The 72,089-nt window shown below is 36.6% G+C and overlaps 1 pseudogene; it reads left to right on the top strand.

Annotated features, from left to right (window-relative positions):
- The first annotated feature begins 12,150 nt into the window (after positions 1-12,150).
- Positions 12,151-55,256, top strand: LOC105856862 (arginase-2, mitochondrial pseudogene; annotated as a pseudogene).
- Positions 55,257-72,089: the final 16,833 nt, after the last annotated feature.

Here is a 72,089-nt window from a genome sequence, read left to right as displayed (position 1 = left end):
GTGTTATTTTCCCAGTTCCTTCAACAGCATGATGATTCTCTCATTACTATATATTTTTTAATTGTGCTCTGTCATTTCTTCCTTCACAATATCTCCATCATTCATTTAAGAGACTTTTATTTACCCTATACCATGTCTTAGCCATGTTGTGGGGATTCAAAAACAGGGTCTCTTGTGTGACACTTTCTCTTTATTCCTATGACTGCCACTAGCAAATCTGGATCACTGCGGTCAGATCAGCTTCTCTAAAATCAATCTCCAATGAAGCCCACCTACACAAGCCTCTATACTGTGTCCTGATGGTCCCCAGATTGAGCTTGAATTCTGGTGAGGCATCTCTCCTTACAATTCCACCTCTCTTCCTCTACTCCATTGACGATTCTGCTCCAGTCTAGCCTCCTGGCCATCAAGGGACACACCATGCATCTTTTTTTTCATGTGCCTTTCTTTTCGATTTGATTCTAAAATTCCTTAAGGATAAACAATGCTGTTATGGAAAGAACACAGGCTTTGCATTTGGACCTGGCTCTGATGCTACAAAGCATGGCAATTAGCTAACCTGAGTCCTATTTACCTCATCTGTAAAAGGAGAAATGTCTGGCACAGTGGTGTGCATGTAATAAATGTTGGTCCCCTTCCTTCCTTTTGTATCCTCTCCAGCACTCGCTGGAATGCTGAGTGATCAGCAGGTGTGTTGGCCAAGCACACAAGGAGTGTGCAATTGTGTAATCAAAGTAATTCATGTAAAAGTTGGTTTCTTTACTATAGCTTCTCATTGAGGCCATAGGGAATGAAGAAGAAAATATCTTTCTTTCATAAGAATCACAGCCCCTGCTTAACACTTCCTCTACACTATTACAGAATTAGAGTCTGATTTTTCCAGCCATTCATCCTGTGATTTTTATTTCTGATGTCTCAGACTCAGCTTCCATGCAGCTGGAACTTCACGTCAAAGGCAGAGGTTGCCCACAAGGCTTTTTAAAATTTTTTTGTAACCAGCCTCCATGCTGTTGTGTAAATTGTGTGGCAGGAGGGATATAGTACTTGAGGGTCTGAATCTTCCAGCTAGAGAGCAAGGAGCTGCCCAGCTTCCCCCAGGCCTGCAGAGTGGACCTCTGCGGCCAGATTGGATTTGACACTGCCGCTCAGTTGTGAGTTGGGCAACTCCTGAGTGAAAGGATCAGCTTAGATTATTAATGGCCAAGTCTCAGACGATTTAAAGACTTGGTTCCTGTGAGTAGCCCCAAAAGAGTTTAGGGAATTTAATCAGTTATAATGTTGAGCCTAGGAAACATATGTAGAAAATTTTGAATACTTGTTTGTGCGAGAAATGCTAGGAGAAATATCTTTCTTATATGTATTTGCATGCGTTGAAAAACCAGATATGAAACTAAAGGGAACAATTATTTGAATCAAATTATTTAAACATTATATCAAAAAATGCCCAATACATTTTAGCGTAAATTGAGGTAAAAAATTTTTGCATCCTGCCTTATGTGACAAACTTGATAGAAGGTCTTACCAAACAACACAATATGTAGATGAACATTAATGGGTTAGTTATTTTTGTGTTAGCCTCATTTGACATTACTAAGAATAAACGAGACAACTTCTGATGTTTTACTCTAGATGTATTATTCTGCATAAGAGGTCACCTGGTTTAACATAACCTAAACTCAAGGTGATACCATTCACAGCAGGAAGATATACAAGTATTTCTTTCTCTTTCTCTTTCTCTTTCTCTTTCTCTTTCTCTTTCTCTTTCTCTTTCTCTTTCTCTTTCTCTTTCTCTTTCTCTTTCTCTTTCTCTCTCTCTCTCTCTCTCTCTCTCTCCCCCTTTCCCTCTCTTTCTTTCATTCTTTTTAGTTTAAAGATAAATCTTCTACTTTGTTGTAGAGGAGATTCATGGATAATGGTAGGAAGGTAGTACTGAGTGGAAAAGTCAAGAGTTAGAGGACCTTGGAAGACAGGATATCCTTTCTAAAAAGTTGAAAAAGCAACTAAACAATATATCATTTAGGCATAAATGTGATAAAGACCACATTTTAAAAAGCCTGAGTATGATAGATAAAGACAAAATTCGGGATAGTGGCTCCTGTGCATTGGAGGCAGGGGAACTAAAGCATCTAGGCTGGTCCAAGCTATTGGCAATGATCTATTGTTTGTCAGGTAGTGTGTTCACAAGGATTCATTATGTTAACAAATAATTTTTTTTTTTTAGACAGAGTCTAGCTCTGTTGCCCAGGATAAAGTGCCATGGCATCAGCCTAGCTCACAGCAACCTCAAACTCCTGTGCTCAGGTGATCCTCTTGCCTCAGCCTCCCAAGTAGCTGGGACTACAGGCATGTGCCACCATGCCCAGCTAATTTTTTCTATATATTTTAAGTTGTTCAGCTAAGTTCTTTCTATTTTTTAGTAGAGATGGGGTTTCACACTTCTCTGGTCTCAAACTCCTGACCTTGAGCAATCCTCCCGCATGGGCCTCCCGGAGTGCTAGGTTTACAAGCGTGAACCACTGTGCCCAGCCTAAAAATGTTTTAAAATGAGACTATGCAGGGACCAATAGTGACAACATATCTTGAACTAAGAATTTGGATAATCCAATTTGGTATGCCTGAGGTTAATTAAAAAAAAAAAAAAAAAGGTTTGAAAAAAAATTCAGAGGAAAGACCAGGGATTCCACTTTTCAGAAGGTTTTAAAAAGAGATTTCAAATTTAGCTATGTACATTTTTATCACTAGCTCTAGATTCATATAGATGATAATTTCCCCCAAAGCAACCAGACCTGGAACCATAGTGTGGTGGGAGCTGAGGGGAAGAAGGGCACAAGGAATGAGAAGAGGAGAATAAATTAAGAAAGAAATATACAGATACAGGCTGCTGTAAAAATAAGAAAAAAAAAAAAAAAAGAAAGAAATGAAGGCCATATGTATAGATGAAAAATGTCCAGAACATAAAGGAATGACTCAAAAATCCTATTGGCTAACAACGATCTAATTGGCAAGGTCATTGCATAAGATATACATCTAACATGAATATACACTTATCTATTGAACACGTGTTATACTAGGTGTGAGATACAGTTACATTCCCTCAAAAAATCTTACAGCCTGATGATAAAGGGCCTAGTAAATTCTGAGCATCAAAGAGACCATTACCTTCCCCAATCTGAGAAAAGAAATTAGGAAATAAATGGAGAAAAAGTAAGACTCCAAAGTGAGGGATACCTGTTTTGCATAAAGACACCCGACAGCAGTGTAGGAAACTTAATTCAATTTCCCGTAGTGAAAATACCACATTTCTCCCTGCGGGCCACAGATCTTACATCCCTATACTTTGAAAGCAGAGAACTCTCAGCAATAAGGCTGATAGAAAGATCTTTGAAATGGGCACTTTCCTCTTCATATCTGCAGGATTCATTTAGCTCATATTATCAAGTGCCTGCTCTATACAAGGCAAACAGGCATTGAATTAAAAATGAACCCAGTTTTTCTTTTTTCCCCCTAGAGAAGACAGATGCCTAATGCAGTTTTAAAAATTGAGCCTGCCCAATTTTATTCCACCCAAGTATGGCCTACCCCTTGTGAACATTTAGGTTTGCTTTTTATTTGTGATGTCTTGCTAGGAACATCTGTCCTTGCTACTTGTGAGCACCCTCACCCTACATTTTGTAATATATATATTAACTTAGGATCAGGGCTGAAGGACATCTGTAACCAGCACATTTCTGCTCATGAACAGCATCTTTACTGGAACTGCAATCTGTTTTGCAATAAAACTTACTTTCTGATATTTACTGATGTCTTTACCCTGAACACCAATTCCAGTAATTAAGATGAAACCATGGCATCATTGATTTAGAGAGGCCAGTGTTAGATGCTTAGATCAGCATGTTTTAGGGACCTTCCATGAAATGATTTTCCTACAAACTGCCATCACCTATGGTAGGTGAAAAGCAATGTCCATAGAAGCCCCCTGACATACCTCCAACTTTCAATTATTCATGGTAATGAGGACCAAGCAGACAGCTCTACAATTCCCAGTAGAGTATCAAGTTAAATATTGATGGCCTAGGAATAATGGTCATTGTACCCCAGGGCCAGTTTGGGATTCATCAGTGGTACTTTCTGTACTTTTCGTGGGATTGGGAGCTTAGAGTGCCACGTGCTGAATAACCCATCTGTCTTTATTGGCCACAAATGATGCTGGGGCTTCAAAGAGCACCCCAAGTGCTTTTGAGTTCCAGCACTGAGGCAGTCTAGCTGGTCTGTTCTGTGGAGGCATACCATTAGCATTCAACATACAGGTAGCCTGCCTCCATCTCCCTCCCATAGCCTTCCTCTGGGTGCAAAGTGGAGCCACTGATAAAGGAGGCTCTGCTGGAGTGGAAGGAACAGCTGGCAGGTGGAGAACCTGTTGTGTGAGGTGGGAGCTCAGAGGGCAGCGATAGACACAGCAGGCAGCCAGGGAAGGCCAGCCATTCCAAAGGGGCAAAGCTGCTGGCTGGGTGTCTGTGGGGAGGTGTGGAGAAAGCACTTTCTCTTCATTTGCTCTTGTTTCTTATTTCATAGTATTATCAAAACACTGTCATGGCCCAGGACGTGGAGCTAGCACATTTATTTATAGATCCCTATTTTTGTTTTCTTTTGAAAAGCTATTAAGAAGGAATTGTGTCCCAGAGTGGATTGAATGTTGGTAAACGCCACTCAGGGTATTCAGCAAAGATACTGAATCTGGGACTAAGTAACAAGCCAAGAGAGAGTCTTAGACTTCAAATAAAATTTGAAGAAAGTAGTTCTTTAAGTAAAAACTGACAGAAAGCATTCTATCAATTAGTGAAAATGAACAATGTGGTTCGGGTCATTTGTAATGAATTAGCAATGCCATATAAATTTGCACAGGCACGTTATGTTTATTATCTGAAACTAAAGTAGCCGTATCATGTACCATTGCCAAGGCAAGATAAAACCTGAACACCAGAGAGGTTATAAGGCTTGCCCAGGTCACACAGCTAAGGAGAGTGGTGAGGAGAGGCAACTCTATGTGGTCGACAGTGCTCAGATTAAGAACCAGAAGATCTGTTTTCTAATTCAAGTGAACTAATTAATTTTGTGACAGTGAACAAGCAAATCATTCAACTGCTCAAGAGATTCCTCACTCATAAAGTGAAGGAGTTTGAGCAGATTAATTGTTCTCAACCCTAACCGCCTTTTAGATTTTCCCTCCTCCCATCACTGGAGATTTTTGAAAAATATTAAGTCTCAGCCTCCAGATTCCACCATAGATCAACGAATATGAATCCTTGTGTCCTGAGCCCTCAAGCATCACTGTTTATTTGCTTGCTTCCTTGCAGGTTTGGTTGTTTCAGAGATGCCTAGGTGATTCTGTGCTGCAACTAGCATTAAGAGCTCCTGAATTGGATTATTTCTGAGGTGACATCTAGCTTTTACATTCCACAGTAATGTATTTCCCAAGCCCCAAGTTTAGGGCCAGCTGTTTTGAAGTTCATTCACCTTTGTTTTGCTTTACCTGCTATAGTGTGAAGACTTGGTGAGAAGCTAAATGAATTTGTTTACTCACAAGAACAGAGATGGGACAGGAATGTGTGGATAATGATGATTATCTCTTGCTATTTCCTTTAACATCCCAAAAGCCCATGAAAATATTAGTCTCAAGTAAAGTAAGAACTCAATTTTATAAAAGGAAAACAAATTTTTATTAAAATATAGTATCAGTTTAAGGAAAAGTGAAAAACAGATGAAGAACAACTATCATTTTTCTAGTTCAAAGTATTGAACACTTGCTGGCATGAATGACTATCTTTAAAAAGAAATAATAGAAATAATTCATCTCATCAAGGAAAGAAATGATATGAATTCTCATTCCTATTAGTACAGTTGTCCCTCAGTAACTATGGGATATTGGTTCCAGAATCCCTCATGGGTACCAAAATCCATAAATGCTCAAGTCCGTCCCATAAAACGATATAGTGTTTCCAAATTATCTACACACATCCTCCTGTATACTCTAAATAATTTCTGGGTTACTTACAATACCTAATACAATGTAAATGCTGGTTGTCATACTGTACTGCTTAAATTTGTGTAATGTTTTATTGTTTACTGTTATTTATGTTGTGGTTTTTTAAAAAAATATTTTCAATTCACAATTGGTTGAAACTAATCATAATTTTAAGGGTATATAAATTTGATTTATAATTTATTGAAATTTCTAAAGATCTAGGAAATATTATTATTGTGCTTTTCCTCAGCACATTAATATTAACTATCTAGCATTTGTTAGATATCATCTAACTTGTGTTGTGAATGGAAGACCATATCACTTAATGGAGAATCTACGTTGTATTTTGACTTAAAATCTCTTTTGTCTGATATAAGAATAGACATCCTTGCTTTCTTTTATTTACCCTTTGCATAGATTATCTTTTTCCATCCCTTTACTTTAAGCATACGTATGTCTTTAAATCTAAAATAAGTCTCTTATAGACATCGCATAATTGAGTCATGTTTTTTTCAACCCATTCAGCAAATTATGTCTTTTGATTGGTGAGTTTAATCTATTACCATTTAACATAATTATTGATAGGGAGGATGTAATACTGCCCTTTTGTTAATTATTTTCTGCTTATCTTGTAGTTCTTTTGTTTCTCTTTTCTTCTCTTGCTGTCTTTGTGTTTTACTGATTTTTTTTTTGTAGTAGTACTATATAGATTCCTTTCTCTTTTTTGTTCTGTATCTTCTATAGGTATTTTCTTTGTGGTTAGCAGGAAGCTAAGTAAAATGTTTTATAGTTATAACAGTCTATTTTAAGCTGATAACAATTTAACTTCAATTATATACAAAATTCTACTTTTACTTCTCCATATATCTGCACTTTATGTTGTTGATGTCACAATTTACATCTTTTATATTGTGTATCCATTAACAAATTTTTGTAGTTATAATTATTCTTAATACATCTGTATTTTAACTTTTATACTACAATTAAAAGAGACTTACACACTATGATTACAGTATTATAATATTCTGTATTTGTCTATGTATTTACCTTTACCAGTGAGTTTAATACTTTCATATGCTTTTGTATCACTGTTTAGTATTCTTTTGTTTCAATTCAAAGAATTCCCTTTAATACTTATTGAAAGGCAGGTCTAGTGGTGGTGGTATCCTTTGTTTTTCCGGGAAAGTATCTCTCCATTTTATTTTATTTCAAAATATTATAGTGGTACAAAATTTGGTTATATGGATTGATCTTGTTATGCTTGAGTCAGGATTATAAGTGTTCCCATCACCCAAATAGTGTTCATTGTATCCATTAGGTAGGTTTTTGCCTATCCCCCCATTTTCTCTCCTCTCCCCACTGGATTTCCACTGAGTTTTATTTCCCTTTGTGTACATGTGTGCTCATCATTTAGTTCCAATTTAATAGTAAGTACATGTGGTGTTTATTTTTTCATTCATTAGATACTTCACTTATGATAATGGCCTCAAGTTCCAACCAAATTGTTGTAAAAGGCCTTAATTCTTCCTTCTTCATGGCTGTTTAGTATTCCATAGTATACGTATACCACATTTGTTAATCCACTCATGTATCTCCTTCATTTTTGAAGGACAGTTTTTCAGGGTATAATATTATTGCTTGACAGGCTTTTTTTTTTCTTCTTTCAGCACTTTTTTTCTATTATCCTATTCTCTTCTGGCATTCAAAATTTCTGCTGAGAAATCCACTAATAGTCTTAGAGAGGCTCTCTTGTATGTGAAAAGTCACTTTCTCCTTCTACTTTCAAAATTCTTTCTTTGTTTTTCACCTTTGGCAATGTGATTATGATGTGTTTTGGTGTAGATTTCTTTTAGCTTATTCTACTTGGGTCTTTTAGATTTCATGAATCTGTGTGTCCAAATATTTCCCAAAATTTGAGCAGTTTTCACCTGTTATTTCTTTAAATATGATTTCTGCCACTTTCTTTCTTGTCATTCTGGAATTCCCATAGTGCATACACTAGTTTGCTGGATAGTGTCTCACAAGTTCCTTAGGTTTTCTTCATTCTTTTCAATTTTTTCCCTTTTGTTCCTTTAACTAGATAACTTCAAATGACCTGTCTTCAAGTTTGTTAATTTTTTTTTATGCTTAATCAAGTCTGTAGTTGAAGCTCTCTGTTGACTTTCTCAGTTTAGATACTATATTTTTCAGCTCTGGGTTTTCTGTTTGGTACTTTTGTGTGTGTGGGGGTTTTTGTTGATATTCTCATTTTGTTGATATATAACTTTCCTGATTTCATTTATTTTTCTATCTGTGCTCTCTTGTAACTTACTGAGCTTTTTAAAAGATGATTATTTGAATTTGTTGTCAGGCAATTCACAGATCTCTATTTCTTTAGGGTTGGTTATCAGAGATTTATTTTGTTATTTGTTTGTGTCATGTTTACCTAATTTTTTTTTCTTGTAGCTTTTTGTTGGTGCCTGCACATTTGAAGAAATAACCATATCTACTGGTCTTTAAAGACTGAGTTCAATAGAGAAGGATTTTCACTAACAAGCCTAGTTAGAGATTCTGGGATTCTCTCAAACCTTTCCCATGGATTTGCATGCTCTACTCCTCTCTTCCTCCTGAGGGAGAAGTTTAGGATTGTACACTTCTAAACCTTGAAGAACCATGCTGACCACATGGGGCTGCCACCCCCTTTCCACAGGGCAATTCAATAAAAGGCCAGGACATTGTATGCATGCTCCATTCCTCTCCCTCACTTCCTGGGAGAGAAGTCTTAGGGTTGTGTGCTTTCTCTCACTTTGGCAGAACCATGCTGACTGCAGTAAGCTTCCTATCTTCCCTTCTTCTTTTTTGTTTTTAGCTGTCCCCAGGTGTTAAAACTGTGTTCATTCTCACAGTGATTTGAGTGAGGTGAAATAGAAATAGGTCTCTCAGTCAGAGCCACAAGAGTCTAGAAATTTGGGGTGCACACCCCTCTCTTTCCCTCTGAGAGAGAAGTCATGGGCTGAAGCAATCTTTCTTAGCACTGACCTGTGCCTGCTTGGGGGAGGAAGTGACATGAGTAAAGTAAAATTGCTCTTCTTATTCATTTCAATGTGCTATTCTTGATTTTGTGCTCATTTGGGTTACTGCAACTGCTCAACTGAATTCTGAACTTCTCATAAAGATAGTTTGGTTCATATATCATTGTTAAATTGGTGTTTCTGTGGCAGGATGAGGGCTGGGACTTCCTATTCTGCCATCTTGTTGATGTTACTTCAGGTCCATGTAGTATTTTAAAGATAGCACATAACTTTCTGGTCAGAAGACAGCTCTTCTTGTGCTGTATGCTTAACACATAGCAATGACACAAATGCCAGTAAATGTGTTTTAGGCATGAAAAACTAAATCAGTGTTTCTTGAAACTTGTTTCTTGGAACACTATTTCCATGAGGGAGAAAAAGATTTTCTATCTGAATAACTGTGGAAAACACTTAAATAAAGTTATACAGGTTATTTTACAGCTAGTTTACTTAGTCTGTAATAAACTAATGGACCTTGGACATCCCCAAAAGTGAGAGTGCAGTACAACATTCTCCAAACTCATCTTATCCCAGAATCATTTTTCTGGGGAGCATCCTATGGACTGAGGATGCTTAGAACAACTTTGGAAAACAATAGACTAGAAAGAAAAAGGTGTACCAGTCATATTACTTATGTTAATTTTTGTCATTGTAAGGAATTTATGTTGAATTTTCATGTTACATTTTTGTATAAGGTAACAAAGATGATGGCAGAATAAATCATTCTCTCTCTTCTTCCAATACATTGAATGTGTTCCACAGAAACTCTCAGTGGTAATAACCCTAAATATTTATTTAATGACAAAGATATCATGAAGATAAAATAAAACAAGAAGAAAAAGAGCACCATTTCAAAAAGAATAATGGATGCATTGAAGCAAGTCACTTACTGAGGGGCAGATAAGTCAGCAGCATGTTACAGTTAGAAATAATGTAGCATCAGAAAATTGAAGGTGCACTCAAACACTTGCCTAATTTGGGTAATGGTGATTATCTATTCAAAGAATGCTCTGTGTCTGTATTAGCTATAAAACTGTATTTAGTAGTGAAAAATATATTTACAAAACTAAATCGAAGTTCAATTTTTGTTTTGATGACATTACCAGTTTAATTAACAAATACATAAATGATGAAGTTATGGGCAGCATATTTTAAATTAAGATTGTATCCTAAATGTTCAAGAAATAAACACAATTTATGCTTGTTCAGAATTGGCAGAAAACATTTGAAACTAGACTCTTTTCTTGCATGAAACTTTATCTCCACTCAAGGTGAACACAGAGTTCTTCCCTGGGGTTAGGAATAACAAGGATGAATGAAATCTTCAGATAATTCAAAAGTTTAATTTAGTTCACAGTTCCAATTTCCTTCCCTAGTAAATCATATCGCTGCTGTTAAAAAGTAGGAAACATGACTAATTTACTTTAGTTATTTTTCCAACTCTTGCTCACACATTAATTTAATGTGCAATGAAAGTCGGTAAAGCAGAGCACCAGAGAGAGGAGAGAAAAAAAAAGAACATCAGGAAAAAAGAGTCTACTAGGTGGACTCTGAATTAATGAAGAGGGCACTGGCAAAATTGTAATGCAAAACAATGCTGACAGACTGAAAAAACTCTTTTAATGGTACTATTAAAATACCTACTTAAAGAGTGCCCACTTTTTATTCACAGACCCCTGCTGTTTGGAACATGTGCACATGCACACCACTTGAAGTAAGGGAAGCAGCCAGTTTATTTTGTAGGTAATGATAGTCTATGGTGGAACCTTTGGACTATTTCTTATCTTAAGCAAAAGTGATTCCAGAAGAGTATTCTGTCCTCATATTGCTAAGCACAAAGTAGGTCCACAGCAATTGTCACTGCACAGATGAAAGAATAACAAAATGAAGAAATGAATCTTCACCCCAGATAGCTAGAGCTAGAACCTCTGGGAACCTGTAATTATGCAGAGCTCCTCCAGGGGTTACATTGCCTGGCTATCTAGTTTAGATAGATTCACATTTATGGCCATACCTTGAGGCAACCCCTAGATATTTTTAAATAAATACTAACTGCACAAATATCATCAGCATCTAAACAAGTTTGTGAACATACTCTTAGTCCACCAGAGGACTCCCCACATAAAGCCAAGCAACTTTATTTATAATAGCCAAAAATGGAAGCAACTCAAGTGTCTATCTATGAATAAATGGATAAACAAAATGTGGTATATATATACACACACATATTAATACATATATATAATGGCATATATCATCCTTTAAAAAGAAGGGAATTCTGACACATGCAACAATATAAATGAACCTTAAGAACATTATGCTAAGTGAAAGAAGCCATCACAAAAAGACAAATACTGTAGGATTCCATTAATATGTGGTGGTACTTATAAGAGTCAAATTCATAGAACTTTAATTAAGAATTGTGGTTTCCAGGGACTGGGAGGAATGGGGAATTGTTTAATGTTGTTTAAAGTTTCAGTTTTGCAAGATGAAAAGAGTTCTGAAGATGGATGATGGCAATGGTTATATAGCAGTATGAACACATTTAATACCACTGAACTGTACACTTAAATGGTTAAATGGTAAATTTTCTGCACATGTGTTTTACCACAATTGAAAGAATTTTTAAAAAGTATACTCCTTGTATATAAATGAGAGAGAGAGAGATAGAGAGAGGATGAATCTCACTCTCTTGGTCTGTTGTTCCTAATTCCAAGACGCTGTGTTGGAATACATACAAATTGCAAAGTCAAAATGAATTTTCTTAAGCTAGAACAATATTGTAGTCAGATCTTGCTCAAGTAGTATGACATTCAATTAATATTATTGAAAAATCACCATATTCAAGGCACTATATTAGGTACTGTTGGCAGGGTATTGAGGGGGATGTGAAGGTAGAAGGCTGTATAGGACAGAATCTCAGGCATAGGAAAATTTAAAATATACCTGAAGGGTTAAAATGCATACACGAGTAACTTCACTGTGGGCTTGGTTGCTATATGAGAGAGAAAATTACATGTCATGGGAGAACATAGAATGGAAGAGGTCATAGTCAATTGAGGGCTAAGAGATGGCTTAATGGAAGAGGTGACAGCTGATCTGAATCTTAACCACTTCAGTACCAGCGTGCGGACTATGAGTGCCGGCTGGGGGCAAGGTTTTGCAGTCGGTGAGTGCCATACCGAAGTGGTTAAAGGCTCGGGAAGACATTGGCTGGCACAGATGTTTGGTGGCTGTTCCAAATACAAAGAGCAGCAAGTAGAAAGGCATAGGCAGTATTCAAAAAGCAGGGAACTTTGGGTTATGGTGTAAGAGACAATAGCCTTTTGGAGACAGGCAGGTAAGGTGGGTTGGATCCACTTTGACTTCATTTGAGGCAATAAGGAACCATTGAAAGTTTTGTTTTAAAATCAGAATAATCACAAAAATAGAGCTTTTCTAAAGAATTTTAAGATGTAATCTGCAATGATATCTTAGAATGGATTTGAGAATGTAGGTAGGGTACCAGCTAGGAAACAATTACAAAGATGTGTGGAAATTAACAAGCACTTGGAATACAGAATTGACTGTAGAAATAAAAATAAGGAGAGGGGATGAGATGTTATGAGAGGCATTAGAGAGGGTATGGAGTGGTGAAAGAGCAGCAGCCCGAAAGTCAGGAGGCAGATTCTAAACTGGGCTTACCAGCCCCTTCTTTGTATAATCATGGAAGGTGGTTTGATATTTCATAGTTCTGGTTTTCTCATCTTCAAACTTCAGAGGTTAGACAGGATAATTCAGTGGCAATGTTTAGCACCAACATTCCAGCGTTCTAAATTGAACTTATGGTTTTGGAGAGTCATCCCAAGAGAAGTGATGTTCAAACCCTGAATCATCCAGGAGGTGAAAGTCAAGTAGGAGATATGAACCATCCTAAAAGACTCTTATTTCCTTTCCCTGGGTATGGTAAACATACTCTCTAGTCACAATTGTGCTGACAAAGGGAAATGACAGATAAAAACATACAAAGAAAACAAAGAGAAAAGGCATTTGCATTAGGGAATCCCAGATGTGACCCTCTCTAACACCCAGGCTAAGCTTTTTCTCTCACAGAAAGTTAATGAAGCTGAGTTTGACCTGACCAGATTTATCTGTGCCTTTCCAGAGAACCTGTCTGTCTCCCGCAATGCTCTCCATGTCCACGCTGTGCTTGTGAGGCAAACTGGACTGGCCATTGGTCTGGCAGGAGAGCAGCACTGGAGAGGGGAGCAGCTGAGCTTGCAGGGTGTACGTCTGTTTGTATGGTTCCCAGCCTGTTGGCCTGCATGATGGCAGCACCATCACTCTGGCAGTCCGAGCAGCAGGTGCGGGACCATTGTTGTGTTGCCCAGCTCTGCAACAATAAAAGCAGGGCCAGGAAAATGGCAGCTGCTCAGCTGAGCATGGCAGTGGTGAGGGATTCTTTCTAGATGGCTTTGCAGCTGACATCAGATACAAATCATTATTGTTTATGAAGATGCTTTCCACTGTTGAACAAAAAGATTAAAGAGCCAAATGAACACAGTATTTGATTTGGTGTTGTTCTTACCCATAGTCTAGAACTTCAAGAAAGCGTAATCCAAAACCAGCTAATTTGTGGCATGCCCTGGGGCTTGTAAGCTCCCCTGTTAATGATCTAGAGTAAACCAGCCACTAAAGAAGGCCCACCTGGCCCTCAGATCCACTTCACCCCAATGACAGTAGCACGCTACCTTTTCCCACTGTCATAAAAGTATTGATATGGGTCCTACTATTTTTCTCAATTAAGTAAGAACTCATGTCTATTCCAGTTTATCAAAAAATGTCATTCTTACCAGATCTCAATAAAAAGTGAGTTTATTTCAGCTATTCTTAAGATACCTTTCAGAATATTAGTTTTAGGAGGTTGTGCAATTTACATTTTGGGTTTAAAGAGAATCTACTGTATAGTAAATTCCCTAAGAACAGGGAATTATTTTGTATTTTGTTTGCTGATGGATAGAACTAGATCTGGCACCAGTAGATGCCCAATAATTATTTGTCAGATGAATTAAAATGATGGCTCATGATAGTAAGCACACCTTTATACCAACAAGATTGCAGGTCAGAAATCTTCAGAAATTTGTTAATGTCTCTACACTAAATAATCTGTTTAGGAATTACTGTCTGTCATAGAAGCAAAATTCTCTATTGGCATTTATCGTTGCGATCCAGTAAAAGTTTGCTTTGAAGGAAAACACCAATAAACCCCAATAACTATTTGTCAATTATGACAGTATAGGAAAACCAAGAGAAACCTAGGGAGTTTATGATAAGATTTATATCTAGGGACAACTTTTCTGGTGGCCAGGTAGACACAGGGTTGAGCATATATATACTTTGTGTCTAAAAACAGCAATGTTTATATATATATTCATATGTGAAATAATGCCCAGAGAGTTCTAATGTCCATGTGTCCTGATGTTACTTAACCACTTACATTCTAAACTGAGCTACATAATACATAAAATCTTATAGCTATAGTGATTCATTCTGTCAAAAATGGTTTTTATTGTATTGTTTTAATATTTACTTAATTTAAATTTATTCTATTGATTTAAGTTCTATTTCTTCCCAGCACCCAGAAGTCCAGATCCAGAAGAAATATTTTCATGTTTAGCAACTTTGGGGTAGATTAATATAAGATGTATAACATCAATTTGAAGAACAGCTTAAACTCTATGTTAAGTAGCATTTATATAATACAGAAAATATTGCAGCAGATGAAATGCCTTCAATAGTTTTTAGTGGGCTACGAAACCACCTAAAATCTTCAGTAGTACACAAATCTGCAGAAAAGAGATAACTGGTACGTGATAAATTAGCATACCAGTCTATGCAAAGACATTTTGGAAAGGATAAAGAGGATCGCAGTCTTAGAGGCTGAACTGTAAATGCTCTTTGTCATTGTGAGAATCAAAGCACAGGGCATAGCAGACTATAACATAACACGATCAACAAGGTAACCCAAGGAGGAAACGTGTTGAAAGCTAGTGTAATTGAAGATCACTAAAGATTCAAATGTGACTACTGGAAAGTACTACAGGGAAAGTGAGTGGTAAATAAGCAGGATCCAGTCCGTACAACCTCTCTAGGATAGAGAGGGACAGTGTGGAAATGAATAAGGTCAGAGCACTAGGTGGAGTGTCCATGCATCTGAAAGCGAGGTCTGGGAAAAGATGTGACATGAAAGCAAACAGATGGGCTAATTGAGGACCAAAACAAGACAAAACAACACTGAAAGGCTTCTTGCACTACAAATATCTTTTGTGCAGCTGCGCTACACCTGATAAATCAGTGCATGATTTCATCTGAATAAAACTTTGTAAATCTTTGTTGGGGGCAGGGAATGAGGATTATTCAGTAAATACTAAGATTTTCAAGAGTGAGAAGTACTTATTTTGCAATGGAAATAAAGCCTGGTATTTCTTAGGTAAGCTCTAGGTCATCATATTACTCCTTTAAAATTTTTTCTTATTTCTTTCTGTGTATGAGACTACTAAGTTTTGACTAAAATAGTACATTTGGCATTTTACTTTTACCTTACTACTTAAAAAAATGGGAGGACTTTTAAATTTCAAGGTAATATAACTCAGTCTAAATAATTAATTACTAATTATATCAGAAAACATTGGCTATCCAGATTGATTAAATAATTAAATGTTAAAAATAAATAAATAAATGAACATATAGGTGAATATTTTTGTGATCCTAGAATGTGAAATCACTTTCTGTACTGGCTTGAATAGTATCCTACAAAAATTCACATCCACCCCATTACTTGTGATTGTGACCTTATTTTGGTCTTTGCAGATGTGATCAAGTTTAGCTCAGGTCATATTGGACTAAGATGAGTCCTAAATCCAATCCACATATGACTGATGTCCTTATAAGAAGAGGGATATTTGGACACAGAGACAGACATACAGGAGAGAAGGCCATCTAAAGATAGAGGCAGAGGTTGGAGGGATGCGTTTACAATGAAAGGAATGTCAAGGATTGCTGTCAACCACCAAAAGCCAGGAGAGAAACATGGAACAGTTTCTCCCGCAGAGCCTCCAGAAGGAACCTATCGTACCAATACCTTAATTTTGAACTTCTATCTTCCAGAGCTGTGAGAAAATAAATTTCTATTTTAAGCCACCCAGTTTATGGTGATTTGTTACACCAGCCACAGGAAAATAATACACTTCCTAAATATGAAAGGAAAAGAAAAATGCACAGATTGGTTATTTGATTTAATAAAATTTAAATATCTATATATAAAAAAATAAACATAGCCAAAATTAAAAGACAAAGAACTGAGAGGAATATTTGAAACATTTATGTCAGCCATAGGATTAATATCTTTATTATATAAAGAGTTCATAGACAATAATTAAACATCCATTAGGAAGTTGTGCTAAAGACATGAATAGTCCATTTATGAAAGAAGAAACAAAAATGTCCAATAAATATATTAAATGCATTCCATATCCTTAATAACCAAATAAAAATAAAATAAACATTTTTACTTATCAAAATTGCAAATACTAACAGCAAAAGTGTGCGTGGCATTGCTTTAAGTACTTTATTCCTAACTCATTTAATATTATGCTTATAACAACTGTATATTGTTGGTAATGTTATCTTCATTGTATGAATAAGGAAACTGAGTCACATATTGCTATCATAAATATAAGGCAACATTATCTTCATGCTATGAATGAGGAAACTAAACCACAAAATTAGCAAGTGTGTACTGTCATGGCCATTCATGTAATTTAGCAAAATGTCTCAAGAGTTTTAAAAATAATCATATCTTTTGACACAAGAATTTCACTTTTAGGTAAATGTCCTAAAAGAAAATAAATTGGAAAGAAACAAAGTGTTAACAGGTGTTATCTCTGTGTAATTAAGATGCATTTTTTACTTTTTGTATATTCTTTATACTTTTCTGCATTTTCCAGTTTTTTTTTTTTTATTTCTGGCATGCAGTCTATTCATAGCACCCCTAGACTTTGGCAGAGTACAATTTGATGTCCCTGGTAATCTTTTAAAAACAGATGAGAATTTCTGTATATAATTGACAATTTTTCTTGTGTTACTAAGAAATCAAACCTGGCAAGTAGGAAGGTTGGGAGTGGTGGTGGTCAGGATGGCAGAGGTCATCCTTACAATATAACCCTTTGTCTTTCCTTTAAAGGAGTCAAAGTCATGTGAAAATTATTTCATATTGCTTCTATTTATCCTAGGTAAGTATCTGGTAAATATTTTTTCCATCAGTTTTTAGGTGGAAAAACAAGGCATATACTGTTTACCTTACCTAGAATTCAAAAACAACTTGAATTTCTGGCCTGCAATCTTATTGCTATGAAGGCCTGGCATGGCTTGCTTCCAGCAAGAGCGTGCGTGCTCATGGCATACATTATCATACATATCTTTTTCTAACGTATTTCCTTATCTTCATTTTCTCTTTGATTTTCCCCTTAATTTATTTTAAATTTATTTTATGTTACCATACTGTATGCATCTTCATAGGCCTCCTTAAATCTTTCCCGTGAAATACAGCAAAGTATAAATAAATTATTTTAATTCTTTTTAAAACTGCAAGCCAATGCTCATTAGTAAAACAGTGAGGCGAAAAAGAGAAACCACTTATTTTTACATGCCTAGATTTTTTGTAAAAAAGTAGGAATAAAATAAAATACAAACTAATAAACAAAACAAAATGAAAGCCAGTATTAATGCCTTTTAGATAAATATAAAGTGAACGTTTTAAGTTAAGTGATCACCAAGTACCAATGAAAGAACTCTGTTATATTTTGAGTGCCACTCTGCTGTAAACCCTCTTAACTCTGGGTTCCTGGGGTTGTTCCTTTCTTTTAATGGCTACACTTTGGAGACAGGTGATGGTGTATTCAATCTCCATGGCTAAATGTTTGATTTATTATTGATTTGGGAATATTCTGTGTATGAACTCAAAAAGGAACAAATGAAACAATGACATTTAGAAAGTAGTAAAATCTGGGGGTAAGAGTTCAGAAGAAATTAAATATTCCCTGACAGTTATTAAAAACAAATAAAAATTAGAAAGCACAAATGCACTTAGAAAAGTTCAAAAAGTAAAGTTTCACATGTCTGAAGAGGAAATAAATCATTTTATTCAATATGGCCTCCATCAAGTGGCCCAAGGTATCATATATAATTTTATGCTTGCCAAAAAGAAACATCAATACCTTGGCTAGAATCCAAAAGCATCCAAAGAGGGAAAACAAGATGATAAAAGGATAAGAGGATTGACTCTGTGCAGAAAGACTAGAGAAAATTAATATGTACTGCAAGGAGAAAAAGAAGAATTTTTCTTAAATACTTCAGAAAAAGTACCACCAATAAAAGGGAGCCTCAAACGGGAGTAAGAAACTGACCAGGCTGACTTATTCATTAGGTACAGTAGGCACCCTGCCTAGGGCCCAAGATAGTTTTAGTGGCTCACAAAAAAAAAAAAGGCTGTTCTTTAAAAAATAGCAGGAAAAATGAATATCATAATAATGAAAATATAAAAATGGATCAGGCCTGGATTATATTTGTCCTTATACTGAAACATTCATAAAATATAATTTTTAAGATGTTTTTATGGAAGTAGGGGCCTACAAGGGCAAAAATGCTTAACATTCATGAAAGAATATAGCCCTGGAACTAACCCTGGAAATATTAGACCTAAGTAATCTCCATAAAAGGTTGTTCAGTGCTAAGCGAAGCTATCCTGGGTTGAGACTAGAAGAGGGGGACTGTGAGCAGCCAAAGTCCTTCCTCTCGCTCAGTTAATACACATCACAACATCCAACTAGGAAATCAAACAGGCATCATTTCCACTCACCCACACCACTCTTAACCACCACTCCTCATCACCCCACCAAGGCCCTTAGATTTATAAACCAACACTCGTTTAGTTTTGTCAGTTACTTCTTAAAAATTCAACTACACTTTTGATACCTACATTTGCAAGTCCAAATTTTCTTCGATATGGCCTATTATAAGAAAATACTATTTGTCTTTGAATATAAACATTTTCATTGGCTGAGTCTGCTCCTTTAAATGATTGGGACCCCATTGATATGAACTTATGAGATATACAACTTTCTAAAGCTTTTTGTTTAAAAAAAATATATATATATGTATATTTTAGGGTTGTTTGATTTTTCCTTGCTGATTTTCCTTGTGTTCTAAATAGATTCTAGTTATCAGCCCTTTATCAGAGGTGTAGCTTGCAAAAATTTTCTCCCATTCTGTAGGTTGTCTGTTTACTCTTGTGACAGTTTAGTTGGCTGTGCAGAAGCTTTTTAATTTGATCAGGTCCCATTTATTTATTTTTGTTGATGCTATGATTGCCTTTGGGGTCTTGATCAACACCTAAGTGGACATATAGGAATAACATTTATCGGGTGTTGGGCAGATGGGGGGGAGGAGGGGATGAGTATATACATATATAATGAGTGCGATGCACACCATCTGTGGGATGGACAGGCTTGAAGCTCTGACTCCAGAGGAGAAAAGGGGGGAAGGCAACACACATAACCTAAACATTTGTACCCTCATGATATGCTGAAATATATATATATATATATATATATATATATATATATATATATATACATACACACTCTTAGGGAATGGAATGGACGGGTGATGATGAGTAATTAAAGGTTATTCTCAAACAAGGCTACCTATTTAAAATCAGACCTTCTAGATAGGCCAAAACATATGTGACAATGTATACTTTCATATTAGAATTTCTTGGAGTTTGTTCTAGGAGACAAATCTCTAGGGAGTTGATAGATATGTTTGTAGACTGTCACATTCCTTGGCATGTCTTACTATATAATTATAGGCTATTATAATTGCTCATTCTAGAAAGTGTTTTATTAAAAGAAATGGAAATATTGTTATTTCACAGAATTTCTCTTAGGGAGAACATCATGTATGAATATCATATATGTTTTGAGAAAAATATTTAGACAAACTTTATAGTATAGAAGATGAGATCCCTGAGGGCCAATTGATTGCCCTACAAAGCATGTGGATCTTGTTACTTGGAGAGCCCTTTGGCTGAACATCATGCTGGGTTTAAGTGTGCCATGTTTGGCATGAAAGCTGGACAGCATTGGATGGTTCTGCACAAAAGATGGGGAAATAATTTTAAGTCTCCAAGGAAAGATCCCAAAAGAGACCAAAATAACCAGCCAGAATGATCAGAAAGAGACAAGAGTGGGGAAGGGTGCCTGAGAAGGGAGAAGATTTTTATATATGCCAAATATAATTTTTAAGTTGTTTTATTATGAATTTTGCAAAGCAAACCTTCTTTCTTCTTTCTCGAAGTCTTCAATAAAGTCTACATGTCTCAAAAATGCTTTAAGGAGGGAAAATTCTTTTCAAGGCACTCCAGAAGGTGCTGAGTTATGAATCAGGGTTGGCCCAAGAAAAACCCAGAGACTGCAGACCTGGAGGCAGGAGCTGGAGGACCAGGGACAGAAACATCTGGGTCCTATTTAAATTTTATTCCAAAGGCAATACCACATGCTGGGAAAAGCAAAAGCATCCACATCCCTGCCCAGCATTGAATATAGAAGCAAATTAGTGTTTCTGACAGGGAAATTGTTTAAAAGTTCATGGAATCTTTTCTCTAAAATTCTAAGAATCAAAAATCAAAATACACTACATAGATTCATTTTTCCATTAGTTATATTTAATCATCAGTATTATAATCATACAAATCTCCTTTTGGTATGCTTTCATTTTGACATATGTAAGGATTTTAACTGTAATAGGTTTAATTCAATGATTCAAATCAATATCATCCATGAATACTGATTTTTCCCCACTGATCCATATTGTTCTTGGTGTTAATAATAAAGATGAGAAGTATTATTTTTTATCAGTCTTCTGGGAAACAACAACTCTCAACTAAATGGTGATATGATTGGGACAGGTGATACAATAATTCTCTTCTAAGTGACTGAGTTACATTTCCTTGGTGTGGTGCACACACATTTTCCATACTCATTTGTATTATTTAGCAGTGTAAGTTCTATATCCAGTGTTTCACCACTCTAAGTAGATCTATGCTGGCAAAGTAAACAATTAATAGAACCACATAATCTTGGTGATCCATGTGTCCAAAGTCCCCTCTTTTTCCACTATAGCTAATCTTTATGAAAATTACTGTAGGTCTACTTTCTTTATTTTACAAAGTAGCCAAGAAAATAGTTGAGTTTTAGCATGTAATCTCTGGAGCTTTGTTTGCTTTCCTGCAGTAACCTGGAACCACTGAGTCACATCTAATTAATATACTGTTGGCAGAACACAGTAAACAGAAGTTGTCAAAACCAAGTAATTAGAGATTTAGACTCAGGATTTAATTACATGTGCTACTTCTCAACAGTTACTGTAAATAGAATATAACTGCTTCAAGTCTATTAGGTCTAAGGCTATTTAAAAAACTAATTAGTAAATTTTTTTAAATCACAGAGTATGTTTCTAGCAAGTATTTTCAAATTGAATTTCTTCTAATCTTGTCAAGTAGTAAATATTTGTTCATACATTTGACACCTCTTCCTTTAAAATGTAGGAGAGGTGAGAAATGAAATATTTTCTCAATAATTTTGACCTAAAAGTTTTGATAAGAAAAAGCAAACTTTTGGGCCTATATTATTCAAATTGTCAATATTAATGAAGCTCACTGAGTAAGCTGGGCTTTTTCACTTATCCAGTGTAAACACACTCATAGCCCAATATCTTTGCAAATTTCACAGTATATTTGCCAACCATAAAATCTCTGCAAACATTGGACAGGATCACCTCTTGCTACCTGGTAACAGTGTTTATAAATGTATTTATTCAGGTGAGATGGCCAAGAGCATTTTATAAAATATTTCTCAGAAGGGATTTCAGAAATGTTTTTTAGCAATCTAAAATCTTCATCCCTTGTTCTGCATAGATGTTGCCAATAGCCAGATTTACACAAGAATGGTGAAGAGAGGGTCTGAGGCAGTTAGTCATATAATTTTTTTCATAGTTCATTTTTTTCAGAATGCTTTTATAAAATACATTATTACAACTAAGGCAAAAGTGTTTTTTTTAAAGAACATCATCAGCTTCTTGAGAATGCATGTGACTTTCATAGTGTCAATGTGATCATTTTGTTTTAATGTCTCAGATTCTTCTCTACCTGAGGACTTTAAATTTCTTCCATTTACTTAGGGCTCATTTGAAGCAATTTTGTTCTCCATTTCGTGGTGCTAGCTCCATATAACTCTTTGGCCTCCTTAGAAGGAGGGCTTATTTAGACTTTGTTCTAAGATAATTCCATGAGATTTCACCAGTGACTGGGTGCCAGTTTTCCACTTGCTTTATCCTTGGCCTTTACCTATTTGAGGGTCTGGAGCAAGGGGCCAATCCTACGTGATTTCTAAGAATTGCTCCTTGACCATGTTCTCATGAGAGGTGCTCCAATCCAAACAGAGTGGGTGCCTTCCTCTTCTGCCAATGTGATGGCCACAAGACTCCAACAGTCTCTGCTCTGTAGCTTGGCTCTTGTTCCTACTTCCTTAATATGGTCACTGGCTAAGCCCTTGGTTACTGATTGAGGTGGATCCAGTTTAACATTGTTCTGCTGTGTGCTAAATGCTATATCGTTCCTTCTTTTGAAACTGACAATATCCTTCCCTAATTCCAAATCAAGTAATTTAATTCTATTTTTACAGATATTGAAACAAACAAACAAACAAAAAATTCCCCTGGAATCCAATTCACAAGTTTATAATTGATGAAATGTATATATTTGGCATCATGGAATTTCGAAATATAAAAAGAGAAGTGCTTAAAATAATGCACAAAAAAATGAAGAAATCAATTACGACTCCTCTTTGTATAATGAAGGGATTTATTATTATAGATCTTCAAGGAACTGACATCAATTCCTCCATCATGGAATGATTTTCTGTCATCTGAAGAAAGATATTAACATATAAAGTTTGTATGTTTAAAAAAGAGAGAGAAGTATAAATGAAAAAAAATGTGAAAGTCCAAGCTATTGCTTATAATATATCAGCAACTTTTAGGAAATTTGCAATTCCCAATAAATATCCACAGCATATGGTTTTATAATTTGGCTAATCATTTTTATTAACATTCATAGTTTGAAGCTTTTTCTTTAATCCTTATCTCTAAATTTTATACATATATGTGTGTGTGCGCGTGTGTATATACAGTATTATCAAAAGCCAAAAAGTCAGAAGTAGTTAGGCAATAACTGTAGTCAATTTAAAACAACGATTTTGACAATTACCGTAAGCCCTTTTTTCTTGAATTAGACCATATGTATTCACAGGAGACTACTAATTAAATGTATTACAAGAAGATAATTCCATTATACCAGTATAGAAATACAAAGTCAGAAAAGGGTACTACAACAATGCCTGGACCAATCAATCAAAATATGTGCTCAGACACATTGCAGAATTTTTTCATATATTTTTCCCCAGTAAACAACATTGAAGATTATTCACAAACTTGAAAGTGTTTTCCTTTCAAATGCCTTAATTAGTGAAGGAGGAATAATGTAAATCACTTCATATCATGAAATATTACATTATATATTTCTATAAAATAGAATTTCTCAGTTGGAAGAAATTGTAAAAAGCATCCAATTTACTACTTGATAGTTGAATCCCAACTTGGCCTCCTTTTACCTTTCTGGTTCCTCTCTTTTGAATATATTCTTGCTTGTTTTGGTTTCAAAAATGTGGCACTCAGAACCTAGCCCAGTACTCTAGGTGCAAATTGGCAAATGTAGAGAAGATATTAAACTGTCTTTTCTCTTTCTGCTTTCTTCCCTTCTTTTCCAGTTTCTTCTTTCCTTCATTCCACTCTTCCTTTTTGGCCAATACTTACTGAGAGAATCTAACCTATGTCTGGCACTGCATTAGATGCTGGAGACAAGAATGAACAAAAGAAATCATGCCCCTACTTTCTTAGGGCTTACTGTCCAGTGAAGGATATAGGGAGGTATTAAATAATCACACAGTTAAATGTGAAATAGCATCTGTGATAAATCATAATAATAGGTATACAGTTTTATGAGAATTTATAATAGAAGCATTGAAATTAATCAGGAAGATCAAAAGGGCTTCTCTTTTCTGCAGCAGAAGGCTGAAGGTAGGTTAGAATTAGTAGGATAAGGAGAAGAGAGATAAAAGTCTCAGGCATGGAAAAGTGCATGTGCAGTGAGGGTGGTAGGAAAAAATGTGGTAAAAGTTTGAGAATTGAAAGAAGTCCAGTATAAATGATGCAAAGAATAGGAGAATCTACAGCAGGTGAGGTGAGCCAGAGAGGAAGAAGGTGCCAGAACATGTGGGATCTTCAAGGCCATGTTTTATCTTTACCCTAACACAACAAATGGAAAATAATTGAGCTTTAAATAAAAGAGGAATGATATCTTAATTTTTAAAAGATTACTATGATGAGTGGACTGAGGTTGGGGAAACATTGGAGTATATGCACACAGATCAGTAAAAAGGCTATTGCATGAGTCTGGGGGAGAGATAATGGCAGAATGGATTGGTGGAGCCAGCAAGAAGAGAATAAAATTGATAAATATTTTGAAGGAAAACTGACAAGACTTGGTAATAAATCATATAAGGTGGAAGAAGAGTGGATGGGGTGAGGAAGAATTCCTGGACTTTTAGTTTCTGTTTTGTGTGACTGGAGAGGTAGGATGTCATTCACTGAGGTGTGGGGGACAGTAGAAGAAGGCCAGATGGGGGAGGAAGGACTATGAGTGCAGTTTTGTATGAAGAGTCATTGATAAGTCCATGACAAAAATATTAACATCAAGTAAGAAGTTTGGTTATGTGTCTGGAGCTCAGAAGCATGTTCTAAGGTAGTGATATCAATTTATGAGTCTTTTTTCTTTTACATATAGATGGTAATTAAAACCACATGAAAGAACATCAAATGAAAAGAGGAAAGGTCAGAGGACTGAACCTAGAGAAACTCAACAATTAATAGGCCTTGGGAAGAAGATGCAAAGAGAAACAGGGGAAAAATGGAGCAGCTACCAAGTTGGGCAGAAAACCTAGAGGATTTTGGACCACAGAAGACAAAGGAAATGAGTGTTTCTATTAGGAGGGAGGGCTTGCTGCTGGATGTTGCTGAGAAGACAAAGACAGAAGGCACCCTTCTGGTGGATCCACATAAACTTACTGCCAACTAAAATCCTTAAATGTATTTCAGATGTAAACAAACAACCCTAAGATCTTAATGGCTTAATAGAATCAAAGTTTATTCTTTCTCACTTCCCAGTCAGATGAGGTTTGGGTTGCTCACTTCAGAGAGGTGAATGGGGAATCATGCTGCTTTAATCTTGTAGCTCCATCATTTTGTCACTTCGTAGTCTCCCTGGCATCATACCACTGGCACAAAGGAGGAAGCGAAGGTGGGGAAAATCACACCTTATCTTTTAACTACCTCATCCCAGAAGTGACACATGTCACGTCCACTCATATTCCACTGTCAGAACCAGTCAATGGCAAACTTAACTATAAAGAAGTCTGGAAACTACACAAGAGCAAAGACATCCCAGTGTCACAGTATCAACATATCCATGCCTTCCTTTTAGGTAGTTGAAGTTTGTAGCCCAGGTAAAGGATCTTGAACTTACAGCCAGTAGTTCTCTCAGTGTTGTATTTAGCCAATGAGAGCTTATAGACTCTGATTTTGAAATCTCCCGTTTCCTTCCTAGCTTGAAGTTATTCAATTGTATCGGCATTCATTCTATAGCTTTATCCAAATAAGGATAAAACTATTAGGTTGAATAGGGCCAGGGACTGAGTCCTGGAGCATGTCACCTCCAGATGCCGTTCTCCAGGCTAGTTTCCATCTGCCCATCTGCATCCCCTAGTGCGATTCGACCAGTGATGGATTGCCCAATGGAACTAGTATCTGTAGATAATAAATGGAAGGAAGAACAGAGTCTTCCCCTAACTTCAAGTAAAGATTTCTTTCAAAATGAAATTAGAAAAAAATACATATAAGAATTAAGACTGTTCTTCTGTAGGTCTTTGTAGCTGTGGTGCATCAAGAAATTGTGTTTCATGGGTACAGGGTATTAATTTGGGATGATGAAAAAACTCTGAAGATGAATAGTGGTGATGATTGTACAATAACATGAATTTACTTAATACCACTGAACTATACACTTAATGCTTAAAATGATAAATTTTCTGTTACATGTATTTTATCACAATAAAAAGAAAGAAATTATGAACCTTGAGTATAGATGTTAAGTCCTGGTGACATGGCTGACATGCCCCCAGCCGTCACCCCCATTCCCCAGCCCTAAACAGTGTGAAGGCAGAGAGCTCTAAGTCCCGGGTTTCTCCTATCCCAAAGAATTCTCACTTAGTCCTTCTCAACTGCTGAGACCACCTGGTGGAGTACCTCTGTTAGGAACAGGGAAGTGCGGGAAGCTGCATCTACTTGTTCCTTCATAGATCCTTGGTCTGGTGTGTCCCTTGCTATGCTTGCTAGCTGAAGTGATGGCAGACTAAGTGAAAGTAGGCTTGGCTGAGTATAAGATGTCATTCTTGCCAGTTCTCAAAACCTGGACCTACCTTTGTGGCCTGGCATAGCTCAGGCTCTCCTAGTTAATGTTAATAATAAGTAAAATCATATAACTCACTCTTTTTGCTTTTGTCATATATATTTTGACTTTCCATTTTTCTCACGCATACAGAATTTATATGTCAGCCAAAATAAGAATACTGCTTTACCTTTATCATTTTCATTATAAGTTAATAACTTGGTAATTTGATTTAAACATCACTTTTATCAGTGGGATTATACTTATATCTACCCTTGATAGAGCTGTACTTTCAGATGTGCCAGGCTTCTGGGGTTTCTGAACATAAGAACTGAGGATCCTGAGTAAAATGCATAAGTACTTAGAATTGTCATGTCTTCTTGTTGAATTGTACCTTTCATTATTATATACTGACCATCTTTGTCTTTCATTACTTTTATTGATTTGAAGACTAAATTATCTGAAATCAGAACTGCTACGTCAGCTTTCTTTTGGCTTCCATTTGCATGGAATATTGTTTTCCATCCCTTCACCTTGAGTCTGAATGCATCCTTGTGGGTTAGATGTGTTTCCTGAAGATAGCAAATACCTGGCTTCTATATATTTATCCATTTGGCCAGCCTATGTCTCTTTAGTGGGCAGTTCAAGCCATTCACATTTATTAAAAGAATTGATAAGTGGGGAAGATTTCTGTTCATCCCGTTGAATTGAACTTTGTTGCTTTGTTTTCTCTCTTGAGCCATTGTGGTATCTGGCCTTCAGCTTTTGGATGTTTTATACTGTTGAGTGTTTATTGCACTCACCTGTGTGTAATGCTATTCTAGGTACTTCTGGGAGGGCAGGTCTTGTCTTGATGAATTTCCTCAGTCCTTGCTTGTCTGAGAAGGTCTTTATTTTCCCTTTGTAGAAGAAACTAAGTTTTTCAGGATACAAGATTCTAGGCTGGACATTATTCTGTTTGAGAAGACTGAGAATGAAGCCTCAGACTCAACAAAGAAAACAAAATATCCTAGGAATATATTTAACTAAGGAGGTGAAAGACCTCTACAGAGAGAACTATGAAACACTAAGGAAGGAAATAGCAGAGGATATAAACAGGTGGAAAACCATACCATGCTCACAGGTTGGCAGAATCAACATTATTAAAATGTCTATACTACTCAAAGTGATCTATAGATTCAATGCATTCCCTATTAAAGTACAAACATCATTTTTCACATATCTAGAAAAAATAATTCTATGCTTCCTATGGAACCAAAGAAGACCCCATGTAGCAAAAGCAATCTTAAGCAAAAAGAACAAATTAGGAGGCACCAGTCTACCAGATTTCAAGCAATAGTACAAGGCTATAGTAACTAAAACAACATGGCACTGGTGCAAGAACAAAGACATAGACCAATGGAACAGAACTGATAACCCAGATATAAAATCAGCCTTATATAGCCATCTAATGTTTGACAAAGCAGAGAAAAACACACACTGGAGAAAAGAATCCTTATTCAATAAATGGTGCTGGAAAACTTGGATAGCCACATGTACAAGGGTAAAACAGGATCTGCACATCTCACCTTTCACAAAAGCCAACTTACAGTGGATAATAGACTTAAACCTAAGGCATGAAACTATAAGAATTCTAGAAGCATATGTTGATAAAACTCTTATAGACTTTGGCTTAGGGAAAGAATTTATGAAGAAGACCCCAAAGGCAATCATAGCAACAACAAAAATAAATAAATGGGACCTGATAAAATTAAAAACCTTCTGCACAGCAAAGGAAACTATCATGGTAGCAAACAGACAACCTACAGAATGGGAAAAAAAAATATTAGCATGCTACACATCCTATAAAGGCTGACAACTAAAATCTATATAGAACCCAGGAAAATCAGCAAGAAAAAAATCAAACAACCCCATTAAAATGTGGGCAAAGGACATGAACAGAAAGTTTTCAAAAGAAGACAAACTAATGGCCAACAATCATATGAAAAAATGCTCAACACCTCTAATCATCAAGGAAATGCAAATCAAAGCCACAATGAGATGTCACTTAACTCCAGTGAAAATGGCTTCTATCAAAATGTCCCCAAACAATAAATATTGACATGGATGCAGAGAGATAGGAATACTTATACACTGCTGGTGAGACTGCCAACTAGTAAAACCTCTGTGGAAAGTAATATGTAGAGACCTCAAAGAGCTACAAGTAGAACTACCATTTGATCCAGCAATCCCATTACTGGGCATCTACACAATGGAAAAAAAGGCATTCTATAAAAAAGAAATCTGCACTAGAATGTTTATAGCAGCACAATTCACAATTGCAAAGATATGGAAACAACCCAAGTGCCTATCGATACATGATTGGATTAACAAAATGTGATATATGTATACCATGAAGTTCTACTCAGCCACAAAAAGCCATGGTGATCTAGCACTGCTTGTATTATCTTGGATAGAGCTTGAGCCCATTCTACTAAGTGAAGTATCACAGGAATGGAAAATTAAGCACCACGTGTACTCACCATCAAATTGATATTAACTGATCAACACTTATGTACATACACATTTAGTAGTATAGTATTCATCAGATGTCAGGCAGGTGGGAGGAAGGAGGAGAGGGTGGGTATGTACACATCTAATGGTTGCAGTGCACACCTTCTGGGGGATGGACACACTTGAAGCTCTGACTTGTGTGAGGCAAAGGAAATATAAGTAATTTAAACATTTGTACTCCTGTAATATGATGAAATAAAAAAATAAAATAATGAAAAAAGAATAAAAGAACTGAGAATCAGGCCAAGACTCATGTATGGGGCTGTCAAGTGTCCAGCTAACCTCCCTAGAGGCCATCCTTGTTTTTTAACCACAATGCTTTCCAATCATCATCTCTCTGTCTAGTCCACTTGACACTGTTGTCAAAAGGTTTGCTGAAGTTTGGACATATGATGTCTCCTAAATTTCTGTAATCTACAGGTTTGTGACATATACATTTAGAGTAGCTAAATGCTTCCTTACAATCTTTTTATTCTTATTTACGATCACTTTTTTGTAATCTTTCTACCTTTGCTCACATTTCCCAACAGCCTTGCAGTTAGGTGAGGCCAATTGATCATTTTCATCCAATGAAACATGAGTGGAAGTGAAACATGAGACTTCTGTCTTGAAGCATTTTTTAAGAGTGTTGTGCTACTTCCACTTCCTCTCTTCTGCTGCCAAAGAAAACTGAGGTCTGGGTCCCTAAGTATGTGGGACTCAGAGCTCCCTGACAATCAACCTTGGACATGTAGTTATTGTTCCATTTTGTTTCCATGGTTTAGCCACGCCCGTCCTGACTGAAAATACTGTTGCTCAGACAGTACTCTTCTAAGGTAAAAATTTTCTCACAATACATAACATACAAATCTGCAAGTGTCTATATTTCAACTTATGAACAGTAGTATACAATGTGAAGGTTTAGCCAAATGTAGATTCTAGAGTCAGAATCCTGGTGTTTGAATCTTGGCAACACCATTTACTAAGCCATGTGATTTTTGGCAATTTAATAACTTCTCTGAGCTTTGTAATATGAGGATGAGAATAGTACCTATCTCTTAAGGTAGTTGTGAGGATCAAATGAGCTAAAACATAAAGTGATGCCTGGTACATAGTAAGCATTTGGTAGATGTTTGTTATTAATAACTATATGTAACAGGACCTTCATTAATGTCACTACCATTTTGCATTAAAGTGTGAAGCATTTTGATAATCTGATATATGTTGTTATCACAAATCAACATATTTTAAAATTATGTTCATAAATGCTTAATTTTATTTACAAAAGAGAAATACTAGACCTAATAACGAATCAGGTTATAAATAATTTCAAAGCTGATTCCCCCTTCTGACATGGATAATGAGCAGCTGTTCCACAACTATTGTCTTGTTTTGCAGTGTATATGTTTTCAGTGACTCCATGCAGTAAACGGTTTTCAAAGTTTTTTTCTCTGATTCTTGTCTTTGCTAGATAATGTTATGGATAATCTATTGAATTTATGCATAAATTTTAGGCAAGCATGATTCCATTGTGACTTCAAAAGTTGATTTGATTTATAATTTAATTTCTTCTTTTTTTAGGAAAAAAGATACATAACTAATAAATGTCATTTTATTAGTAAGATTTTAATGTTCAACTCTATATTTCCTTATGAAAAGACTAATGAGAAAATGTTTAACCATTATCATAGTTTAAACTTTGGATACCAATATTTTATTTAAATCAATGATATGATTCTAATTTTAAGTCTATTGAGTTGTCTTTATGGAAATTATTTGCTATAGATAAACTATATATTAGAACTACAAATTAAAGAAAATATCTACTTAGACAATTGTTTAGATCCAAAACGTTATAGAATGTTACATTTCTGTCTTCCAGAATATTTTTCTGTTCATTGAATTAAAGTCAGAATTTAGTCATCATGAATGTGAATATGAAAAATTTTTTACCTCGGAGGTGGAGTAGGGTGGCCATGACTGCTGTGAAGCCTTCAATTTTAAGAATTGGGAAAGAGTATTAAAAAATAAAAATGTACAGTTAATTTCCTATGCAAAAGGGCTAAAAATTGATGTAACTTTGTTTTATGACAGCCAAAATTAATCTCTCCTACTTCTTGCCAGGACTATTTTTCATAAAGTAAACATTCAGCAAAAGTTTTTTCCCAGATGGGATCACATAGCTATCACTCTCTCCTCCTCTCCACACGTGGCAGAATGCTCCATGAAGAATCGGCCTTCACATCCAACGTGGAAAGTGAACAGGGTATGAATGTGCAAAACCTCTCCCATAGGCCTAGTGATCAGGACGGTATGTCCTGCAAATGGGAAGCAATGGCAGGAAAAGGAAAAAGACAATTCAGATAACCATGATGAGCAGCAGACTTTCTGGTTGGTTTCTCCCAAGATTGGTATTCAGAAACTAACTCATTTCTATATGTCTATTATGCTCAGAAATGTGAGGATAATACTAGCCAGCTGCTGGCTACAAATCTTGGCACTTGGATGTCAAAAAGGCTGTCCAACTTTGCTTTTGCAAACTCACCAACAGCTAAATTACCATAAAAAAATCACTGTGTCTTTCACGCTGAAAAGGTCTCCAGAAGTGGAACTACAAAATTATAAGTATTTTTAAAATTCATTCTTTCGTCTTTTTCTTTGAGCTCATTTTTAAGAGATATTTTGTGATTGTTTTTCTTGCTTGTTCTAAGCCCTGAATACTAAAAAATGTGACTCAAGTACAGGTTATTCTATTAATAGATACTTTTTTCTTTTTTATTTCAGATTATTATGGGGGTACAAATGTTTAGGTCACATATATTGCCTTTGCCCCTGTGTCCCCATCCCCCAGACAGTGCTCACCACACCCATTAGGTGTGAATATACCCATTCCCTCCTTCTCCCATCCACCTGCCCGACACCTGGTAAATGTTATTTCCATACGTGCACATAAGTGTTGATCAATTAGTACCAATTTGATGGTGAGTATAAGTGGTGCTTATTTTTCCATTTTCGTGATACTTCACTTAGTAGAATGGGCTCCAGCTCCATCCAGGATAATACAGGAGGTGCTAGTTCACCATTGTTTTTTGTGGCTGAGTAGAACTCCATGGTATACATATACTACATTTACTAGAGACATTTTTATAAAATTAAGTCTATCCTGGGATGAACAAAAGTAGATACAAAAGTAGACTAACACATCTTCCACCCATGTATCCTCTCATACTCTTTAGGCTATAATCACTGCATTCCTAGAATGTAACTGCACCTCTGACTTTATGCACTGCTGCCAGTGGGGAATGTTGGTAAGGGGCCTGTGAGCAAAGTGAGAAAACTGGTGCCTATACATGCATATTTTACTAAATTAAGTAATCAAAGATGAGAATCTATGATATACATTCAGTATGTTCCTGATTCTTTCATTTTATATCTCTTTGGTAGGCCTCAAGGGTATATGTTGACAGTCAGAGTTTGTTCTCTGTGGAGAGATCTGTATACCAGAGCTATTCATACCCTTAAATGTGTGTGTTGGGAGCTGGAGGAAGATAAGACACATTCATCCGGTACTTATGTGCAGTCACTACAGTTTATCCACATAATTTGATCTATTAATAATACAATTAGTTACTGAGATAGATATTAGTATTCCCCTTTTACAGATGATCAAATTAGCACTTGGAAAGCTGAAATAACTTTTAAGAATTTGGGCTCAGTTCAGTGTGAATCAAAGCACAAGCACTTTTTCACTGTTCCATGCTCTGACCCTTTTACCATTTCATAAACATTCGTTGTACTCTCTTTTAGACTGCAGCTACATGGAGTTAGCAGAACATTTATAATACAAGTATAATACAATAAGCCAACTATGCTAATTGGGGTAGACAATACCAAAAAGTGCAATGGATTCTTGGCGGGGTGGGGAGAATAATGCCTAAAATCTGCGTCAGCATTTTCCAGTCTTAGAGGTGGTAGACTCTGGTCTGGAAAGGAAATTCTAGAGTGAGACAGCCCTGGGGTAACACCCCTACTCTACCATTTACTTCTTATCTAGCAAATTTATGTAAAGTACTTCATCTACTTGACTTTCAGTTATATCAGTGCAATAAGCACAATAAAACAAGTCAATTAAAGTAACAATGCAGTGATTGTAGCCTGAAGAGTATGAGAGGATACATGGTTGGAAAGTGTGTATGTCTACTTTTTGGAGGGGATGGCTAAATTCATAACTAATGGGTGTGGAGCACACTGTCTGGGGGATGGACACGCTTATAGCTCTGGCTTGGGCAATACAAAGGCATTTATGAAACCAAAATGTTCGTACCCCCATAATATTCTGAAATTTAAAAATAAAACAAATTCCAAATGGTAAGTTTAAGATGGCCATAAAATGAATTATAAGTAATTATAATTATTATTCAAAATATAGAATGGCTGGTACAGAGCAAGGCACCCAATGATCAGAACCTGCTGAAATTACCAGGACTCCCCTATATGCATGTATAGGCACCAGTTTTCTCACTTTGCTCACAGGCCCTTACCAACATTCCCCACTGGCAGCAGTGCATAAAGTCAGAGGTACAGTTACATTTAGGAATGCAGTGATTATAGCCTAAAGAGTATGGGAGGATACATGGGTGGAAGATGTGTTAGTCTACTTTTGCATTATAAAATTCTAAATGGTAAGTTTAACATAGCCATAAGATGAATTATAAATAATTATAATTATTAAAATTATAAATGTGAATTATGTTCACTTTTTCCTATACACACCTAGGTAAGACTTGTATTTGGGGTGTCCCTTAAATAGACACAAGATGAAGAATTCTCATAGGCCCATGTGAGGTACAGTGATAGATCAATGAAGATTTAATAATGGTAGAGAAAAGGAAATTATATATTTATGTATTGCCCAATCAGTGCACATCAAGACTCTTGAACCAGGACTTACATGAGTCCTAACTAGGGCTTGAGTACCCTGCCTGGGTGGCATCACCAGCCCTGGTTGGTCCCAAGCCCAGAGAAGCCTTATAAATTATATTAGTCAGCATTCTTCAGAGAAACAGAAGCAACAGGATATATATAGATATATGAGGGAATTTGTTATGGCAACTGGCTCATATGTTTATGGAGGCTAAGAAGTCCCGCAAAGTGCCATATGCAAACTGGAGATCCAAGAAAGCATAATTCATTCTGCATCCAAGAGCCTGAGAACCAGCGGAGCCAATGATTGTAACTCTCAGTCCTAGGCTGAAGGCCTGAGAATCAGGGAAGCTCTGGTGGTTGAGAGCAGAGGATGGATCTCCCAGCTCTAGAAAAGAGAATGAATATGCTCTTCCTCTACCTTTTTTTTTACTATCCAGATCCTCAACAGATTGGATGATGCCCACCCACATTGGTAAGGGTGGATCTTCTTTACTCTATTGATTCTACTGCTAATATCACCAGAAATATCCTCATAGATACACCCAGAAATAATGTTTTTTCAGCTATCTGGGTGTTCCTTAACCTAGTCAAGTTGCTACATAAAAGTAACCATCACAGAAACTGTCAAAGAAGGCACTTCCAAAGTGTAAGACGCCTTGAGCTTGGGACCCAGTACAGGAGCTTCACATGCCTGGGTCTGAGGGCAGTACTACATATATAAATAGTTTTTATGTCAGCCCTGGAAATAAAAAATAAACTATTGGAATCGAATGCATCTTGGATGTTGTCATTGTCTTAATCATCACATCAATATTATAATTTCCATGGGAAATGCCAATAGGTGTTCCAACAATAGAAGAAGTGAGGTGCTGAATCAAATGGTTTTAAAGAACAATTCAGGGTTTGGGTTAAAGATAATGATAGGGTTGAACTTGTGCATTTATCTCCATTTATTCTCACTAAAACAAAGGAAGAGGATTTTTTTTTAAAGCATTAACTCATCAGAACAAAGAGAATTGGTGATGAGCCAACAGAAACAAAACCTTGGCAGCTGTAAAGCATATGAATGCATGGTTAATGTCTTAGGAGACTTGAGAAAGCTGGATCCTAAGTCAAGAGTGGGAAAATATGAGAAGTAATCCAATATCTACTGTACTCAGGAATTAGAAGCAACTACTTCTGGAACCAGGAGTGAAGATGGAACTGAAAACACAAAGACTTGTTGAGAATTAGAATCCCAGGCCTCCTCCTCACTCCAGAAAGGTTGCTATTCAACATTTCAATCAACTCAGTCTCCACTCCCAACAGAAAACTGGAAGATTATTTCTGAAAAACTGGTATTTGGACTAGAGAACATGTGACATGATAAAGTAAAAGTGTACAACTAAATAAAAAGACCCAATACCCACTACTACCACTACCACTAACTCAGCTTTTTTGTGCTATTCACATCCCAGAACTCTGGCAACGAGACTTATAGCTTTCCAGTCAGGATTTTGGAAGAATATTTTCTGGGGGATTTGACCAGCCTGAGAGAAATCCTAAAGGTTATGACCGTGGCAGAATTTTCTAGGTGTCTCACAATATCCATTCTTCCCTTCTTCCATAACAATATAATATTTATTAGGCATATGGCTATGAATGCATTTAAAAAAAAACTGACACATTTCCCAACCTCCCTTGCCATGAGACATGGCCGATATTTCTGGCCAATGGGATATAAACAAATATTGTATGCATAGCTTCAAGGGGTGGGATATATTTCCTTTTTTCCCTCTTTCCCTCTTCTTATAGACTAGAATGTAGACATACTGCTGACCTGTTTGGACCATGCAGTGCAATATCCTAGACATGATGGAGCAGAAAGATAGAGGGAGTCTGGGGCCTGGGCACTCTATTGCACTATACTAGTCCAAATTTGCATTAAATATAAAAGTTCTTCTTCCTCGTTTAAGTTCTTCTTTCAATTCTCTGTTACCCAAGACCGAACACACATTTTAGCCAATAAAAGAATGTAAGATGCTTTCCCAAGGAAACAGCACAGCCCAATGCCCATACAAAGAAGTGCACAGTTGAAGAACCCTGCCCAAGCACATGGAGTTACCAACCAGCTTTTCAGTGTCTCACTCTTAAAGTTAAGAAGTCAACCAAGAATTAACTGAACTCTGAGGGATCCTTGAGCTATTTTAAAAGACAGAGACACCGACAATAATAATAATAACAAAAAGAATATCCTGAAAAAGAAATAATGATAACAACAAGAAAGCAACTTAAAAAAAAAATAGAAACTATGCAAAGAAAAAATCCAGGAATTATTAAATCTTCAGATAAATAAGATAAACATATTGGGTCAATGAAACAAGAGAAAGATGCCATAAAAAATGAAACAGAGACAATTATAGCTTTTAAAAGTTTAAAATATAATTGCAGAAATGAAAAATTCAGTGAGGGTTAGAGGATAAAATTGAAAAATATCTCCCAGAAAGTAGAGCAAAATGCACATATGATAAATAAAAGAAAAATATTTTTTAAAAATCCAAGAATTCTAACATCCAAATAATAGGGATTACAGAAGCAGAGATCAGACAAAACTAAAAGTGTAAAACCTTCTAAGAAATAATTCAAAAAAACTTCCCAAAACTGATGTACATAAGTCGTCAGATGGAAAGAGCCCATTTTGTGCTCAACACAATAAAGCAAAATAGACCTACAAAAATCCACATCACTGAGAAATTGCAGAACACTAGAGAAAAGAATAGATACTAAGAATATCCAGTGTGTGTGGGGGGGCGGAATAAAGATAACACAAAAAATTTCAGGAATCAGAAATTCACGAGGTAACAACAGCACTGGAAAAAGAAGTAACAGAGCATTGCCTCTGAAATTCTGATGGAAATTTATTTCCAAAATAAAATTCTACACTAAGGTAAATTACTGAACATATGTGAGGTAGAATAAAAATGTTTTAAGTCATTCAAGAACTAAACATTTAATCTCCCATGCAATCTTTCTTAGGAAGTTACAAGAGGACATCTTTTACCCAAGAAAATAGACGAGACGCAGGAAGATGCACATCCAGAAAATGAGAGCCAATTCAAATGAGATGTGAAAGGAATCCTTAGGATGATGGTGTCTTAGGTCAGGTTCCCTAGAAGCAGAGCCTGAAATAGGAATCCATGTGCCTGTGATTTATTGAGGGAGTACTCAGGAGAATGGGAGAGAGGGAAGCAGAATAGGAAAGAGGAAGGAAGCAAGCAAAGATGTCAGCTCAACTGGAGAACATCTCAGTCAGATCTCACAAGGAGCTCTAGAGCATAAAGTGTACCACAGAAGTCCCACTTGGGGGCAGTGAGACCAACCTTTTATATGCTTGTGCCAATCCACCATTGACTATGAGCTCCCAGTGGGAGGGGTGTAAACTCCTGGTTGAGGAGGCTCCCATTGGCTGAGGGTCGTTCCCTGAAGAAGGAGGCATATTTGAGGCATTAGCATTCACAGCAGTGGAAGATAGGTTCTCCAGCCTTGTAAGGGAACCTGGACAGGGTGCCAACAGTGACAACTCCATGGTGAGAAACTAGAGTACAAGTGTGCAACAGGCTTTGAGAACAAGGAATTCAGACTGGAGCAGGTCCAAAGACTCTGGTAGAGATGTTTTCAAGAAGACAAAACTAAGGGAATGGTTAATGTGTTTGAACATATTGAGAGGCAGTCTATATAACTGAGAGGGAATTTGGGGATAAATTAGTAATAGGTACATAGAGAACCTTGCAAACATAAAGCAATAAAATAACTCAAAGGAAAATCAAGAGTTGTACAAGAGAAAAAAATTAATCAAAGGGTACTATATATGGTTCTATCATGAATGAATCATGTCAAATGATCATAAGAATGAATAACTGAATACAGATCTAATCAGATGTATAAAATAACTCTATCAGGAGGATGGAGGATAGGAAGTGGGGGTAGTGGAGTGAAAGAGTCCTATGGGACTGCCCACTGGTGAGCCCAGCACTTCTGTTCTATGGTTACCTGGCAATGAGCCAATGAGACTAGTGCTACCCTCCCCTTACGGTCTATTGGAACTGGTATGCCACTCCCCTAGGCAGCTGGCATTGAGCTGCAAGGTGTTGGTCCACTGGCTACACCACTCTTATGTGTATAATGGCCCCATGGTCACATTGCCCCTCTCAAGAGGAGCAAGGCCCCTATGCAAAGAAAGCAGCAAGGGTTGCAGCAAGGACTATGGCAAGGGCCATGCCTGGCCCACGCACATTTCTCCATGCGATGCCAAGAGACTGGTGTTTGTGTGTATCCTGCCGGTCCAATGCTCCTGGCATTGACTGACCCCTTTTCTGAATACTTGCATTGTCAGAAGCCAACAGATAACACCTAAAGCCAAAAAGTCAAAAAGTGGGAGTACGAGTAATTGTTTCTGGCTATTTAGAGATATTAAAATAAATACCAACAGAATCAATAAGTGCCTCTGAGAAGAAGGAAATGAGAAGCAGTGGGTGAGGGACTGCTATTTTTCATAACATATATTGTAGAACTATTGTGCATATATAACATTTATAAAGATAAAAATATTTTTTGAAAAAGCTTAAGCAAGTTGCTTTACTGTTGTATTTCTCAAATGCTTAGTAAGTAGAAAATTTCTAAGGGTGGAAGAGTATGAACAGTATTTCCAAAACTTATTTGTCTCTAGAACATTTTTAAAATTTATTTCTTTAAACAATGACTTATTAACATCTTCAAAGGCACAAATGTTGCCTTTTGGCAAATTACTATCTTACAATAAAGCACATGAATGTATAGAAAACAGAAAATTACAAGGTCTACAGAAAAATCATCAACTAGCACTTACTAAGTACCTGCTCTTGTCCTGGGCATTACTCTGGATGTCTTAACGTGTGCTTCTCCTTTAATTGGATTCTGATCTGATCTGATGCTTTAATTTTGATTCAGCCTCACAGCTCATTCATTCAGGAGAAATTGAGTGAGTGTCTATTATGTGCCAGGGACTTCTGGGGAAAAATGTACATGATAACATGTGTACATGTGACCTCACCAGAAAGATTCCACAGTACTCAAGAAGAAAAGGAGAATGGGCATATTTGGATAATCCACCAACATTCATATGATTTTAATTGTGCATATCAGTCATAGAATCCATCTTTGTAGGCTCAAAAGTAACTTTTACATTGGGTTGTCAGCTGTCATTTGATTTGCCACAAGCCAGCTCAGTGTAGGTGAGTTAGAGCCAGCAACTATTCTCTTAACTCAAGAGGCATGCAAATTTGCATCCTATATTCAAGGCTGAGAGCTGTGGAAGTTTCTGCGACTTAAAATATGTTCTCCTGCTTTAGGTCTTTGAAGTACAGAAACCATTGCTATGCAGTAGTGTGACTGAACTGATTCTATGGTACAAGCTCACAAAGGTAACAATGAGATCTCTTCAGGACATTTCAACTTTAGTTTTTCCCAGTGATAGGCCTAAGTCCTATTTTTTCTGAAACCTAATGAGAGGTAAGGACTCAGAATATAAAGACATCAAAATTTCTTTTTCCTTGTTAAATAAAGTTTACTCATACTTTTTCTTGCCTATAAAATTATATATGCTCATTTTAGAACATTTTAAAATTATAGCCAATTACCAATTAAAAAAAAAATCAGCCATAGTCCTTCACCCAAAAATAACCATCTTGGTATATACTCTTGCAAGATATTTTTAAAAAGCCTTTCCCATGTAGATACTTGTCTTAATTTCTAACAAATTAAAAGAACGGTGGCCTGGAGGGAAGCCACTGTTGGGAAATCCTGTAGGTACACACTGGGTTGCTTTTCCAGGCTGCGACTCACATTGCACTTGAATTTCATGAAGCAATGCCCGCCGCTCATGCCTCATCAGTGTGTTATTAGAGGCTCTGGACCACTTTATGACTATGAGCATCTTCCTTTTGGATGAAAGCGCTGGAGAGAAACAGATTGAGAGAGAGAGAGAGAGAGAGAGGCGTATATGAGTTTTGATTGTTAAAACACACGAAAGACAGAACTGCTGGCAGACAGAGCCTACATCAGCTGTGTGCTTTTCTGCATAGAGAGCTGCTCTGTCCTGTGAGCTAATGGAGTGCAGGGGCATGAGGTGCACCCAGGACATCAGCTGTCTGCCAGGTGGGGGAAGGGCACAGAGCTATATAGATTCCTCAGCTAGGGGTCACTAGGCGCCCTTTATATGCTTCAGGAGAAGCCCAGTTAGCAACTGAAAACTGCTATGCTGAACAACATAGCTTTCAATATAGTTCCTTGGCGTTTCTCCTTTGTTTAATGCTCCTAACATGCCATTTACTGTATTGATTTGTCAAAGTCTCATCATTCGTACTCAAACTACAGGTTAAGGGTGTTCATCACAATTTGTATTAGTTTATTTTCCTTGGCTAAAGTAGCTCACCAGTTTTTAAAATAAATAAGGATGATGTTTTGAGGTTTTTTTTCCCCACCTTACACATTTAAAATCACTATGAATGGTTGTGCAGCCTTCTATTAAAAATTATAAACAGCCAAGGGTGCGAATAAAATAATTACTCTGGGAACTGCTTCCCCATTTTTAAAAAAATCAGCACCAATTTTCATTTGAGTATTTGCTGAACAAGTCATCCCTTCTTAGCTCTAATTACATCAGTCAGCTAATGGGCATCACTTCCTAAAATTGCGATAAGAAAGCCAAGAATGAGAAAAGAAGAATGACATTGGCTTGATTGCCATAGAGTTGAGAGGAATACCTAGGAAAATCCCCTCTGGGGAACTGTGCAGGGGTCCCACAAACAAATGCCTCTTTGTAATAAAATTCATTTCTTTGGTCAGCAAACTATGCCCTAACTAGATGAACCCTGCAGACCTTAAATATAATTCAGCTAATGCAACTGGATTATAATGCAACAATATGAATGTAGACGTCAATGTCTTTATTACAATTTGAGTGGCTTCCATCAATATAGTATAAAAGGATTGATGGATTACTTCTTCCTTAGTAGCCCAGTTTGGGAATGCATGGCCACTTCTTCTACACCAATTTGGCCCTATAAATGGAGACGACTCAGTGGTTATGTCTCCAGTGAAGCTTGAGACAACAAACAAACCCTGGGACATTACTATTGCATGTACCAAGATCTGTCAGCAAAAGTGATGTTCTTCCACCACCCTGTTGAGGCACCAGTTTCCACAGGGACCAAATCAGCACCAATTTTCATTTGAGTACTTGCTGAACAAGTCATCCCTTCTTAGCTCTAATTACATCAGTCAGCTAATGGGCATCACTTCCTATACTTCCTAAAAAGGTGGAACGAAGCTCACATCTCTATTCTACCAGGAGTGAACTGAAAGTCCTTCCTAGGTGGGGTTACCAGATAAAATACAGAGCCTGCAAACATTTCATGGGACATACCCATACTAAAAAAATTATTCAATTTTTATCTAAAATTGAAATGTAACTGAGTATCCTATATTTTTCTTTGCTAAATCTGGCAACCTAATTCCTGTAGTAGAGAGAAATCACTTCCCTCTTTGCATAGGAATCCTCCATTTTCCTCCTCATTGAGTTTAGGGAAGATAGGAAGGGACATAAAAATTTTGCTCATGAGTCTATGTTCTCCACTTGAAGGTCCACATATTTAGAGGAAAAGAACCTAGAAAATTAGAGGTTAGCCAAAGTAGTCCAGAAGTCTAAGAACTCAAAATAATTGTTTATTCTAAAGTCCAAGAGTTATATATTCCCAATATCTACTCCTGTCTATGAAACTATAACTAAGTAAATCCGAATGTTGAGCCATGTAAGTGGGAATCAGGAAGGTTCTGTGTTTGCCTTGATTTTACTGTTGGAAAATAGGTTTTCCGCACTTCCATTTCACCTTCAGGAATTTGAATGGGGGAAGGACTACCATATTGGATAACAGGCTAGGATAGAGTTGGTATTATTTTAAAAATCTTATTGTTGTTGAGCACCTCAAAAACAAGTAGTCTTTAAGTAAATGTGTAATATTATGCAAACTGTAAATCTTCTTTCAAAAATTTTTATTACCTTTTTAGTATCAGACATATTCCCAAATAGATACAAAAGTTAGTTGTTTACATTATCTGAATTGAAGAATGCTTGGAAGTCCCTCTTGTACCAAATTATTTCCTTTCCCCTAAATACTACAGTAATTAAAAGATCAACATCCAATGTTCATTTAGCATTTTCTTTAAATCTCCAGAAAGGGATTATTAAAGCACTAATATTTTAAAATGGATGGACTTACAGGGAGGCTGGACTTCAGACAGCATAAGCATTATGAATCTTAATTCATATCATCAGATAATGCAAAAAAGGATGAGGAAGTAGTGGTAGGAGGGATTAATCACACCCAAGAAAAACATCAGTTGCCCTATATAGTGCCCAGGGTGGTCTTAACTCATGGGTTTTACTCCTCAAATGTGCCATGCTTTTGGTTGAAGAGAGGGTTTAGTTTTATTTAATCACACCCCTTCCCTTTTGCTCCTTGAGTAGAGTTAATTCACTCTAGGTACTACGCTGGTCCAGTAGAAGCTGCCAAACTGGCTCAATTCAGATAGCATGGTAGGGTTCAAAAGAGCTTTCCCTATTCACCACTAACTTGCTGTGTGACTCTGGGCAAATCACTTAACTTCTCTGAACCTTGGTCCCATCATTAAAAACTGCCAGAGTGGCATTAGATGGTCTGTCAGTCTTACCAAGAAAGAAAAGAGAAAAACTTAGATAATTGAAGTCCTGCAAAGGAGATATATTTTCTCATTGACCATTGCTCAACCATACTAGCCATGTGCTCTGGGGCAATTTACTTCATCTCTCTTTGCTTCTGTTTTCTAATCTGTAAAAAGAGAAAAATAATACCTACTAGATTATGCAATTGTGATAATTAAATGAGTTAAATAAGTGGACATGTAATAAATGTTTCATAAATTTTAGTTATTATCATAGCTAATAATAGCTGTTATTGCTTCCAAGAATTATTATTTTAAAAAATGTAGCTATATCAATATCCTTGTGAAATCACAAGCTCTAGAGTAAGTTAGCTATAATTGGCATTTCATGAAAATATAGTTGTCTTTGCTTCCAATAAATGATGTTCAATAAGAACTCTTAAAAAGTAAAAATACTTATAATCACCAACTGCTCAGAATTCAAATTCACATATAAGGGATTTGACAAACCTCCCCAAAAAAATCTTAACCTAATTTTCCCTTCCAGGTGATTCCCATATTTTGATTAGCCATAAAGCAGTCCTCATAATGTTGAGCAAAATGAAAAGGAAAATTACATATTTCCAAAGAAATTATTTTTAAATTAAATTTTGAAATGCCAAATTAAAATTTTTATGTCCCTAGACTGATGTTTAATAAAAAACACATTATTACTTAATGGAGTAGATTGTAGAGATCTGTGACATAGACAAGGATTTCAACCAGACTTCTTTCCTTCCGTCCACTTCTTTAAAGAGTCTACTATCTGCCTAAGAACCTTTTTCTTCTCTGGTTGCCACATCTGGATCACCACATTCCTGATGCTACTCCTGAATTTATCACTTACTCAAACAATTTCTATTAACCTTAGTTTCACTGTTTCACCAAAAGTGTATTAAAACATTTAAGAGGAAATGAATAAATCATCCATGCTACTAATTGTACCCTGTGTTGTAATGTATTTTCATTTGTCTTACATATTACCTGATTGTTGCGTTTGCATTATCTCATGTTATCATATATTTTGTTTTCTTTCTGGAATGTAGAAAATGTTAGCTCTGGAAGTGGTTAATAGGACAAAAGGCACATTAGAAAAAAAATCCACCTCCAGTGTATCATGGAACACCTAATGCACACAAGATGTGTAGCCTGTCCCCTGGTCAGAACTTTTAAATACTAAGTAGCAATGAATGGGAAAAATAAATCAAATGGGAGGATAGCCTCGACTAATAAGCAGTGAAGATGCTTCATACTCACACTCCAGTAAAGCAGGATGAAAAAGTGATCCAGGCTGTCATGAGCTGTTACTTAGTAAATAACTTCTTTTCAGCTCTTCTTACTTGAAAATGGAAAAAAAAAAAAAGGCAAAAAGAAAAGAAAAAGAAAAAAATGCTGGAGGGAAATAGCCAACTTTCCTTGAGTCTCTCAGATTTGTCGTCAGTAAAACACACTGCTATGTATTATCTTGTTTAGTGACAGAAAAAATATATATTGAGATCAAAGCTAATCAAGGTACACCTGGTTATTATTTGTAAAGACTTAACAGTAAGTTTTTAATGATTAATTTATCTGCCACATAACGCTTTAATAGATCATGGGAAACATCAAGGGAGGAATGTGGTACTGCATTTCTAAAGCCTCCTTCTCTGTCTCTGAATGATAATAGCCATGGAAGCCGTCATTAGTCTTGTTAGACGATGGTTCCTTTAGGAATCTCTATGTGTTACCTTTTAGAGGGAAGGTCAAAGAAGCCACCCCTGGGGACTCCCCTGCAGGATACAACTAACACAAGCATAAACTGTATGGAAATGGCTAAATTATCTTTACTGAGACCTTGGTCTTTCGCATCAATCAAGTCCTTCTGAACTAGTAAAACAGATAAGCACCCTGCTGGCAAAAGTGTTACTATCCTTATGCTTGTCATGACTGGCACTACAAATTTAACAATAAACAGGCAGTTATTTGTCTTACTTCTTTAAAAAACAAAATAAGTGTGCCGAAAGACATACAGTTGCAAGGACTATTCATTTTAATGGGGACCAGACGGATGAAAAGAATTGCTAAGTGGATTCTGTGTCACTCTTTCTCTCACTCCTTCCTCAAAAGACCCTTTATCGGGGAATCCAATCGTAACTGCCAGGAGCGCACATGGAGAAAGTAATGCGAATCTGACAAGCCAAAACAAAGCAACCCAGGACCCCACGGCTGCCATGTGGGAGGGGGCTGGCAGATTAATCCACCCTCACGTCTCGGCTTCCTGAGAGTGGAGCCTGTGTCAATGCCTCATCCTGACACCTAACTCATGGGGGAATTATAAGTCATCAATACCAATGACTGTAAAACACTTTGTAAATAAAAATGGCTTAGAAGTTCCAATTAACAACAGAAAGTAACCCTCTGGGATGTACCAGAGAGAAATAACTACAGCCATAAATAAGCAATGATGAGTTTAGGTTCACTTCTTATTTCAATGCCATTAAAAATAGACCTCCTTCCCATCTCCAATCTGAAGGCTCAGCTATGTTTTTTTTTTTCTTTCTCATCTACACTGCAAAATGTCATGCTTATGAGTGGAAAGGTTGAGGAAACACGGGGTTGAGCATTCCCTACTATTTTAACGTGAGTGTTCACATATATATTCCTACCTCTCTTCGTAAGACACAACAACAACAACTGGGGTAGTGTAACTTCAGTAATGTAGTCAACTGCATGACCACTACAGATGTGCAACAAATAGGGATCATAGCAAGAGGCCCAAGAAGTGGCTTTAGGGTATACCCTTAGTGTACTTTCATGCTTGCGCCATCTAGAACTTTCACAGGCATACACATGGATTGTAGGTGTGACTCAGGAAGTGTCCACTTCGCCTGTAGTGTGTTCCAGGCACTGTACTAATCAATTCCACCATATCTCACTTGTACCTTACTTATACCTACAGAGAAACAGAGGCTTAGGGAACAAGCGACATGACCAAATTAAAATTAACTTCATAGCCATACAGTTATATATGACAGACATTATTCCAAGTGCATTATAATATAATAATTAACTCATTATTACTCAGAATAACCCCTTTAATCAGGTACTATTATTATCCACTTTTTGAGATGAAGAAACCCAGAAAGAACTTGAATAACTTGCCCAAGGTCACCATAAACTGAGACTTGAACCTTGGCAGTTGGACTCCAGACCCCATTCTGTTAACCACTTCTCAAACTGGAAAAAGAGTCCAATCTTCTGACTTCACATTGCATGTCTAGAGTCACTACTTGATTATAAAAATTAAAAAATAAATAAGATAAGACAGGGTGGCTTATCCTTCAGAGGCTCAAGTGCCCGGACAATGACAGACAGGCGAACAACTACAGAGAGTTAGAATCCATAGGAATGTGCAAAGTAGTTGGGAAATGTAAATAACTGAGCATTTAATTCAGACTGGAGCCTTCAAAAAAGTCTTTAAAAACATAATGAGTTGTAGTTTCCATTTCCTTAGAAAATCTAGTTATATGCACCCTATAATTGCAAGCATTCTTGTAACCTTTAGCATAAGTATGCACAGCCTGTCAGCCAGGAGTAATTTTAAATATGAAATTTAAAAAATTAGTACCACCCTTAGCTTTTATTAAGGCTCCTGCAAGACCAGGGCCCCTAGCAGAAAAACTCAGGCTTCTAGAGCTTGACCAGAAACCAGGGGTCAGTCCAGGGGATTCAGCTGTCCCTCTGAAAAAATGTCAACCACTGGGCATCTCTAGAGCAGCTTTTGCTGGCTGCAGGGTTTGGCTGGTTCTCCAATCAACACAGAGGTCCCGATGGGCAGGAACACTGCCTATCCCACTCAGGTGAAGTGTGAGGGGAGGGCAGCACTTGCTCTACCCTGCAGGGACTGTCTCTAGAGCAAATGTCACCTCTAAATCAGAGCTCCCAACCTTGCAGAAATGCCCCACTCATAGAGAGACAGCACAGGAAGAGAAGATGTCTGGGAAAGATGAGCTGGAGGAGCAGGAAGGGAGAAGGGAGGGCGGCAGACTCAGTCAGCATCCTCAGCTTCTGCTGGGTCCCTGATTTCCCTCTGCAGAGGAGATTTGCCCCCAGGAAGAAGATTTGCCCCCTTGCCCACTCCTCTGCCGCTTCAGCACAGAATGCTTCCTACACAGGGCCTGCCCCTGCCATATACCTACCAAGAACACACCAAAACCAGAAAACACATTCCTCCTTACTGACTTGCACATCTTTTAAGTCTTTTAAAAGGTATGGCACATGCATACAGTGAAAAACAATGATCTTACAGATTTACTGACACGGAGACATATTCATTATGTATCATTGAGTTAGTTAAAAATAAGTAAGTTATGAGAATTACATACCAAATCCAATTTTGTAAATAGTTATATTCATATAAAAAGTCCAGAAAAAAGATACATCAGGATATTTAGAGCGAAAGGATTATGGACATTTTTTTCCTTCCTGTGCTTATCTGTATTCTTTATGAAGAATATGTATTATTTATTTTTTTAAAAAGCTATTTTATATTTTCCTCAGGAAGTAGGAGATTCTTAAATAGCTGGTACTAGAATCAGTTCTTACCAGTCTTAGTGGTTTGTTTGATCAATGTGTTTTAGGCTGAGGAAAAAGACTTTGCCAGGGAGAGGAGTATGCTGATGAACTGGATTTGCCGGCTCTCCTCTGATGGCCAAAATCAAATCTGCAATGGTTATTGTCATTCAGCCTGGTCCCAGAATTTGGACTTCAGGGATTCCCTACCAATTACCAAAGCAAAATCAGAGTATCTCAAAGTAGATCCAAGGGGGCATTAATAGATGTTAGAAGAAGAGAAAACAAAAGATTGAGTAACTAAATTAATTTGGGAAATGTTGAACCAAATAATGTTAAATAGGACTTCTTTACTGCAGGACTTTTCAAGCCTTCATTATGCTAATGTGCATTGTAAATTTCCCACAAATAAGTGAGTCTATGAAGTATTTCCCCACTTCATATTTATCTATAGAATTCTTTTTTGCCAAAGCATCACATGGGGCCAGTAGCAAGTGAATGCTGTTCTAAGTAGTAATTTACAAACACCTATAAACACATGTACTAATTCCCTCAGGGAAATTAAAAAGTGGTTTAGCAAATATAAATCTATTATTTTCACCAACAATACTCTCTAATTTCAAAAACTATGATATTAATGATGATATTATGTCAATTCCACCAGGCTACTTCACCAGAAGAACCAAAGATTTTCATATCCATGAGTAAATAAATGTCTGAACTTAAGATCTGTGAAATCCCTTGCAAGTAAATGGGACCAGTCTGTAAACAAAATAAAATGTACACCTGTCACTGTCATTCTTTGGAGTCATTACAGTTTATAAATTTATATACCATGAAAAGCTTTATTCATGTTCATATGGTGCGAAAATTGCAAGAAAAACTTCAAATTAATTACCTTTTTTAAAGAAAGCAATTGAAATTTATCACAGACAATAAGGGAATTTATTCACATGCCACAAAGCTTTTGGAAACACAGTCATGAAGTATGAGTTAGGAAAAGTGGCTCGTACCCTCACATGTGTTCAAGATGTAGAAGCAAATTAGCTGGCTATAGCTGCAACCCATAGTTTTGTGGCTTTGGATCTGGTCTCTGTCCCCAGCTTAGCTTTTGCAGGATCTCAAAGGCAGATTTGACCCAATGATATAATCTTTTTTTTCCTGGTTTACTCAGAAATTTCTCCCAGGATCTACATGGCTAACTTTTAGAACAAGAAGCTGAACAGTTAGGAGAGTTCATCACTAGTTTCCCCTCACATCTAAGGAGTAGACACCAGTTGAACCACATCTCAGAATCCATTTGGCTAGGGGTGAGGGGTGCTCCTGGGACTGAGTCCTTTTTTTTTTTTTTTTTTTTTTGGCCTCTTAGAAGTATCATTTTATTTCACACTGAAATAAGCTGATTAGTATGTAGAAAAGCAACAGTCCCTTGATTTCCACAAATGCGTTTTGATTTTTTATTCTGGGCTTCAAGTCCTTCCTGCATACATTTCACCTCAGCCTACTCCATCATGGGTACATTTACTGGGTCCAGGGGTTGGGGGTGTGCTCCCCACCTGGAATCTTGCTTACATTTGCATGTGAAAAGAAAGAAATGCTTTTGAGTAATTAGTCATCTGAAATTCTGCACCATGAGGAAAAAATTTGCTTTTGGATATTTATGGAGAGAAAAATCCATATGGACAATGAATATATTATTAATGTGTTAAAGGGAAGGGACTGGGACATAGCACATTCTGTTGAATTTCATCCAAACAAAGGTAAAGTAATATTGCCTCTTTCATATCAATAGTAGCTACAATGGAAAATAGCACAAAGCTGCTGTTTTTTTTCCACAACTTAAATTTCTTATATTAATTCTATGATCTTAAAAAGCCCTTTCTTTTTGACCTGATATTTTTATGAAACTCATGATCAATACGTATTGATTTGATCACTAATTGCATTAATTTTGCTTTAGAAATTAGAAAGGCTCTAATGAGAATGTGAAGTCACTTCAAGATAGTACATTACGGGCAGGCTAATTTAGCTGGGCTCTGTGCATCAGATTATTTCATTATGAACCATCAATTACCATACAAACGAATGAGATAAATAGCCTTTTCGAGCAGATTTACATTTTTGAATTCGTCTATAAATTTCAAGAGCTTAAGTTAATTTATATCCTAACATCATATTTAATATACAAATGGTTCAATCATGAATGCATTATCTACATAAACCCTTACTCCAGGCTTTCATATTACGCTTTGAACAACATTTGAAATAATCATTGTTTTCTTATATTTGCTTATACTGCATTTGATCTCTTAAAGAAAAACGTGAAATGAATATTTTTATTAAAATCTTTAATACCATTGTTTAACAATTGGTGCAATAAAATCAAGAGATAAAGAGGTACGTTACTTTTCAAGATTTATAAAATCATAGAAATATGAAATAGTCAAGCTAATCTTGAAATTGATTGCAGATGCTAAAATAACAACCCAAGAAACAAGACACCATAGAGCCTTTTAAATTCTGAGTGTATTTCTGCTGTTCTTAAAAATCTACCTGTACAATTCAATTAAATAGAAAGGACTCTAGAAGGAGATATCTCTACTGTAAGTTACTACCCAATTTGGTCTTGGAAGGGATGGTATTGTAGATAGGAGAAATGTGGCCAGAAGGCAGAGGTGAAGAAAATTTTAAGGGGATGTCCAGAATTCTGGCATATCTTGAAGAAAATCAATGTTACCAGAATGAAATCCATGTAACCTTTTGCAAATAAATATTTGAAAGTTCATAATAGTCTCAGGACACATTAAAGAAAATGAAACAGCTGGCATTAAAGGATACTTCATGTGACCCTATAAAGTTTTGAAGTGGTGGTAATAATGAAAATGCCATCTACTCTCCTGCTATTTAGTTTTTCATGATAAAAACATGAACACACAGTATTGGCATCTAATTTCTATAATTGCTATTATTGTACACCTATGAATTTTAAAACCTATAAAATAGTCCAATGGTTGAATTTAGACCCCAATTCATTATCTTGTTCTCTGACACTGTAAGACCCTATGAAATGATAATCAAAAATCAGTGCGATTGTGTGATCATTCCATAATCTAAGATAAAGTATATTTTATTAGCAAAGGTCTTATGACAGAATACCAGAGTGGAGGACTCATTAGAGATTAACTATTCCCTTGGAAATCAATATACAATCCTGGATTGGCATCTGGAAACCCACGTGGACTCTCTGGCCCCACTGCAGACCTTCTGAATCCAAATCTGAATTTAACATTATGCTCAGGAGATTCATGTGCACATTGCAGTCTGAGAAGCATTGGTCTAGTCTTTATCTGTTTACAGACATGGCAACTAAGGCAAAGAAAGCTTAAAAATATTGTTCAAGGTGGCAAAAAATGAACTCATATGTCTCTGAAGCTGAAAGCTGTGATGGTTAAAGTATGGTGCAAAATAGATTCCAGTGATGAATCAGGTCTACAAAAGTCACAGTTAACTTTCTTGCTAGTTGGGGTGCTGGCTGAACTCCTGGCTAGCTTTGAGAATCACATGCAATGGTTATAAGGAGCATGTTTGAAAGCATGATGATGGCTGAGTACCAGTGTCACACTCCTCCAAGAACAGTCATGCTAAATTTCTGTTCCTCCGAATCATTTAATCAGTCCAGTCCATAAGCAACTGCCAGTATCCATCTACCCTGAGCTTTTTTCTATACATGAAAATTCAAAATAAGGGAGAATAGGTGTACCTTCATTTACTTATTTACAGAACATAGTGTGCAACTCAATATGACTTATTTGTCAATATTTCACCACATAGAAATTAAAATAGCAAGGGGAGGTAATAAGTAGAGGAATTTTTAGTGTGGCTACCTACAGCTGAGTATGTATAAGGCAAGTAAACAGTGGCCCAGTATAGACACAGCTGAGGGCACTTAATTAGTGACAATTACTACATTGTTCTAAGCTGCCTGCAACCTTGCTCTTTCCCTTTAGATAAACTCATTTAAGTAAATACAATGTCAAGAAAATGGACAAGCCCTTTGACTTGCTAGAGAACCATGAAAGTGCTGTATTCTTCTATCAATTAAACATGCTTCGTTCAATTGTACTTATTAAAAGGAATTAGACCTGACACTTGCTAAAAAATTTCACATAGTGATCCACACATTCATTATTTGTATTATTACCTCAGTGTTAAATGTATGACAAACAATATTTTTCTTTTAAAAAATTTATGCTAATAATTATCACACCAGAAACTAAATACCTAGAAATACGTTTTGAGAAGTAGTTGTCCAACTCACTAACGTAAAATATTTTAAAAGCAATAAGCAATTTGGATGTTCTGCTAGATGATCATGTTATGTGAGAATAGTATCCAGGAAATAGTTTTACTAGAGCATTGTAAAATTAATGTACATTACCCTATCACATGCTGAACCAAGAGCTCACATGAATGTGATCTCATCAAAAGATGAGGCTACATATGCATTTACATTTAAGGCAGCATGTATGTTTGACATAAGGAGAAGAGGTATGTTAAAAAATAATGTTAACATTAGGCAGCTAAAAATGTGAACAGGAAAGAGTGTCCAAATATTTGGAGATAGGGGAATTAGTATTTCAGCAAAAACATTTTGGTAAATAATAAGGCAGTCAGATCTCACAGACTTTACGAAGAAATTTCCAACATTAGCCAGAGGGTATGTGTGTGTGTATATATATATATATATATACACACATATATATATATAATGCCTGTTAGCACAATGTTTAAATACAAAAGAAGGATAAGTATGTAATTTTAATAAAATTTGATAAAGGAAACATATCAAAATCATAAGTAATTGAAATTACTTTAGAAAACTATGCTTTTTCCATTCTGCTAACTCTGAAGGTTTAAATCAGTATACAGGCTGATCAAACAACTCAGAGACAGGCCTGGTGATTTTACTTTCTAACTTTGCAGGTTGCATTCCATGCTACATGATAGGCAAAAATAAATGTTAAAAATGTGTAATTCCATGATTTCCCAGTGACATTCTGACGAGTCTGTCTTTCGAAGCCTGAGACATTTGTGGCTGTTATTCCAATAGTGGGATTGGTTTAGGATTTGGATTAGGGTGGGGAGGTTTATTTTCCCTGATCCATTTATCTGCTCCCATTCAGTTCTTTTGAGCCCAATGGCATACAAAGGGGGCTAACTGACACTGGTCCCTCAGCAGAGCATTCTAGCCAACCTTACCAACTAGTCTGAATCAGTCCACCAAAATTCATCATTCTCTATTTTGCTGTAGCTAGATATTTTATCTTGCATTGCATGGATTATTCAAGGAAAAATATTTGTTTATCTGTTAAAACGCTTAGAAATCTGCACCTGGATTTCTTCATTATACCACTGGCATCAACACAGCTCCTGTACCACCTGTGGGACAGAGGATGGCAATAGCTGCTCCTCCAGCTCCCTGCCTCCTGCAAAGATGTGCAGAGCCATGAACACTGTGCATGCACCCTGACAGATATATGCCTTGTATTCATTGGCTTTTTCAGGAAATGTGACGTATATAAAATGGATCTGCTTTTATTTTGGGTGTTACTCATTGGATGTGGGAGAGTAAGAAATGTTTGAATACTTAAACAATAAGTACACATGTTAATTTCTTCCCAAACTATTTACAGACATTTTATTTGACTTGGCATAACACCCCAGGTGACACCAGGCACACACAAGGACATGGGAAAAAATGTTTTCCTGGTGGAGATGACTCCTTCATTGTCTCATAGAGGGAAAGACATTAAAGCTCAAGGAAAGGTTGAGGATTTGGTCTTTATTTTTATGGAACCAGATTTTTTAAATCCATCAGAGTGGTCTTTTAATAAATTTGGAGAGTAAGCTATACGACTTTTAGTTGGAATTTTACTATTCTACTATCATATGAAGAAAGAACATTTTTCTGACTTTTAAGGACTTGAGACAAGCCTCTTCCCACCAGCTTATTTTACACTCGCAATCAGTTCACAAGAAAGGAGTACTGCAACCGAAGCTACATTGACTCTTCATTAACCACAGTCTCACTCTCCATGAAGCATTCTTATTTGTGACAAGCACTAAGAGCATTTCTTCAAGCTGCACATGAGAATTCTGGCCCTGACTCTGCCCTAAGTGGCAAGCTGACCTGGAGCTGGGGAAGGCCGTGGATCTTTGCAATTCGTCCTCATCATCTGTGCAAGGAGGGGCTGCAGTACTGATCCCAGAGCTCCATCACGAGCAGGGCAGACAATGAAATTTCACTTTGTCAGGTTGTGTGATTAGTGCCCAGTGCTTGTTTGACTTTCTTCCTCCTCTGGCTTAAACGATGTCAAAGCCACACGTGTCAGGGTGCTCTCTGAGTCAGTCTACTGCCTGGGCAATGTGTGCATTGTGGGTTTTCAGTCTTCACAACCACCAGAGGGAGCGGAAGTGCACAACAAGGCAACTTTAATGCATATAGAATATGTTTTAAAATTCTATTTCATCAAAATAAAATCTGCTGAGTAGATCTGAGTGAAGAAATCTGAAATGCATGGTATATTCGCCAACTGTTAATATTTGTTTGTGGGAAGTTAGAATTTTAAAACCATGGCAACTAGAGTTAATAATATACTCTATTCTTAAAAAATTGCTAAGAGACTGGAGGCTTCAAGCGGCAGCGAGCAGCCTCTGCCTGGCCAATTCCCCCCGGGTGATCTTGTCCCTAAGGAGTAGCCTCTCACTTTTCCTCTGGACGGAAGTGCATTCTGTCCTGAAGAAATCTGTCCACTCTGTGATGTGACACAAGCCCCATTTCTCACAGGGATAGAACAAAAGCAAGGGAGTGGAACACGGTCCAACTACCATAAGAAAATCCGGCTTGATGAAAAGGGTCTTCAGTTTGGGCTGCCACCTAAAAGATTTGGGAGATTTGAGTTTTATTCCAGTCCCCAAAGATGATCTCTATAATCTGCCCTCTGTGGGCCTCGCCAACCAGCTGAGCTGGTTAGTGGAGCGATGTCGGGTGGCTACAGCTGCGGCCGGTCGATGACAACCACCACACAGCAACTGTACCATTAGTGGCTACACCTGGCACTGCCCAGACATTTGTGTCATATGGTTTATACCTATGCTTTACCACTTCATCTGAAAATCTCCACCCACAGCCACTTTAATTTCTCCTCAGTGAACTACAGGACAAAGTACCACAATGCCCAGGATCTTCCTGGATCAAACCTTGTCTTTCTTCTCCAAGTATAGTGCATATTGGCCTAGAGAGATGTGGACCCTCCTGAACATTTTCTTTTAAGGAACTGTGATGATATCCAGTATTTTCTCATGAGAGACATTGATTGGCTTGGTATCCAGGAGGTTGTGGAAAAGACATTTGATCTGCTGATTGGCAAAAGACAAAAGGCAATCCATTTGAGTTTTGGTGCATTTGACCCTGCAGTGGCTCTAGCCACAGGAACCCCCATTGTAGGGGGACTGACTTCCGGAGAAGGCATGCAAGTTACTGAGGAAATTCATCACACAGGGTTGCTGTGAGCACTGGGTCTCATTGAGGTGAGTCCTCAGCTGGCCACCGAAGAGGTGAGGCAAAGGCTACAGCCAGCCTGGCAGTGGATGTGATTGCTTCAAGTCGGGGTTGGGCAGAGAAGGAGGGTGCTTTGTCTACCACCAACTTCCTGCTCTGTGTTCATCAGATGAATCTGAAAATGAAGCAAGTGTGAGAATTTAGGAAATACATCCACATGTTTCCCAGTGGGCATCCCAGAGTTGTGAGGCATTTTATTTAGGACAGATATTAAATGGTTGTCTGGCTCAGTATTACCTTCACAAGAACATTTGTGCATTCTCACAATTGTAAAGTTTCCCTTCTCCATTTTGGTGACCAAATTATACTACTGTAAATGTATTTGGTTTCTCACAGTTCTACAGAGTATTAATATGTTACAATACTATGTAAATTTAAAGAAGTCATAAACAGCATTGATTACCTTGATATATCAAAAAAATTGGTAAGAAAGTAGATTTTAAGCATTCTCACCACACAAAAAAGATAATTGTATGAGGTAATGCATATGTGAATTAACTCAGTTTAGCTCTTCTACAATGTATATATATTTCAAAACAACATGTTGTACACAATAAATACATACCATTTTTAGTTGTCAGTTTAAAAGTTAATGAATTAAAAAATAAAATAAGATTAAACCCACCCCCACCCAACCCTTTCCCATATAAACGTAAAGGAGGAGGCACCGCATCCTGGGGCTGCAGGGAGGGAGGAGAGGAGCATCAGTGTCCTGGCTGAGATCGGAATTCAGGTCTCGCGACTGTACCTCTGCTTTATTTTTTCCACTCATTTCCATGAAAGTAGGCTTCCGGATAAGCATAAGAAGAATTCTGCTCAAGCTTTCAAACAGAAGAAAAGCAGAGTAACCAGCTGTGTTCTCGGCCGCACCCATACCAATCCTTCCCTCCAGCTAACTCGCCCACCCCTGCCACCTGCCATGTTTCATGGTAGCACATGCTCCATCCCAGAGTGAAAGGGGAAGTCTTTAAAATGGCTTGCAGATCACCGGACCACACGGCCTCCCTGTGCCTCTCCCACCTCCGCCCTTCTGCCACGGTGCCACTGGCCTGCCTGCCTTCCCTGAAGCATGGCAGGCACCTTCCCACCCCAAGGCCTTTGAACTTGCTGTCCCCATTGCTCCCCCAGCTCTCTACACAGCTTACTCCTTCCTTTATTTGTCTTCCAAATGTCAACTTCCTTGATGCCTTGTTTTGATTTTCCACTTTCTCTTCTGCCTCATTTTCCCCCATCTGATATATCATATATATCATATGTCTTACTGTTTATTGTCATCATAAGTGCTGGGGTTTCCATCATTTTGATCATTGCTGTTCAAGGAATGAATGAATGAATGGCTAGCTGAATGAATGCATTTTAAATTTAATTATATATGCAGCATTTGAAATAAAGAAAAGCAAATTTCCTTTAAGGAAAGTAATGTTTTGTTTGTATTATCGTTCTTTTAGCCTTACCTCAAATAATTTTTTAATCACTAGCTTAAGTTCTGATTATTTAGCTCAGAGCACAAATGTGCTCATAGCTTTATCATATCACCATCAATATCAGTTTCTTTGTAAGATAATGCTCCAGTCACCTCTTCCTACCATAATGTCTAATTAGCTCTCTTGGGGTCTCACATACTATTGTGAAAAACTAACATTAGCTGATATATAATAGTCATTCATAGTCTTTGCATGTTTGGTATGTGTGACCAAATGCCCTTTAAGATGTTCCATACTAATATTATATGAATATTAGTAATCATCTAGTATAAATTTCTATGGGACCTCTAAAGTAAATATGTATTTAGTTGGTTATGTTTTATGTATATTTAGAGCTTGTTTGCATTATCCCCAACTTACATGTATTATTTACCTGGCAGGAATATTAAGTCTTCTACCACTCCATTTTATCCTATGGATAAATTCACATGTTTTATTAAATATAATATGCATAACATTTATCCACTAAACTATTTTGATATCTGGTATATTTATCATTTTTTATGAGTTGCTTATCTACAGCTAGGTATTTATTTAATCACTGGGTTTTTATTTGTCTACTTTTGATCATTCCTCAAGAAAGACAAATATCTGTTGAAAACGTGATGTGCAAGAGTTTCTAGAAAGAAAATGAGCTCTACAAAGAAAATAGTAGCAGAAATTTTCTGAAGAAAAACATGTCAAAAATAAGTACAGTATAATTAATTTCTTAAAAGTTTTCTTGTTTTCTTCCCCAGCTTATAAAAAGAAACTTCTCTCATAGGTTGTTCAGGTTGAAACCTAATTGCATAATCTACGTTATTATTTTAAGTGAAGCAACTAAAATTAAGTGTTTGCCTTGCATTTTCACATTTAAAAAATCTAGTCTTTTGTTTTAAAAAGTTGAGTCTGAAGAATAAAATTTGGGAATAATTTAGAAGCTAAAGCAGGTAGATGAATACTTCCATAGATGAACAATTTGGTTCCATTTTCCTGTTCAATCAGTGTCTCATGGGAGTTTAGAAATAATTATTTATTTGTCTGTCTTGTGTGAGGCTAACGTCGTTGACCTACCTACATCCAACTAGTTTGCTGGTTTGTTTGCAGACTATTTGATTATGTTCTTAATTTTTTTCATTAAAATCTTTATGAAGGCTAAGTGGCAATTTTGTGTTGGCGAAATAAAGCAGTGAAAATCATATATCCATCATCTAAACAGAATACTTGGGATGTATGCTCCCCTACCACAGCTTAGTGTGCCAATACTGCCAGCTAGTGTAAAAGTCTCTGATAGGCACCTGAGGCAGGGGTTTCTCTACTATGTTTAAATCCAAACTAGTGCATGTGATAGTTGTTAAAATTGCAGAAATTTATTATATCTGTTTGGAATCCAAAGAAATTTATTCTTATGGAGTCTGTGTCTTAGAAGACAGGTATCTAGGGTCTTTAAACTTTTCTTTTGAAATATCTGTGAACTCACAACAAGTTGCTAAAATAATACAGGGAGGTCCTATATACCCTTCACCTTGCTTCCCCCATGGAAAAATTCTACATAACCATAGTACTTTAATAGATTTTTTTAAAAAGACTTTATTTTATTGGAGCAGTTTTGGATTCACAACAAAATTAAGAAGAAGATACAGAGATTTCCCACATACTTCCTGCCTCCACACATGCATAACCTCTTCCTTATCAACATCACCCACCAGGATAATAATATATTTGTTACAATCAGTGAACCTACACTGACACATCATAATTACCCAACTACATAGTTTACATTAGGGTTCACTCTTGATGTGCATTCTGTGAGTTTGGACACATGTGTAATGACATGTATCCACCCTTATAGCAGCATACAGAGTAGTTTCACTGCCCTAAAATTCCTCTGTGCTCCACTTATTTCCCACTGCCCCCCAATCCCTGGCCACCACTGATCTTTCTATTATCTCCATAGTTTTACCTCTTCCAGAGTGATGTCAAAATGCGAAAACTTTTGATGAGCCTGTACCTTCTGATGCAGGATGGGTATAAAGACAAAAAAAAACCCAAGCCCCACTGATTATCTCTTAGAATCAGAAACTGAATGCCATGATTCCTTGAGCAGCCCTAAGATTTCATTTCATATTTCCATTTGCTTTACTTAAATGAATCCAGCTTATAATTTGACATTCCAGCAAAAGAGAAAAGGAGAAAGAAATGGGTACAGATGCCTCCCCCTACTCATATCTTTTTCCCTCACCAAAAACAGTATTCCTAGACAGATGTTTATGTGATCTGTAATTAGGAGCACTAATTTGTGAGTTTCTTGGGTCCTTGTTCTCATTGTCCTTTAGAATGGGCACCCTAGGATTATGAGGACCAAGTCTGTTGCAGATCTGCTTACCATATACTGATTTTCTGAAATTTATAGTCAAGTATTATATAGCCGTTTCTCTATTAAAGAGTGTGGTTGTTTTTTTTAAACCTACTCCTATATTTCTTGACTAAAATAGAGAGAGTTATTCTCTCCGAGAAGATAGATTCTATCTTGTCTGACAAACTGCGGGGGTTGTGGGAGGGAATAAAGCTGATTTGAAAGTAACCTTGCTGCTCACCTTTATTTCTTCTTTGGTTCTGAGTCCAGGATCTTGTAATGAATTCATTCCCTCGCAATAAATTTGGTCTTTGTCTCATTCTACATGTAATCTCCTGGGCAGCCTACTCTTGCCTTCAGTATCAGACTTGAAACCAAAACTTTGTGAATGGAAGAATTAAAAACAAAATACTATATTCTCTCACTCACTTTCTCTGATTTCTAGGCCTCCTTCAGATTGGACCCCAGGCTTCTCCTACTTCCTCTCTACGTGGACCAAGTGCAGTTCAGTGGTTGTTCTCTCTTTCCAGTTGCTAATCTCCTGCTCCTCGAATCCATATGCTGTCTTAAAAAGAGGATAGAACCATTGAGAAAGCAACTATTGATTTTATTTTGTAAATGATTTCTCTCTCTGTCTTTTCAGGCATAAAATGTTTAAAAGTTCTCCTTTTTTAAAAAAGCACTGATTATAGATAAGAGAGCTGAAATTTTTTGCTCTTATGGTACAAGCTAGCATGGCGTGTAAAGAATTTTCCAGTGTCATTTGCTTGGGAGATGCCCTATCCTCTCTAATTTTATACCAACTCTGTATCTTTTCTTTCTGACCTTGACTGACAGCAACAGCAACTTAGAATGCTCCACATATTCCTTCAATACTTCTTCACTGAACACTTCCGGCATGTCAGGTTCTGTAGTAGGCACTAAGGACACAGTGGTGACAAAAATAGACTATTAAGTGGTGCTTATGCTATAGTGGGGGGAAATAGTTCATAAATAAGTAACTGAACAATAAGCAATATACATTCATAAAGAAGTTGGGATCATGAAAAAAATGAATCAGAATGATTCCAAGGAGCATTTGAGGGCAGGGGAACCTGGGAGATTTTTAGATGGGGGCAGGGTGAAGGCCTCTCTGAGCATGTAATGTCTGAACTGAGTCCTAGGTGACATGAAAAAGCAGCCATGAGAAGATTGCCTCTGAGAGAGCAAGAGAAACAGGCTGCAGAGAACGTCAAGTACCTGCCTCTTTCACAATATCAGTTTCCGTGCAAATAGAGATTCTGGAGTATATTCTCTTGTTGCCTATATTTAAGTTAAACTTCAGGTAAATAAGCTATGAGGGTTTTCAAGAGAGTTAAATAACCTTAGTTGATTAACATTCTATTCCTACCCTAAATAAAGAGAAAAGTGTTTCCTCTAATAATTATTAGGTACATTTATATAAATGCATAAAAGGCTATAAGCTATCACAGCTCTATTAACTAAGAAGAACTCTATAGGGCTATATCTGAATAATAATACAAATCATGAATTAGTAATTTTATAATTTTCCATTGTAAGTAATTGTTCAGCTGATCTACATGAGAACATCTGGTAATCAAATTAAATATTCTTGTTTTCAGATGCAAGATATAATTAATTGGCTAATTGCCTTAAAAATTTAGGCCTTATGGTCTATTTTAAAAATCACTTGAAAATGGATAACGTGATAAAAAGGAAGGTGGTTCCAAATTCTTTTTATTTTTCTGAAAAATGATTCTATTATCATTATCTTTAGCAAATTTTATTTTAAAAATCACGTATTTTTCCCTAAGCTTTGAGCTAGGGAAAATTAACAATGACAACAACAACAAAAAAAAAAAACCTCTAGGATTTGGGGGAATCTCAATATTAGCCAAGAGAATTTGAAGCAGTGAACTAGGATAAGAGAGGAAGTAAGGGGTGAATGAAGGTCTTGAGCCAAATGGGGCAGAAGTAAGAGCCCAACTAGTTGTGACAAATAGAGGGAGAGCAGCTGCTGACCAGCCTCATGACCTTATTTATTACACCAGGAGGAAAGCTGGCCAGTGACGGAAAAGGAGGAAAACCATATCCTCCCTTGGGGATAAGATATAAAGATCAAGGGATCTGCGAAGTCTAGCATGTCCCACAATGACGATGATGGTGATAATGACCACAGCAGTCCCTAGAGTGTGACACCAAAGTGAAGGGGTGGCAAAAACATACCCACACAGAAATGAGAAGCACTGTGCAGCAGATGGAAAGCCTTCATTTTATTTCAAGCTCTTTTGACAGTAAGCCCATGTGTATCCCAAATAAGAATTGTCTCCCTTCTCATCATATCCTGTGGATCTAGCAAAAGTTAGGAAATGACCATGTGGTTTCCCTCAAAGTTCTTTGTAGTGGAGATGGGAGGTACTCATGTGTTGGCAGCTCTTCTCTTTTTCCTGTGAAAATATACCATATCTTTCCCTTAATAACAACAACAACAACAACAAAATCAAGGTAAAAGAGAAAGGGGTGGAGGCAGAAGTTATTACCATAATGCAAAAATTATTCTGAGTACAAGAAAAGTCCATGGCAGAAGTATGCTCTCTCTTAACAACACAAGGTGTCAGAGGAAACAGATGTTCTGGCTGTCATTCAATCTCAACACTCTCACCTTCTTTTCTTGTCATCGTCATCATTTCTCAATCATAAATTAATAATGACATTGACCACATTTTAGTGTGTTTTGAATCTGTTTTCACAAATCCATCTATTCATTTGAATAAATATTCTCTAATATATATCATTTCACAAACACCTGAAAATGTAACAACCTTAAGCACAAGATGAATAAAGGCATATGGAGAATTTGGATTCCAGAACTGATGATATTATTGTGTAGTCTTCCAAAAGAAGCTAAGGTATGCACATCACTAGGTAGATTGGTGATAGGTCTTCATTCTTTTTGGTCATTGCAAAAAATGTCAAACTGGGTAAAAATTGTGAAACTGGGTAAAAATTCTTCTCTTATTTTGGAAACAGTAATACTCATAAAGCATGCTAAGTGTGGGTGACAGGAAGTCACCCATGCACTGAGGTGTAATACGAAATGAAGACCCCGTAACAAGGTAGGAACTCTGCACAGGTTAACACTACTTCATATGTAAGAGCACACGTGACAGCTGCTGAACAGCTCTCTTGTCTGCAAGGTTTTTAGGACCCAAGATACTACAGAGATGAAGAGTTTAAGAAAGACAGTAACAGCCAGTGTTATATTACACCTAACAGCTGCCACTAAGTCTCTGTGTGCAGAAGGTGTGAAAGCAAAGCTCACACGTTGTTTCCCTCAGCTACAGCCTCTCTGAAGGGCAGCAGTTGGCAGCAAGAGTTACGTCTACAAATGAAATGACCCACACTGAATAGAAACAGCCAGCCAGGGCAGGGAGGCTGCGACTCGTCATTAGTATCTCTCAGGGACCCTGGTCTCTTTCTTCTCCCAAGGTGAACCATTTGGAAAAGTCTGGATGTTTTCTCAGTATGAATTAAACTCACAGAAATAGACAATTTATATTTCTCCTGCGTCATTCCACTTACTCTGACAGACTATTATGTTTGGATGCTACATTGCTGAAGCAACTAAGACTCCCCAAATAGAAAATGCTTTTGAAATAAAGCAAAATTCTGTTAAGTACCATTTTTTTTTCAATACTAGTCAAATTTTACTGTGTTCCTGCAAGAGCATTGGATTCAAGATGTCAGAATAGGGGAATATGATGGAAAACATTATTTGAAATAAGCATGTTATTGATGTTATTGTCTAGAGCTCAAAAATCTATTCTGAAACCCTAGATGTTGATGCAAAACAATATGATACCCTAATAGGTTTAAAGCTATAATTAAATACACTGAACACAGCACACATCTCAGCATTAGACAGTGGCTATCCACCATGATTATACTATTGTTTAAAAATACATAATGCAGTTTGCAAATCTACAGAGGTGGCCTGAAGGAGAGCCTTTTTCCTCTGCACTGATGATGAGGGTGATTAGCTGCTCCATTGAGCCTATAAAAGCTTCCAATTAATGCCAGGGACCCCAGAGCTGAAGGAGGATTTGCAGCTACGACTACCCTGGATTCTGGCAGTGCTAGGCTTGTGACTCATTGGAGTTGCTGTTGTCTGTGCTGTCTCCTCTAGCGTTTAGGAAATGAGAAGAATATGGAGTAGCTGGAGGCTGGGGAAAGGAGGCTTGGCTCAGATAACGGCAATTCCTGTAATCAATGCAGGTTTGGGCTCTTTCCAGCCCCCCTTTTTAAAATGATTTCTTTCCTCAATAATTCCCCTTGCCCTCATTTCTGTGGTCCTGCAACTTAAGAAATAAAACATTTAAAACAATGCCACAATTCCCCTATTTTCACCAAACTTTTCACTTTGTGCAATGCTACCTATTAGAATACCCTAAACCAGAGAGAAGTGAGAATTTGAATTATGCAAAACGGCATTTTGAATTTTATCATTTGCCTCTATTCTAAAATTGGATTCTTCCCTTGATCTGATGTTGGACTGAAACCTCCTGCCCACCAAATAAGGTCATATTTAAACACCAAATCATATTCTGTGGTCATGAAAGTTAACACACTTATTTTCATAGACAGGCTCTCAAATGTCTAAATCTTAATTTGACTAAATTGTATTTGTTTAATATATGTTTGTTGGTTTTTATTAAATTGAACTGAATGAGGAAATGGAATACTTGGTCCTTTGCTTACTGTCATCACTTGTAAACTATTTTATCTACAACCAAAAGAAAGACAAAAAGTGAAAACACACATTCGTTATCACTCTGCCCATTATTTGAGAGGCAAGAATTTTTAGTTTATTATATTTTATAATTCTCAAATAGAAAGATTTGAACCATATTATTCATTTAATACTTCAAATAGAAATTGAGGAATAGAGACAAAAGGAAATTTCATAATTCATAGAATCTGAAAATGTTCTAATTATAAGTTCAAAGAATAATTTGTGTAAAATTTAGAAGTATAAGCAATATTAGTTTTGTTGCCCAGCTTTAATTCTTTTAAGGATACAAAAGGAGGTGGCCACACCCATAAATACAGTCAATTATTTTTGAAATGTGTTAGAGTGATGAGAGGAAGGAGACTATATCATAATAAACAGGGTACTGAACTCAGAGAGGAGTGTAGCTGTGGCACCCCAGTTGTGCTTGGAAACAGCAAGGGGAAAGAGTTTTCTTTTGAAAATATGCAATGAAGTTTGCCAGAGTACACCAACTTTGGGAATGTAATTAAAAGGTAGCATAACAACACCAATGATTTTTGAAAATTGTAAATATTTCCATACTTGAAACCCCACAGAGAAATCACTAAAGCCTAGACATCCCTGATCCTCGCTTTCTTATGAGTAGATTCCATTATGAGGATCGCCCATTACCCATTCTCTGTCTCTTGGAGGCTCCAGGAACTTATAGGGTGGCTTTCCTGGTTACCACCTCTTCAGCACCACTGTAGTCATGCTGTGACATGGCCCTGTGGTCCCTGTGGTTGCTCCATCTCTCCATGAATAGTGCTAGAGACCCTTCCTCCCCATTGGCGCTGTGCTTCAGTAGAGGCAAGGGCATTTCCCCAACCAGAGGTGAAATTCTCTTGACCAGGAGAGAAACTGGAATGGCCTTGAGGGCTCTCAGTCTCTAGCAGAGACCCTAGCATTAAAGCTCTTCTATTTGAGCCACTCTTTCCATTTATTACAGCAACCCATCTTCTTAGAAAATATGTACGGTTTTCTGCAAAGGTTATATTGGAGTGTTATTGATTCATTGAGTCATTATACAACATTAATTTAGAACCTCCTATGTGCCAAGCCCTTGCTCACATCATCAAACAAGGTAGACATGGCCCCTCTTCTAATATGGGTAGAGGGAGATGTCTAATGAGGGGAGGCGGGTAGGAAATAAATAATTGCATTTATTGTCTAATGAGGGGAAGCAGGTAGGAAGTAAATAATTGCATTTATTGTCTAATGAGGGGAGGCAGGTAAGAAATAAATAATTGCATTAAACTAATACAAATACTGATATGATATATGCAATGCAGGAAATAACAGTATGGAAGGAGAACAATCAGGGAGTAAACCTACAGGGTCTTTCAGTTGGTGGACAGGGCAGGCATCTTGGAACCCCACTAGTGCTGAGGCCTGGGGAACGGCAGGTGGCAGCATGCTTGCTGCACACCTTTAAGAAACAGAAGGTAGGTTAGCGTGGCTGGAGAATAGTGAGGCAGAGAAGGGTGCAAAGTGAGCTCAGAAGGTTGGGTCCAGACTAGATCTTATATAAGGCCTAGGAGGCCACAGCAGGAAGTTTGGTTCTTGGCTCTTCTCTCATTATTGTGAAAAAATAAAAACTATATCTACTGAAACTGATATGTTTATCTTACTAAACCATTTGAAAAGAGAATTTGCCAATAGACTTACATACCAATGCATGGACTGAGCTAATGGCACATTTGAACAATTGTCCACCCTAGCAATTGTCACATCTTAGGAATTTTTAGAAAATATGTAAAGCAAGAGTTCCAGGCCCGCAGGTCAACTGATGTTCCTGTAAAAAAAAACAAAAACAAAAACAAAACAAAACAAAAAAAAACAAGGGAAAAATAGAAATTAAATTGTATATTTTTAAAAATTCATTGTTAGGGCAAAAAGATAATAGAATTTAGTTTTTCAGGAGTAGGGTTATATGCATCAGTCTGTGAGTTGGTGTAAAAAATATAATTTCTAGAAAATGTGTCACATAAAGTTAAACTTTTCATTTATTTAAGCAATGCATATCAATATAATTGAAAGTGTACTAATATGTAATGCCATGATGGACTCTAACCAAGGAAGCCTTGGGTTAAGCTATCTCTGCAAAGGAGTAAGTCATAGTTTTGACTAACAAAAAGGACATTTTTTTAAAAAAACATATGATCAGTCAAATTTTATTTTGTTAATTACAACTTATGCCCATGTAAGAATGCCTTTATAATATGTAAACTATTCTTCCAACAGTTTAGGATAATTGGGGAAAGGGACCTAAATTTTGAATTATTATTTTCTCCATGACTTCATTACTATTTGGAAAGTCAATAAGGAACAACAAATACTCTGAGGCATTCTAAAAGCTTTTCTACAATATTAAACCAATGGGTATTTAGGAGAAGAAATATAATCCACATGTTCCTGATTGACTTATAATTAAATCATTTGTAAGAACCATTTGATGTTCAAAATGTCTTGCAAGATTTTTATAAGCTTTGTTTCTTTGAAACAAAAAGATTTATTATTATCAACAGTAAACAAAACTTGAAGGCACAATTACTTAACAAAAATATATAAAAACTAACAAGTAAACAAACAAAAAAAAAAACACAGGCAAAAGCCATTCAATAGCATGATAAAAATACTTTAGCATTAACCACTTCGTTACGGCGCTCACCGGCCGTGAAACCTTGCCCACAGCTGGCACTCATAGTCTGTGCCATAGTATATTCTGTGCATTGACAACGAATCCGTTTTGCTCTTATGTGATGAGGAAAACTTTAAAGCACTGAAAGCTTGTTTTACTTTACAGGCAGCTTTACTTGTAATATTAATCAGAATAGGTAACATATACATATATGTTTTTATTACATTATTTTTAAATGTTCACAATTTTATTTTGATAAATGAAAAATTAGAAAAGTCATATCACGGCTGTCAGCTAAAGTCAACGCTCGGCTGTCGGCTAAAGTCGACCTGCGCATTCATCTGTAGCTATCGACTATAGTCGACGCTGGTACCGAAGTGGTTAAATGCCCTCAAACTGCACAGTACTCCAAAAGAAGCCAACACATCCATTCCAGAACTGTAGACATTGGCAGTTATCTAAGTTTTGAATTACTTAGATGAGACCAATCTCATCTCATCTACTCATTTATGATAACCAAGATAAGAGCAGAACTAAATGAAATTGATAATAAAAGAATTATACAGAAGATTAATGAAACAAAAAGTTGGTTCTTTGAGAAGATTTTTAAAAGATCGACAGACCTCTTGCTAGATTAACCAGAAGCAGAAAACAAAGTACTTTAATAAGCTAACCAGAGGTGAAAAAGAAGAAATCACAACTGAAACTAGGAAATTACAAAATATCATCTCTGAATATTATAAAAATCTCTATGCACATAAACTTGAAAACATGGAGGAAATGGACAAAGTCTTGGAAACACATAGCCCACCTAGGCTCAATCAGTAAGAAACAGAATTCCTGAATAGACCAATATCAAGCATTGAAATTGAAGCAGTAATAAAAAATCTTCCAACAAATAAAAGTCCCAGACCAGATAGTTTCATACCCAAATTTTACCAGACTTTCAAAGAAGAATGGATACTTATACTGCAGAAATTATTCCATAACATTGAGAAGTAAGAAATCTTCCCCAACTTGTTTTGCAAAGTCAATATCACCTTGATATCAAAGCCAGGAAAGGATACAACAAAAAAAGAAAACTACAGACCAATATCTTTTAAGAATATAGATGCAAAAATTCTCAACAAAATCCTCACAAACCAAATTCAGTTGCACATAAAAGAAAATCTATCATGACCAAGTGTATTTTATACCAGAGATGCAAGGATAGTTCAACATACTCAAATGTATAAACATAATTCACCACATAAATAGAAACAAAAACAAAGACCATTTAATCCTCTCAATAGACACAGAAAAATCAAACCCAATGCTCTTTTATGATAATAATGATTAAAATATAGGCATATATGGGATGTAGCTCAAAATCATAAAAGCTATATACAACAAACTCATAGCCAATATCATACTGAATGGGGAAAAATTGAAAGTGTTCCCTCTTAGAACTGGAACCAGACAATGTTGTCTACTATCACCACTTCTATTCAACATAGTGCTGGAAGTCCTAGCCAGAGCAATCAGACAATAGGACTAAATCAAAGGTATCCAAATGGGGAAAGAAGATGTCAAACTATTGCTCTTTGCTGATGATATGATCTTATATATCTTATATCTAGAAAACCCCAAAGATTCTTCCAAGAGACTTCTGGAAATGATAAACAAATTCGGCAAAGTTTCAGTTTATAAAATCAATGTACACAAATCAGTAGCATTCATCTACATATTTATAAATATAGTTTTTCTTATAAGAATAAGATGCAACTGTAAATGTTTGTAATTTGAATTATTTTTTTCCTTCATTCTACAGCTTTTTAACAAATATTAAACTTTCCCTTCTTCACAAGATGGTGGCTGGGTGTAGTGGTAGCTTGTGTACCTGGAACAATGGGCAAGGGTCCTCATCCTACTAGTCTCTGGGCACCAGTCTGAAGTCATGCATCCCCATCTGTCAAGTTTGCAGATTATAAAACTCTTCATCTTTTCCCTGTGCCATTCTTAGTGATGGGTCTGGGAGCTTGACTGTGCCCCACCCAGAACACTAATGCTCAACTCTAAGTCCATCTTTAGGCTGTCCCTTTATTTGGTATCAGCTTGACTCCTTTGAAGGCACACAACTTTAATGTTCAGTTGTGCCCAGAATTGTTCCCTGGGCCTATGAGAATCTCTGGCTCTTTGTCAGCCATATATAACCTTAGAGACCTGACCCTTCTCTACTTTAAGCTAGCCATGTTGCCATTTCTACTCTCCTGTTGGCACAGGAAATTCTGCAGTTTTCCTGAAAGGGTAGTAAATGAAAATCAGAGCACATACATTTGGCTGCCATTCAAAACGTCCCCTTTCTGTGGTGTTCAACCCTGAAGGGTGGAAACAAGGATGTCTGCATTTGACTCCTTCCTTGCCTTCCTTCTCTTTCTGTCTGGCACCTACCCTCCAGCCCCAAGAAAAGCTAGATTTTTTCCTGCTTTATCATCTATTCTGTGGTCAGTTCTTTAAGTTCTGACTCATTGAAATGTGCAATTTTTCCTGTTTCTCATTTAAGCCTGGCTTTTGAAAATCAAAAGTACTTGCTTTTAGGCTATTAACTCATTATGGATTTAATAATCTCTGTTTTGAAACTTAAAGTCAAGCAATGATTTCCTTGTTCTTGGCAGCCCCCACCTCACTTCCACATGGCAATGAATTCCACTGATCCATTGGGTAGGGCAACTGCCAAACAATTCTTTAAAGGGGATTAGCCACAAAACACATTGGTTTGATGTCACCAAAATAGCATCCCTTGTATCACTAGAAGTGGAATTGTTGAGTCAAAGGAAATGTACATTATGAAGACTTTAAATATGTTTTACTAAATTATTCTCTAGTAGATTATTATGAGGGTCCATTAAACACTCAAAAAGTTAATATAAAAATGAGTATAAACATGTTTTGATATTTGTCAAATTGATAAATAATAAAAAGTATCTTATTGCTTTAACTATTAAATATATTAACAAATTTGATAGATAGTTTGGTAGCTATATTCATTCAATCATTTGATAAATAAGGATATGGCTCCATATGTATGTCAGGCAATGGGAAAAACATCCATAAGACATGACTCTCTATGACTTATATTCAAGAGGGTCACGGTCTAATAAGAAGATAACTTATAAACAAATAATTGCCTCTAAACATCAAAATGAAGAATGATAGGAATAGACTATCACACATTAAATGTTTTAAAATATTCCATGAGTCCAAACTGATACTAAACATATAAGGAATTGTAAAAAAATACTGTAATCATTTTGCTGACATCATAAAAAGAATCAATTCGGTTAGTAGTCATCATTGGATGCTAGAATTATTGGATGAAAGCCTACTGGGAGTCTTATATGAAGCAACTGAGTTGAGAGACATTATCTTACTAAATTATCAAATTTAACATCAACAGTAATGAGAAAAACTGACACCATGTGCCTTTGTTGTGATGCAATAAGGAGTATACAACATCACCTGGTAGTATCTTGCCAAAAATGTTTAACCTAAATTAATCATACAGAAACATTCAATTGTTTGGGTCAGAACACAAATCAGTGTCTTGTAGTTCTCCTTGTAGAGATCTTTCACCTCCTTGGTTAAGTATATTCCTGGGTATTTTATTTTCTGTCCATACTTCCCAAAGTTACTTATAGATTCAACACAATCCCCATCAAATTACCAACATCATATTTCACAGATCTAGAAAAAATAATTCTAAGCTTCATCAAGAACCAAAACAATATCTCAAATAGCCAAAGCAATCTTAAGCAAAAAGAACAAATTTGGAGGCGTCACATTATGTGAATTCAAATTATGGTACAAAGCTATCATAACCAAAACAGAATGGCACTGGTACCAAAGTAGAGATATATATCCAGGAACAGAATAAAGAACCCAGAAATAAAACCATATAGTTATATCCAACTGATCTTCAACCAAGCAGACAACATACACTAGGGAAAGGAAGCCCTATTCAATAAATGGTGCAGGGAAAATTGGATAGCCACATGCAGAAGAATAAAATAGGACCCTATATCTCTTGCCATATACAAAAATTAATTGAAGATGGACTTAAAAAGACTTAAATGTAAGGCATGAAACCATAAAAATCCTAGAAGAAAACATAGAAAAAACTCTTCTAGATATCAGCCTAGGCAAAGAATTTATGAATAAGACTTCAAAGGTGAATACAGCAACAACAACAACAAAAATAAATAAATGGGAATTAATTAAATTAAAAATCTCTGCACAGCAAAGTAAATAATCAAGAGTAAATAAAAAACCTACAGAATGGGGGTCAATATTCATAAACTATATATCTGACAAAGGGCTAATATCCAGAATCTACAAAGAGCTCAAATAAATTAGCAAAAAACTCCAAACAACCTCATTAAAAAGTGGGAAAAAGACATGAACAGAAGTTTTTCAAAAGAAGATAGACAAATGGCCAATAAACATATGAAAAAAATGCTCAATATCACTAATCATCAGGCAAATGCAAATTAAAACCACAATGAGATACCACCTTACCACTGTCAGAATGGCTGTTATTAAAATGTCAACAAACAATAGATACTGGTGTGGATGCAGACAGAAAAGAACACTTCACTATTAGTAGGACTTCAAATTAGTACAACCTCTATGGACAACAGTATGGAGTTTACTCAAAGAAATAAATGTAGACTTACCATTCCATCCAGTAATCCCATTGCTGGGTATCTACACAAAGGAAATGAAGTCATTTTATCAAAAAAATAAAACAAAAAAAACCCCACCTGTACCCGAATGTTTATCACAGCACAATTAACAATTGCAAAGATGTGGCATCAACCTAAGTGCCCATCAATTCATGAGTGGATAAAGAAAATGTGGCATATATACCATGGAGTACTACTCAACCATGAAAATAAAAGAAAGAATGTCTTTTGCAGCAACTTGGATGGAACTGGAGGCCATTACTCAAAGTGAAGTAACCCAGGAACAAAATACCAAATACTGCATGTTCTCACAATTGGGAGCTAAGCAATGAGTATGCATGGTCATACAGAGTGACTTAATGGACACTAGAGACTCAGAAGGGGGATGGTAGGACAAGGGCACAGGTGAAAAATTACCTGTTGGGTAATTAAATAAATTACCTGTTGGGTAAATAAAAATGAAAAAATTCCTCTACTCACTACCCTCATGGAGCTTAGATTCCATTGGAAGGTGTCAGACTCTCACTTTGCCAGTGGAGGCTGCTTCCTAGTTGTCTGAGGCGCCCATGTCTTTAAGTGTATTTGCAATAAGTATGTCCCCCTATTTGTCATTTCTAGAGTTTGAATGTCAATCTCAATCTTCCCCAGAATGAGGAATAACTAATTTTTAAGCATCTTTAACTTGTAATTTTGGAAACTTTTTAGTCTCTTTTGTCTCTCTGTTCACTAATGGCTAACTGCTATTATTTACTAAGTGAATTAAACACACTTGCTCTAGGCCTATGAAGGGACAAAGAAGTGAAATCAAAGTAGAGGCCTTAGGCAGGTCCTGCATCAGAGAGTGAAGAAACTTGTTGTGGAGCTGAATTCAAAGACCTGGGTGGCAGGCATGGGTTGTTAAATCCATGGGCTTTATACTCGACCTCATTCAGATTCTTTTTACCAGCAAATCTTTTATGAAAAGTGCTAAGTGCTAAAAACAGCCT

Source organism: Microcebus murinus, chromosome 5, assembly GCF_040939455.1.
Source record: "Microcebus murinus isolate Inina chromosome 5, M.murinus_Inina_mat1.0, whole genome shotgun sequence".
Taxonomy (NCBI): Eukaryota; Metazoa; Chordata; class Mammalia; order Primates; family Cheirogaleidae; genus Microcebus; species Microcebus murinus.
This window is presented reverse-complemented; position numbering and strand designations above follow the sequence as displayed.